Source organism: Hyaena hyaena, unplaced genomic scaffold, assembly GCF_003009895.1.
Source record: "Hyaena hyaena isolate Hyena2069 unplaced genomic scaffold, ASM300989v1 scaffold_530, whole genome shotgun sequence".
Classification (NCBI taxonomy): domain Eukaryota; kingdom Metazoa; phylum Chordata; class Mammalia; order Carnivora; family Hyaenidae; genus Hyaena; species Hyaena hyaena.
The window spans coordinates 100,774-172,862 of NW_024081163.1; the positions used below are offsets into that span (position 1 = coordinate 100,774).

At 38.0% G+C, this 72,089-nt stretch overlaps 1 protein-coding gene across 4 annotated transcripts; it reads right to left on the reverse strand.

Moving 5' to 3' along the window:
• Positions 1 to 5,570: 5,570 nt before the first annotated feature.
• SREK1 (splicing regulatory glutamic acid and lysine rich protein 1) lies at positions 5,571 to 44,166 on the reverse strand. Of its 4 annotated transcripts, none has more exons than XM_039255509.1 (12): positions 43,880 to 44,166; positions 34,426 to 34,559; positions 28,678 to 28,793; positions 23,449 to 23,613; positions 23,139 to 23,317; positions 21,813 to 21,943; positions 20,821 to 20,935; positions 15,689 to 15,808; positions 14,955 to 15,317; positions 10,833 to 10,928; positions 9,764 to 9,908; positions 5,571 to 8,696 (listed from the first exon to the last, which is right to left on the reverse strand). In XM_039255509.1, the coding sequence occupies exons 1-12, from the start codon at positions 44,038 to 44,040 to the stop codon at positions 8,547 to 8,549; spliced, it is 1,875 nt and encodes a 624-aa protein (XP_039111440.1). In that variant the 5' UTR covers positions 44,041 to 44,166; the 3' UTR covers positions 5,571 to 8,546. The 4 variants fall into 4 exon arrangements, with proteins under 4 accessions (XP_039111440.1, XP_039111442.1, XP_039111441.1 ...); XM_039255511.1 differs by lacking the exons at positions 34,426 to 34,559; positions 43,880 to 44,166 and adding exons at positions 29,082 to 29,205; positions 30,573 to 31,946; XM_039255510.1 differs by lacking the exons at positions 34,426 to 34,559; positions 43,880 to 44,166 and adding an exon at positions 29,082 to 30,354.
• Between the last annotated feature and the right edge of the window lie 27,923 nt (positions 44,167 to 72,089).

The window sequence follows — 72,089 nt, forward strand, 5'->3', positions numbered from 1 at the left end:
ACTGCACAGGAGTGCCCAGTCTGGGAGACCAGGGAGGCTGAACCTGTCTGAGCTCCACGTGCCAAGCCACGTGTCCAGGAATTTACATCACCCAGAGGCAGCACCTTTTCGTAATTCACACAAAGGCAACACAGAAGCTGGCAGCGGCAGCAGCAGCCCCATCCACCTCCCTGGATTTCAGAGTTTCTGTGAGAAGCTGCCAGCTTCCTTCGTTTCACAGAAAGCAGTTTCAGAATACAATTATTATTGCTATTAACTGATTACTGTTTATTATCACTTTTAGGAACAGATAAAGAGCCTACATACACAGGAAACTAGAGAACTCTGAAACCAAACAGATTGGCTGTAGAATTTCAAAATTCTAGTCATGCTTACATCGCCAACTCTACCCATGGCAACAATCTGTTGCTAGTTGTACCTTACATTGTTAGTTTTGTGATGTTTAATAATCACATTATCCCGATTAAGGTAAAACTCCGTTTAACCTCTACTCAAGTTTCTGAAACTAGCTTGCTCTCACACCATGAAATTAGTAGGAGCTTGAAGTTAGGACAACAAAGATAAAAGCATGTACCAGATTCACCTCATGTGACACTGTGAAGTGAGAATTCTCCAACGTCCAAACCCCAGTGTGTTCCTGGGCTTAGTCGGATTCCGGGCTGCCTGACCCTGGAAGCACAGGAGACCCACTGGGTCCAAGCTCCTGGCTGAGAGGCATCACTGAATCTTTAAACAAATGAGATTTCATGATCCATCAAGAAGTCAGTCTTTGTAATTACTACCTCCTTCATCGGTTGTCACTGGCCATGTTGCACGTGGCACAGTCTAATGAGAATGGACTGAAGCCTCTATCCTGAGATCTTGTCCTTACTCTTTTCTTAAATAGATCCTAAGATGGATTTACTATGAAAATCATAAAGTTTAAGCTTCAGGATCCATCATTTGCACTTTTCCCAAAGTCTGATCAAAAATTTTTTGTAGAGAATAGATAGAATCAGCGAAAAGTATGGAGCCAAATTAGTAGGTTAGAAACTGTAAGAGCAGACTTCCATTTTCATATGCTTAAAATTACATTTAAACATGTAAAAGAGACATGAAAGATATAAAAATGACTTGAGGTTATTTTTTAAAAGATATACTTAAATAAAATGAACAGATTAGACTCTACAGAATAAGAAACTCAAGAGACATGGCAATAAAACTATCCAAAGTTTCTCTCTCTCTCTCTCTCTCTCTCACACACACACACACACACACACACACACACACACACACACCTGGGGGAAAAAAAAAGAGACTGATGTAAGCGGTGGGACAACTTCAAGGGAAAATATACATTAATAGGCGATAATAAAGAGGGGAGAAGAAAATGTATTTGAATAATTGAAAATTTTCCAAACTTGAAACTAAAAACATACAGACCTAAGAGGTGCAAAGAACCACATGCAATGAAACATAAATAAAAACATAAAACTTCTGGCTCAGTCAGAAGTGCATGTGATTCCTGATGTCAGGATCCTGAGTTCAAGTCCCACAATAGGTGTAGAGATTACTTGAAAATAAACAAACGACAAAAAAAGTGATCACAAGAAAAAGGTCACATTCTGGGTAGAAGAATAATAAGAATGATAGCAGATCTCTTGTTGGAAACAAAGTAAGCCAGTGGACAATGGAAAGTAGAAAGGAAAAAAAAAAAAAAAACCAGTCAATATAGAAGTCTGTATCCAGCAAAAGTATCTTTAAAATATTAAGTTGAAATAAAAACTTCAGCCTGAAAAAGGTGAAAGGGGGCCCCTGGGTGGCTCAGTCGGTTGAGCGTCCGACTTCGGCTCAGGTCATGATCTCACGGTTCGTGGGTTCGAGCCCCGCGTCAGGCTCTGTGCTGATGGCTAGCTTGGAGCCTGGAGGCTGCTTCAGATTCTGTGTCTCCCTCTCTCTCTGACCCTTCCCTGCTCATGCTGTCTCTCTCTCTCTCAGAAATAAATAAAACATTAAAAAGAAAACACTTAAAAAAAGATATTGTTAAAAAAAAAAAAAAAAGGTGAAAGAATCCATTACCAGCAGACAGACCTGAACTATAAAAATTTTTTTAAATGTTTTATTTCTGAGAGAGAAAGACAGAGAGAGAGGGGCAGCGTGAGCAGGGGAGGGTCAGATAAAGAGGGAGATACAGAATCCGAAACAGGCTCCAGGCTCTGAGCTAGCTGTCAGCACAGAGCCCGACGCAGGGCTCGAATCCACGAACTGTGAGATCATGTCCTGAGCCGAAATCGGACGCTTAAATGACTGAGCCACCCAGGCACCCCTATAAGAAATGTTCAAGGAGGTCTTCAGGCAGAAGGAAAATAGCACTAGTACAAAGTAGAACCCTGGATCTACATGAAGAAATGAAAAACACCATAAATTTTAAGTATATGGGTAAATATCAGAGACTTTTCCCTTCTTCAAAACCTCTTTAAAGTTGTTTAAGCAAAAATTGTTAACAGTGTATTGTAGGAAATGACACATGCATTCATACACATGTGTGAAATAAATTGCAGAACAAAAATCGCATGAACTGGGAGAAGGAAAAATAGAAGAGCATTATTGGGAAGTTCTTACACTATAAATGAAGTGGCATTACTATGTAAGAGTAGACTATGATAAATTACCATTCATACAATAAACCCTAAGACCACTTAAAAATTACAAGTTATTAGGGCACCTGGGTAGCTAAGCAAAATCAGAAAGAACTATAATGACAAAGAGACAAAATCCACAATCTACCAAGGGATTTTAAGACCTCAGCATTAAATGACAGCAATGACAGAATATCAGTAATGGTATGGAAGACTTGAACAAAACCATCAGCCAGCATGACCTAACTGGCATTATAGATTATTTCACTCAAAAAGACCCAGATGATACATTCTTATCAAGTGCATATGGAACACTTATGAAGATACATTGTAAGCCATAAAGGAAGTCTCAGAAAAATTTAAAGGAGTCAAATCATATAAACAATTTACTAACCAAAATGGAATTAAGTTAGAAGTCAGTAACAAAGATCTTTGGAAGGGCCCAAATATTTGAACCCTACATAACACACAATGGAAATAACCCATGGATCAAAAGACAATGCCAAATGGAAAATTATTAAGTGCTCTGAATTGAATGAAAACAAAGACACACAGTATGTCAAAATTTGCTAGATGCACCTAACGCCGTGCTTAGAGAGAAATTCATAGCGTTAAAATACCTGTATTAGAAAGGAAGATCTCAAATCAGCGACTCAAGCTCACACTTTAAACTAAAAAAAGAGTGGAGTGTCTAGGTGGCTCAGTTGGTTAAGCATCTGACTTCGGCTCAAGTCATGATCTCACAGTCCGTGGGTTCAATCCCCATGTCAGGGTCTGTGCTGACAGCTCAGAGCCTGGAGCCTGCTTCGGATTCTGTGTCTCCCTCTCTCAAAAATAAACAAACATTAAAAAAAAAATTAAACTTAGAAAAAGAGCAAACTAAACCTGATAAGCAGAAGAAATAATAAATAATAAAAAGAAGTGAAATAAAAAGCAGGAAAACAATAGAGGAAATCTGATAAAGCAAAATCTGACTTGATTCCTTTTAAACCCGTAAGCTGATAAAAAGACTTTTCAACAATATTAGGAATGAGAGAAAATATCACTATGCATCTTATATTTATTAACATATAAGGGGATTCCATGAACTTTATGGCAATAGATTCGACAAGTTAGAATAGACTTGGAATGGATTTAACAACAAATTACTTTGAAGATGCACAAACACCAAAGCTTACTCAAGAAGAAAAAAAACCTACATAAATAACCCTGAATCTACTTTCCAAAGTGATTTGTAATGTGGGAAGGAAATTCCAGATTTGGTTAGCTTTACTGTGAAACTCTACCTAACATTTATGGGAGAAGAAATGACAATATGATACAAAGTCCTTCAGAGAACTGAAGATGAGGGAACATTTTCCAACTTATCCTGTTAGGCTAGCACAATATTATAAACCAAAACCAGAAAGATATTACCCTTACACAAGGCTAGAAGAGCCCATTATCACCTTTCAGTTACAAAAAATAAGCCATGAGTATGTAAATAAATGTCTCCGAAATAAGTGAAATTACTACTCAACAGTGGTGAGATTTTAAGATTTTCATTTTATTAAAAATATAGCAACACAATAGCAGCATTATTTGATAAATCTTTACTAGTACCACTTAGAAGTAGCCCTACTCACATAAATATACACGACCTATGCAGCATCGTATGTTTACATGTTAAACTCTTCCCTTGATAACCCATAGTATCATGTAAAGCACACTATTGTAAGATTAAGAAGAATATTTAACTATTAAACTGAACTACCTAAACCACAACACGATACACCCAGATGTAATCTTCTGGAAATCAGGGAGCTCTGCAGACTGCTCCCCAAGCATTTGTTGCCCAACACACAGCCTCGAGTTGGTAGAACTCCATCTCTTCGATTCTAATTCTTTCAGCATGATTTTCAGAAATTTGAACTTGCACATATAGTCAAGAAATTATCTATCTAGCAAATGAAAGTTAAGAATGGAGAGAGCTATTATTCCATTCCAATCCCAAGAAAATAAATCTCTGCGGTAAAATATATGAAGTTTCCCAAAAGTTGGCAATTTTCCAAATTAAAATGTTAGCTAGATACAAAGTAAACTTAAAAATCAGGCACCAAACCAAAACCCTGCTTTTAAAAACAATATATTAAGAAATGTTATCTTAGATATAAACTATTATGATAAATTAGCTGCTAGGAAATATAAAAATACCGTAAAATAGAATGGAAAGAAATGTAGTTCTTACTTACTACCAACCTAACTGAATATGGCCAAAAAACCACCAATAGCTTTAGCTTTTATTTTTAAAATAAGGTATCAATCTTTAGGCAGAATCACCAATAGATGTGTATTTAAGCAAAACAAATTCAGCCACAAACCCAAAATTAGGTAGGGAAGTCATTTTTATTTTAAAAATGTTTATATTACATTATACTTGACTACTGCTTCCAGAAATCTAATTTAGCCCTTTTTAGAGCCCTAACTTTTGAAATCTGAAAACAATTTTAAATGAATATTACACTAAATAAATGTGAGGATACTATGTAGGTAGGCAGTGAAAAGAAAAAATATTCAAACATGTAAGAAACATACTTTGTGGACGTGATCTACTTTATAACCCAGCCAGTTGAAATCGGACACTATCTTTCAGTGAAAATATAATAATGCATTGAAGTGTTATTTAATGCATCCCTCCAAAAAGATTCATACTAATAGCTAATTCAACTACTAAAAAGACTAATCATAAAAATACGATTTTATCAAATCATATTATTTCTAATAGATTTTTTTAAATGTTTAAAAGCCTATTACTACATATTGTAATTCTTAAAATTAAATAGTATCTTCAGAGCTGATTTAGATTAAGGGCTTCTTAAAGTTTTAAGATAAAGATAGCAACATATATATAGGAATGAATGAGGCCCTGCAAATAACTAAAATCACAAATGAAGTTACTTCCTTGACAAGAAAGAATTCTAAATTTAAGTTTTTATTTTTGAGCAGGTCAAAATTTAAGCCTCTGACACTTCTGAAGATCAACCTCACAGATACTGAAACTCTTGAATGTTAAGAATTCTAAACAAAATCACAAGCTGACAAGTGTTTGCAATTATAAATTAATTAGATTAGATGGAGAAATAATATGGAGACAATTGCAGAAGTTAAAAACTTATACTTGTTTTCACACATGAAACTGGTCCTCTTATTATGAAGGCCCACCTTAATATAAATAATTCATCACGCACTGCTGAAAACAAACAAGAGGACCCACAGAAGTTGTCTAGAATGATGGAGAGCAACTAAAATTAAAGAACAGAATGTACTCTCTGTATAATCAAGCGAAAAAAGATAATTAAAGAAAGGATCAAGTATAAAATGGCTGTCTTCTTGGCCTTACCTCAAGTTTTCCTGACAACATCTACCTGGGATGAAAAAGAATTGTCTTAAAGAAAAACCAAAATAGCTTGAGAGAAAATAACAAATAAATGGAAACCTATCAGGCTACTATAAGTAAATAATCTCAATCTCAATCTCTGTCTCTCTCTCGCACACACTCACTCCAATACCCCCAGGCCCTAGAAAATTATGCTTCCATAAACACAATGAAGACATTTTTCACTTTCTCTGGATCTCCTGTTTTCCTATTCATGTCCTCCTTTTACTAATCAGTATCTTTCAATAGAAATATTATTTTAAAGCTGAACATAATCAGCAAGGAAAATAATTAGCAGCAGGAACCTAATTATGTTAACCGCTAACAAAGGAAACATTAAGAGTCCAGAGTACAAGAAATAAAACACCACACAAACATGCAATCTCCATATTGAAATAATCTCTATGCCAAATAAAACAAGATAGACATGATAAACTAAGATGCTGTTTTGAAATGCATAAACAAATACTCTCCTCTAAAATACGTAGCTTTATTAGAGAAATGGTACTAAAAATAACAAAGATTCAAACATTTGCTCTATTCTACTACATATTATAAATAAGAAAGCTGCTGATGCAAGACACACACTCACAATCTTTCCATATGCACCCAAGCATTCCTGTATCAGAATAAGCTGTTTACTAGCCAACCGTATGTGGTTGAATGATTAAAATGACCATCTATACTTTACATAGTAAAGCATTTTCAAAAATTTTAATGTACACGGTGACAAAAAGGAAAAGAAAAAAAACACAGTAATTCTGAACACATGAGGAGTAATTAAGCAGCTTCATAATCAAACCAGGCTTCATTACTTGCAATAAGGGCAATTCTTTCCATTTTCTATCAAATACTTAAGTTTCAATAGTATTAACATTAAAAGAAAACTGAAGTTGAAACCAAGTAACTGATGTGCTACTCAGCTTTTTAAGTCTATAAGTAACTCTTCCCATGAGGTAAGGCAACGGAGTAATTTGATTGTATTAGATTGCATTAAAATAATTATACTTGATTTTTTTTTTAATAACATGCTAATTAAAAAGTGTAACTTTGGGGGACTATAACAATAATGAAAGATTTCTGAAACTGAGTTATGGCTTTGGGGAAAATACTAGCAATGTTGTCATTTTACTACTTGCATACTTATGCAAAAAGTGAGCCTAAGAATAACGGATGACCTATATTTTAAACTCAAGTAAACATATCCTTAAAACAAATAACCTCACGTGTTCTCCTTTACATATAATTTCTGCACATCACTTACGAGAAGATGATTTTAAGAGGTAATAATTAAGGCCATCCAATGGAGACAACGAAAGTGTTTGCTCTGATTTAAGTAAAGTAAGAACATGCTTCATATTCAATTATCACAGTATAAAACTGATGGTCCCAAAACTGCATTGTTGTTTTAAGCTCTGAAGTCATTCTTGAAAATAGGACTTACTTCCTGCAAGGTGAACTATGTAAGAAGCTCTTCTGACACACTACCTGCACACTTTCTCTATGGGAATGAATGGAATATCCATCTAAGTTCCATATGAATTGAGAATGACTAGCACATATAAAATTCTAGAAAACAGTATACCACATTGTAGAAGGCACTAAAGCTTCAGCTTGTGCTCCCATAGCCCATTTTGAAAACCCAGTTTTCTTTTTATAATGGCACCTTTGCCACCTACAGCTGACAACACACACTGCAATATTATTCATAATAAGCTTGGAAATGTCAAAAAAAGTTCAAAAGGAAATGCTTACTTTGTGGGGAGACCCAATGATTCTAAACACTGAATACTAATACATTATTATTAGTATTCAACACAATTGCTCTTCCTTTTGAAAGAGAACAGTAGCATGCATTGTCAGTTGTTTGTTAATCCACTTATTTAAGCAATTTTAGTCTGTAAAACTATTTTAACAAAAAACTGTTGTCCTAAACAGTGAGCAAAATAAAACACAACAGTGAGAATTTAACACAATCACCGTAAATCCTGTGAAGTAAATGTTAAAACTTCTTACATACTCTGCACTTACAAGGGTGTGTATATATTTGCACCGATTTCAAGCACATCATCAAATCTGTATATACTGAAATTGGAGGGAAAAAAAAAGTAAAACAATACAAAATTCAGTAACAACCATTTTTTAAAAGAGCCTCCAATGCTTATCTCCAGTCTTTGGGGACAGTACAAATTTGGATCTTTGACGTCCCATTTATTTGTAATGGTTCTTGGCAAACACGAACAAACCACATGACGAGTGTGTCAGCCACCATGGAAATGCACAAATTCTAGAAGATGAGGAGTTTGGGTAACACCTGTTATTTTCACGATGTCCATGCTTTATTTTTTTCTTACTCGGTAACAAGATGGCCACAAAGTCACCTAACAACTAGAAAAGCTGTTAGTTCATATCTTTATACTCAACTGGATGTCTTCACTGTTTAACATCTTGTTGGAAGAATTAATAGCTTTGGATTTTATTCCAGCGTGTGTTTAGGGGTGCATCTGTCAGTCCTATACTGCTTCTGTTTTGGTGGAGAGGTTTTCTTCATTTGGCTGACAATTCCCATTTTGCTGGACTTTGTTTTCCTCAGTCCTTGGTGCCTCCTTGTCATCTACTTCTTTGCTCACAGTTGAATCTGGTTCTTTATTATGTTCCTTCTCCTGCAATAAATATTAAGGTGTACAATGAATAGTCTTCTCAGCAACTGCCTATTACATCTGCTTATGGCTACAGTGTGTACTTCAGTAAGCTGAACAAAACGGAGTAGTTTCTCCCATTACCTTCTCAGAGAAATAAGACCTACAAACACTTATCAATATGTCCTCCAGTAATTGTAACTTAGAATAAAATAGTTGAGAAAGTCTCCGTGTTCAAAAAATGTTACTTAATTGAAAAAGTGGGACAGATCAGCTGAAAGAGTCAAACAGGTGCCAAAGGTGCCAGGACAGATTTGTAATCTGGATATCAAAGCAGAAAATTCACAGGATGTAGAAAAAGAAATCACTATTCATCCTGGCAAAAACTGCTCCGGAACAGTAACTCTGCCCACAGCTAAAAGAGAATTAAATGAGAACATGTAGAACACTGCCTGGCATACAGTAATGCTCAAAAGATGTTGTCAATGTTACTGACGATAAACCTCTATCAATGTAAGAGTAAATGAAATCTGATGATGAAACCTCCAGAACTCATAATTCATTTCCAAGTACAAATATACCTACTGGTATAACAAAGGAATTAATATAATTCATAAGTAGTTAAAGATTTATCCAAAAAAAACAGACCTGGTGGAGTTTGGTTTTCCATTAATTATTCTAATTCAACAAACCTAATTTCAGTATATACTATAAAACTAATGATGACAGAACTTTTGTCAAATTTGCTGAAACAAGTATATTTCAGGAAATATATATATTTTAAGGAAAATGGCCTCAATCAGAAATCTTGTATAAAATCAAATACATGTTACCTGGAGACAGTCTTTTTGTATGCCAGTCTAGGACTCCCTAAAATAAGGAATGTGTTTGTCTGAATTGCAGTTAGCGCATACCTCATCCCTTCAAAACTCCAGCTTAAAAAAGTTGTCAACTGAACAATTATTAAAGAATACCAAAAACATAGAAGATACTAGGGCTCTTAAGTTTTGGCCTAAAACTAGTACTATATAAAAAGAACAATCACAATTATTAATTATTCCAAGCCTAAACACTGAATGACTGCTGCTTACTTTAAGTGAAGTATTATTCTTCTCCAACTTTTCCTTTCCATCTCGGTCATTAGAACTCTTTCTTGTAGAGGTTGAACGTTCTCGCTCTCTTCTTTCACTGATATGGTCCCTTTCTTTTTCTCTCTTTTTATCCTTCTTATTTCTGCTATAAGAATATTGAAAATATGCCAGTTAACTTCTAAGGAATTAAAGACCTAACATGTTGTTGAGCAAACAGCCTTATCTAACACTAATACATTGTAAATAAGTATATCAGTAACCTGGTTTGACCAAGTAATATAAACAGACGTTATAACCCCACCTACTCCACCCCATACCCCCAATTAGTTTTTTAAAGATATGCAGAGGCCACCACATGTGGCCTAAACCACAATTAAGTATTTTCAATTTCTTAGTTCAAGATTAATTTATCTGCTGTAATGAGATTCAAATAAAACAAACCTACTTTTCCAAAACAAAAAAGTGAATAAACAGGAATGAAAAGGATAAAGAATTAGAGGTAGCTCCTAGGAAGGGCTGAATGACTACTAGCAAAACTCTGAACTTCAAATGACCTACAGTGCCACTGCCTCTGTCATTCATCATTAAAAGGAGACCCACTGATTCAAGATCAAAGTTAAGAGAAGACTAAATGAACAAGTTTCATTTATAAAAATAATATGCCTTTAGAATTAGGGGGGGGGAAATTCAGAGATCTAATACCTTTTACTTTAAAATATTAACCTTAATAGGGAATTCTAAGCTTTGTTCTTTTAACTATGCTTAGTTTAAAAATAAAGACAAGGGCACCTGGGTGGCTCAGTCAGTAAAGCATCCAACTTCGGCTCAGTCACGATCTCAGTTTGTGGGTTCGACCCCCGCGTCAGGCTCTGTGCTGACACCTTGGAGCTTGGAGCCTGCTTTAGATACTGTGTCTCCCTCTCTCTCTGCCCTCCCCCACTTGCACTGTCTCTCTCAAAAATAAAAACATTTTAAAAATTTCAAAAATAAAAAAATAAAGTTTAAAAGTAGATTAAAAAGAAAATTTTTCTCCCCCACTTCCGTTCCTGGATTTATGCTTTCCACCTACCTCCTAGGGGATGGAGACCTAGAAGATTTCCTTTTTACGGTTTTTGATGTTCTTGGTGATCTGGAAGAACTTCTGCTCCTCCTCCTACGCCTTTCCCTGAAAGTTGAGAATATATCATTTAAAAATATAGCAATTTAAATACAGGACAATTCAAATATACAAAACAAAAGGGTTCTTAATGCTCTCAAGTGAACAGTATTCCTTTAAAAGGTTGGTTTAAAATCATGTCCCTTAAGAGAAAGTTCTGTTATCTAATTTTAGTGCAGGTCAAATTCTGAACCATCAAGTTTTTAGACATGGAAAATATGTTCTAAGATTTTACAACAGAAAAGGTAAAAGACCTTCTTTTCATCTGGTTTATTTGAACAATAATTTCCTAAATAGAAAGAATATTAATAGATGTTCCGAATCCTCTCAAGTAGGCTCTTCCTCAGCATCTAAAACATGTTTTATTTATCCAGATCCTTTGTCATGCTTCTAGCTCCTTGATGCCCTACTGTGGATTATTTCATAACAAGGTAGTAAGTCCTTTTTAAGAACTAAAAGATTAAGTTGGCTTGTAAAAAGTGAACTTTCCAGTTCGAGCATTTAGAATGTCTATAAGAAAAATATTTACAGGTGCACCTTGGTGGCTCAGTCGGTTAAGCGTCCGACTTTGGTTTGGTCATGATCTCACGGTTCGTGGGTTTGAGCCCTGCATTGGGCTCTGTGCTGACAGCTAGCTCAGAGCCTGGAGCCTGCTTCAGTTTCTGTATCTCCCTTTCTCTCTGGCCCTCCCCTGCTCACACTGTTTCTCTCTCTCTCTCAGAAATAAAATATTTTTTAAAAATTCTTTAAAAAAAAAGAATTTACATTAATTTACTTTACAGAGAAACTGTTTTACCCTCCAATTTCCTACCATTTTATTGCTCTATTCATTTAAAACTGAGTGTACAGGGGCGCCTGGGTGGCTTAGTCGGTTAAGCGTCCGACTTTCGCTTGGGTCATGATCTTGCGGTTCGTGGGTTCGAGCTCCGCGTCGGGCTCTGTGCTGACTGCCAGCTCAGAGCCTGGAGCCTGTTTCACAGTCTGTGACTCCCTCTCTCTCTGACCCTCCCCTGCTCACACTGTCTCTCTCTCTCTCTCCTAGAAATAAACAAAACATTTAAAAAAATAATAATAAAAAAATAAAACTGAGTGTACAAGTTGCTAAGACAGAAGTAAAATAGTTAAAAGCTGGGGCTTCAATATGAAATAAAAAATAACTGCTACCTTGATTAACATTGTCTAGTATTATTAAAACTACTTTGCTAACATGTTAGCAAATGACGCATATTCAAAATTACTTCATTGAAAACCTGGTCAAATGAGAAACAATGAATTTCAAGATGTCCAAACTTCAGGGGATGAAGTAAGGGAAAATACTTATTACAATTAATGTGGTCAATGATCTCACAAGAAGCCCTGATGATTAGTGGCCATATAGGTGAAAAGAACCAAATTCCCTAGAATTCAAGTCCTCCATATCACTTCAGTAAGAAGATTCTAGGCTAATGAAACATGTTCTCTACATTTCTCATAAAATATAAAAAAATTAGATAATGCTCAGATGTGGCAGACACAGATGTTAAAAAAAAAAAAAAAGCTCAAGACCTTTGGAAACACATAGGTAACGATATTCCATTCAGTCAATGCCATGCCTTAACAGCTCAGCACAAGAATGGGAGGTACTTATTTCAGAGCATGAGAATGTCAGTGTATCTTACTTGTTTACAAAATATGATTCCACCCTGACTGGTTTAAGTCTTTGTTCAAGAGCACTATGTATAGGGGGACATCTTAATGACTGACACCTGATGATAATGAGAGCTAAGCCTAGAAAGACAGCAATCTAGAATGTTAATCAGTCAGCCATAGTTTGAAGAACTGTAGTTGGTCAGACTTAGTGAAATTTTGATTCCACACCTTATCAGCTGCATGACTAGTGTCATATTATGTACTTTGAATTTCAATTCTTCCTTCTGGAAAAGGAGCACTGTGATGAGAATTTAGGGTAACACCTGTAAAATACCAAGTAAAGTCTCCGGCACATACCCAGTGTCAATAAATATTTTCTGCTTAAATATCAAAATTTTCTTTAAAAATGTAGATTAGGGGACAATGCTGAAGATAGAAATACCAAGCACACTATTTTTCTGAGCAGTTGAAATGTTTTCAGTTTACTCAACAACTCAGAGCACATGAGAAACAGAAAAATGCTATTGGCCAAGCTCTTCTGAAAGCATGAAAACATTCCAAATTTCTGAAGCTTTAGAAACTGATGTCAGTCAGTATTTATTCTCCAGGCCCCAGTGGTGAGTTAAGTATATATTTAAGAATGAATGTGAACATCTGTACTTTCATAAAAATGAAGCAACTTAAAATGGCCCCTGAAAATTTTAATTAAATATTTCAAAGTCATCAAAAAAGCAAATTCTATTGAACTTAAAAGGAATCAAAACATTATTTTGTGTTACAAAGGGCAGTGACTAAATGATCACATAAACAGGACGGAATATGTGACACAGTAAAATCACTGTGCAGTGAAGCTGCAGTTGCGAGGCTCAAATGGTGTCTGGAGCAATGAGGTCAAGGCAATTCTTCAGTTTTTGGTCCAATTTGCCAAAATATGGCAGTGATCTATTTTAAGCTCCATCTGAACATATACCGTTGCTTTCAACTTCATGCTTCTGTGGCAGTTTTTAAAAGCAGGTACCAAGTACCAGTTATAGAATTCTCAATTAAACCTAACCTCATAAAAGAAAGAGAAAGAGGTACTGCGCTTCTAATATCAAAGTGCAGAGCAGATGGAGAATTTCCCCTAAGCTTCAATTTCTTCGTATTTTGAAATCATGGTAATAAAGTCTTCTCACAGACTTACTGTGAAGATTAAATGAGGTAGGTCACGACAAACTGTGCTGAGACGAAATCCGGTATGTAGTAAAGCATTCAAAAAATGCTTGCTATTATCTTGTGTTATCTGATGAAACACTGGTATTTTTTTTTCCCCAAACACTGGTATTAAGAACAGCCTAGGGGCGCCTGGGTGGTTCAGTCGGGTAAGCATCCGACTTCGCCTCAGGTCATGATCTCATGGTTCACGGGTTCGAGCCCTGCATCGGGCTCTATGACGACAGTTAGCTCAGAGCCTGGAGCCTGTTTCGGATTCTGTGTCTCCCTCTCTCTCTCTGACCCTCCCCTGCTCATGCTGTGTGTGTCTCTCTCAAAAATAAATTCAAAAAAAATTTAAAAAGAACAGCCTAAAGTTAAAAAAAAAAAACAAAAAAACACACACACAGGAAATATACATTCATTTCCAATTATTTTCTATGCAAAACCACATTTAAAATATACAGAAAACTGGCTAAAATACAACTTAGCTTAACACAAGTTAGGAACCTCTGTTTATCAGTTATGGTATCATCTGGAGTTATGGATATAGGTTTAGATAATCTTCAATCAAGGAAGGTCCTCTTTTTTGCAGCTGTTACTATGGCAACCTGCTGCCACCTGGTGGCAGTGTACTTATTAATGGAGGCAACAGTCTCTAAGAAAAAAACAAAACATTAAAATTGACAGATAAAGGAAAACTAAAATGTAAACGTCATGCACTCACTCAAAATAAGAGCAGTAAAAATTAACTGAAAGGACAAAAGGACTAACACTGCAATTTTAGTGATCATTTTGCATACAGAATTTACCACATCATTCCAAAGAAATTTAGAAGTCTGAGATCAATTCTTTCCTATTTGAGAGAGTGAGAGAGAGAGACAGAGAGAGAGAAAGGGAGGGAGGGTGGAAGGAAGGAGAGGGAAGAAAAACTTGCCCTTGCCACCTCATCCTCCAACAAAATAAGCAGCAGCAGCCACTGCCACCACCAAGGTTAAAACAATGTATTAGAAAGTAGTTAAAACTTTTCCGATCATCTTGTCCAATTATCATCTCTTCCTCCTCCCACAGGTTCCATACTTGGCAAGTGCTCTAACAGAGAAATGTTGACTCTGCAATTAGACGAGAACCTTTTCATATTATTGGACTATTCCCACCTGCATGGAACAATTTGTTTTCATCTGTCACCAATAAAAGGTTTAAGCATTATCAAACCTGCTGGAACTACGAGATCTTCTTGATGCATTGTAACTTCTGGGTGGTGTTCTGGACTTTTTATCCTTCTTTCTTTTCTCATCTATCTCTTTGGATCTGTCCTTGTCCCGTTCCTTGTCTTTGTCCTGCTCCTTTTCCTTGTCTCGCTCCTTTTCATGCTCTTTTTCCCGCTCTCTCTCTCTGTCTTTTTCCTTGTCTTTATCCCGGTCCTTTTCCCGGTCTTTATCTTTGTTTTTACCCCGTTCCTTTTCTTTTTCACGTTCCTTCTCCCTGTCTCTTTCTTTTTCCCTTTCCTTTTCTCTATCTTTTTCTTTCACTCTTTCCTTTTCCTTGATCTTTTCTCGGGTGTCTTTTCTCTTGTCCCTTTAAAAAAAAAAAATAAATAAATTCACAACTAAAATTATTCTACTCCCCAAAAAGGACCTCCCTCTCTGTCCTCAACAATTATCAACACAAAACAATTTATACCAGCTTAGAACACATTACATAATAATTTCTATATAACACAGGTGAACATGAAGCTGCTAAATAAAACAATTATCAGGCTCAATTAAATATTTTAGAAACCTCAAGAGTCATTATGGTCATCATTAGATTCAAATGAATGGCAACCAATATTAATCACTACTAAAACAATCAGAAAGTTTCATGTCTCTCATTAAAAATCTAAATCACAATCATTTTTTAACAAATGAAGCCACAAAACAATTACCACTAATTTCCCCAAAACTCACCGTGAACGTGAACGACTCCTTGACTTCCTTCTCTCCCTTGATTTAGAGCGTTTTTTATGTGGGCTCTTAGATCTACGTCTGTCTTTCTGTCTTGAACGTGATCTATTATGGGATCTACTCCTAAAGAAAAACAAATTGTTGGAATGTTAAAACTTACTCTTAGAATGTATTTTTAAAAATTAAAGATGTCTTTCAGGTAAGAAAAATTTTAAGCCAATCCCAATAGTATTATCAGTATTTTAAAATTCTCTATTATGAAATGCTTCAGATAAATGTGAAATAAATTATTTATTGGCAACTTTACCAAATAGTTCGTTATCCAGAACATAAAGACAGAGAAAGAAATTAAGTTCTTCTCTATGTCAGACTGAAGCTGGTATATCCAAGTGTGGCTTTCCTTTGCTATTATATACCAATTATTAGAGGACTGCTCTCACAGAACACATTTTTGTAGCATAAATTAAATTTAACTCTTGTCTTACATGGAACACTTGTTACAAGGACCACTTATGGTTCTGGTCTGACAAGAAACAGTGGCTGTGTGACTGAACAGTGTCTCTTAACTGCCTGTATGAGATTTGTCATAACATATATTAAGAATGTATTAAGGATGCACAGTACTAACTATGCTGCTAGTGCAACAGGAAAATAAACATCAGTCATGAGTTAAATGTTGGATTCGCAAGACCTTGATTTTATAACTACATAAACACAGCTATTAGAAGAAACCTTTATGAAACTGGAATTCTTGTAGGAAAAATAACTTTTACTCCAATTCTGAAATTCTCTAGGCCCCTTCTTCCCATTGAAATATTGCTTATATGATGTGATTTTTTTCGTAATGAGGTAGCTTAGTAACTGTATTAAAATATAACAAAACTGAATGCACACGACTTAAATAACAAAGTGAGGAGACTCACCAGCTTTGGAGTGAACCAATGTGGCTCTGACACTCGGCTGTGCCACACTCTAGCTTTGAGAACCATGGCTAGTCACTTACCCTCTCTAAGCCTAGTTTCTTCGTCTATCAAGTTGGAGTCAGAATCATACCCACATCACCTAAGGGCTGTCACGAGTACTGAATCAGAGGATACACGGAAGACTGTCTAGCAGTCCTTGCACAGAGTAAACACTTAAGATCCTTAATGCTCAATAACATCACTATTAATAATTAACTCATATGAAAACTTTCTATCTTTATATATTCCAAGGACATCATATGAACTTCCACAAGTATGCTTTATACAATTAAAGTTCATCTTGTCATGTTTTCATGAATTAAAAAACAAAGATCTATGAAAGAAATACATACAGTTAATTGCCTATGGTACACTAAAAAAAAAAAAAAAAAACAGAAAAATCTCCAGACAATTTTCCATTAGTTAAATCTTGTTTTTTAAATACATTTTTCAGGGGCGTCTGGGTGGCTCAGTCGGTTAAGCGTCCGACTTTGGCTCAGGTCATGATCTCGTGGTTTGAGGGTTCAAGCCCCGTGTCGGGCTCTGTGCTGACAGCTAGCTCATAGCCTGTTTTGGATTCTGTACCTCCCTCTCTCTCTGACCCTCCCCTGCTCACACTCTCTCTCTCTCTCTCTGAAATAAATAAAACATTAAAAAAAATAAAATAAATACATTTTTCAGTTAGTTAAAATTTGTTTTCTAATAGCTAATTCTCAACTGAATCACTCATACATTATATGGCTTTAAAATTATACATTCATCTTCATACATTTTTAATACGAGAAGGTAAGTCACAGTTTGTAGACATCTTCATTACTAATAAAGCAAAAGACAAGGGTCAAGTACTAGGTATTAAGGCAAAACTGCAAAACTGAAAACTTTTTTAATCCATTTATAGAAATCCACATAAGGGTAATGTTTTATAAGGCCTTTGCTTCTCTGTATTTAACAGAAAGTCTTAACGTATCTGTTCTAGTTAATCTTACTGAAAATATACATAGTAATTTTGTTTTCCCCAAATACTGCTTTCCAACTGTAATTAAGAAACAGCTTTTTAAAAATTAAGGGTAGCCTTAATAAGTAAAAGTTAATTTAAAAAACACTGACTTCCCACCTTACCTTATGGGTCCTCAGAGTTTCAAAGTCCCAAGAGTGACTACTGTGTTTTAATTTTGACATTAAATACTTTCAAGTCCCTATCTCACCCACTAGTCACCTACAAGAAGTGTTCTGATTAGGAACACTAAAAGCTTCAAGTCAAAAGCAAATCTAATCCAACCAAAGAGAAAGACTTGAGTTACCATTAGGAGATCTCATTTTAGAATAAAGTGCAAAACTGCATTTATAAATTAAACTGTTTAAATATAGGGCAACTTACCATTATGTCTCTCATCAAAGTTCAACTCTAAGTTTGCTGTTTCCCATTAAAATACTATAAAATGTCTTAGAATTCCCATGTTGGTCTGTCAAGGTTACTGAACTTTAAAATATAATGATTACAGTACTACACCCACCTTTTCTAACCTTTGAAAAAAAACACATATAAAAATTTGAACAAAGTGGAAACACATCTACCCAGTCAAAGCGACGAGAAACTCCTTCCTACCTCCCATTATAAAAGGGGAAAGAACAAGGAAAGGATTGGGAAGGGGGTGTGGAGGGAGGCTCTAGAAGCACCTGAGAATGCTGAGAAAGTAGGGTGAGCCTTCAAGAGCAAAGGCTCCTAAAACTCACACTCCTGCTATTAAGTCTAGTGGGGGAGAGCCAGGGCTGAGGATGGTATCAAATCCAACTAGCAGGGGAGGGGAAGCCAAGAAATGCTTGCCATCCTCCTCCTCCCCTACCAGGAAAATGGTAACAGGAGTAGGTTCCTCCATATCAAGACCCGTAAGTCAAACGTTTTGAGTAAGGGATTCCACCCCCCCAAAACAGAACCTATCTTCCTTTGTATTTCTTTATGAGCTCAATAAAGGCCACATGTGTTTCTACATATATAAAAATAGTGTACATATATAAAAATATATTCGAGTGTTTTATATATATATAAATGTGCATGTCTGTATCAAGTACAAGTAATTTCTGGGGCACCTGAAATTACCCAGTAATTCAGAGCGGCTCAGTAGGTTAACCATACGACTTCGGCTCAGGTCATGATCTCATGGCTCATGAGTTCAAGCCTGTGGTGGGCTGTGTTGACAGCTCAGAGCCTGGAGCCTGCTTCAGATTCTGTGTCTCCCTTTCTCTCTGCCTCTCCCCTGCTCACAGTCCGTCCCTGTCTCTCTCAAAAATAAATACGTTAAAAAAATTTTTTTTAAAGAATAATTTCTAATGCCAAGTAGTCAGATTCTCATGAATTATGAACGACAGTTAACAAATCATTTTCATTTTAAATACTGATTTCATATTTAGACTGAATAATCCTTCTCCCACTATCCCTTGGAAAGGGAAAATTCCAAATATACCTAAAATGATAAGACCAAGCATCTTAAAGCACAGTTAAATAATATGCTCCAACAGATAAATCTTCACAGACCTTGTCAAGGAAACAAATGTTAATCAAGTTTTGCTGTTTTCCAACCTTAGAAAACCACAAAGGTATCAGATTTGAAGCACAGCTTTTGTCATCAACACAAAATGAGATTCAGTCATGGGTCTTTTTTTCCTCAGAAAAAAAATAATTACTCTTCAGCTTAATTCTGTATTGCTTTTATCTCCTTTACCTTTATCACATCCTGGCCACCTGCAGAAATATCCATAACCTAGTACCACTTTCCTTCTCCAACTCTGGCTTGTGCTGCACTGTCTTATTCCTTGCACATTAAACAACTTCTTTCACTTGGATCTGAACTTGCCTTAGTGCAAGGCCTTGGAGGGAGACAGTAAAACCATATCCCCCCAAAAATTGTATAGACTAAGAATAACAGAAAAGTATGTATGAGTAAACAGAAGAACAGTTCACTAGAGTCAAACAAAGAACATCATATTTTTTGTTTCATTGCTTCAATCTCCTTGGTATCACAGAAAAACAGACTAAAGGAGCTTGCTAATGAGGTTCAACACACAACACACTGGTTTCGTTTTTTCCCTCCCCTCGAAACTTCCTCCTCCTCTAACACCACCATACACTCAGCACAGACACACACTCATACATTTTCCTCTACCCCTTCTCTTCAGACTAAAGTATGCGTGCACATACAACACGTAATCAGGATCCATTGTATATCCAGTTTCACATTTCAAAAACACATCCTTCTGTATCTTAAAGAAGACAATAAAACTTATCACTTTAGCCGTGATTCTTTAGGGCACTTCCAATCAAGATGCTGTCACAAGTCTACATTTTGAGGTCCACTCTGGACTAAATACAACAGATTTTTTTTTTAAATAAAGAAAAATTAAAATGATAGAACTGTACTCAAAAATAAGATAAATAGGGATGCCTGGGTGGCTCAGTCAGTTAAGCATCCAACACTTGATTTTGGCTCAGGTTATGATCTCACACTTGTGGGATCAAGCCCCTCTTAAGGCTCAGCACTGACAGCGCAGGGCCTGTTGGGATTCTCTCTCTCTACCCGTCCCTGCTCATACACATGTACTCTCTCTCAAGATAAAGAAACATTAAAAAAAAAAAAAAAAAAAAGTCAGATGAACTGAAAAGAAAGAGATCTGAAGCATAAAAGTTGGAGCTAAAGCTGCCAAGTTACTCCTGTGGTTCAGATCCCAAAGAAGGCTATCATCAATGATACCAAAGATGTGAAGCACCTCATGTGACTCATGGGCCTAGAGACAGGTAACTACTAGAAACCAAGACCCAAGGTTCTACACCCCAAGCCTTGAGGAGACTGGGGGTTGGGAGGAGTTCCCTTTTCTCAGTAAGAAGAATGAAAAGTTTCTGCCAGTTCTGTGTGAAGTTTATTCTTAGAAAAACCAGAATTGCACCTTGCAATAGAAAACCAACTTCTAAAACTAAAATCTGAGATCATAAAAATTATACACTGATTAGATAAAATTTCATTCTTAACTACAGTATTATAATTAAAGCAACATTTAATGGTAACCATAATTCCTGGTGAACTCTGCTCAAGTTTCTAAATTCTGATATTTATGCCTAAATCTTAACTTTTTCAAATACTAGACAACAAAACTTTAAAAGATGATAGCAGAAGTTCTCACCTGTGTTTCGACTGTGATCTTTTTCGTCTAGAATGGGATTTTGAACTAGACCGGGATTTTGAACGAGTGTGGGAACGAGATCGACCGCCTTTTCTTTCATTGCTCTTTCCAGACTCTGGGAGGAAAAAACCACTTTGCAGTGTAAGCTCAGAACAATTAAAGATCCCAGTTAATAATCAGGCACAAGTGGAATGTACCACATATATAGTGCAAGGGGCCTACTCTCTGTACATCCTCCTCCTGTGCAATTATCCTTCAGAAACATCCAAGAAAGTCATTGCATAAACTCGTTGAGTGCAGCCACCCTGCAGCAGTACATATAAACCAGATGATTATAAACAGCTGTTCGTAGTATTTTGTTGCTGCCATAACGTACGATTATAACATGTCTGTAATTCCTAGGACAGTGACTGTAAATCTTCTCTCCACTTATTTTGCTAGAGTGAAGCTTAAATTCTGAGTGCTAATTTAGAAAATGTGCTCAACTGTAAACCACCTACGTATTTTTAGATTAGATTTTTAACTTTTAGTAAAAGCAACACAAAGTCTCAGTAAGTGTTCCTTTTTATCTTCCTAAAACGGTCTCTGTATTTTTCCTGAATCATGGGCTCTCTCTCCTATTTTTAAAATTAAAACTTTGAAGGGGAAGTGAATCTTCTTGATTAGAGCATTTCAAGTATATTTATTCTCTTTTCTACCTTCACAATAACATTTCTACCTTGCTTTAAGCAAATCAGTTTTGAGCACTAATTGTGCTATGAAAATGTAAAGAATTGATTAACTCAAGCTAATGTGCCTCAATTCAGCATCAAGGGAAAACATATTTCTGCTAAGCAGTTCTTTGACCTTAGACACTAGTAAGTCACTTACTCTTTGAGTTTCAGTCTTCTTGTAAAATGAAGGGGCTAACCAAGATAGTTTCTAAAATTCCTTCCAGTTCTACGATTCTCTGATCTTAAAGTGTGACCTATGTAACAACACTATTGCCTTACCTGGTTCAATGGCTGCTGAGATAAAGGACTGAGCCTCTCGTACTCGCTTCATTACTTCTTCTAACTCCTTAGCTGCAGCCTGAGGTGTCATCTCAGGGGGTTTTACTATTGCATTGTTGGAGTGATTAATTCTAAATTAAAAATATTAGCATATCACAAATACACACCATATTTTACAAAACATGAAACAAATGTTTATATGATACAAAGATTTATACATGTGAGGACATCTTGAAAGCACACTAAGAACAATACAGCTAAATACAAAATAACCAAAACCAACATCAAAACCATGATTCTTCTCACTACCACCCATCCTTACCTCTTGCTAACAATGTCAAAAGCAAGGAAAAAAAGAAAGAAAAACTGAACCCTGATTTCTTTAACAACTTGAATATACCAGGACAAGTACTTTTCCACACAACTTAGAGTTATAATAAATTAAAATGCTGACGCCAATATTAAAATGAATCATTTCTCATCTTACAGGATTGTGTTGATAGCTCTGCAACCTGGGAGGATGAATGGGAAGCTGTATGTTATGTGCACAATTTTAATCAACGTGGACCATGAGTGAGTCAGCTATAGCTTCAAAAGTGGGAGGCACCTGATAAAGCTCTTCCCTAGTAGGTTACAGTGGTTTCCCTGATGCACATAAATGAATTTGGTGAGTCTCACTTTACCCTTTCACACTGAGAAGACAAGCATTCACTAAAAGAGATTTGTACCCTTTCACAGCTGAATCGTGATCAAGTTGTATAACTACGGCAATTATCTACGAAGTTCAGATAAAACTGTTGCCTCAATAATCTACATGAAACAGAATTTCTAACTTCAACATGTAAAGTCTACACCAATTTTTCATTTTGCAAACAAAGATATAATATTAAAATTTTAAATGTATGATTTAAAACATCTCAAGTATTTAATAATATTTTCTTCCTGGGATTTTGGATTTACCAAAATTCTCATTACTGTATTACTCTAACTTCAACTCCTATGTTAAATCATCCATAATAGTTATAAAACAAAACCAATCTGACTTATTACAGCTTATAAAAAAAGACCTACAATCATTACACAGAGCATATAAACAATGGTAACATCAAATAAGATCTTATAAGATAGAAAATAAGACATTTTGAAATATAACTTTAAAGACTAAAATGGTAAGTAATCCATGTATTTCATTTATACTTAACACAAAGTCTTCCTTTCCACAAATTGCCAATTACTATTAAAAAGAAAAAAAAAGGCCTTAATTATATCAGCAATACTTTAAGTTTTTCCAAAATCATTAAAATTTCTTTGTTTAGGGTTTCTTACTTCAGTGGCCTGTCTCCAAACATAACTCCATTAAAAGCAAGGGCCCTTGGTACAGAATTTTGGTCTGCAAATTCCACAAAAGCAAACCGAGTTGGCTGAGTCTCATCACCTGCCATCCGCACAAACTTCACTTCTCCAACTTGTTTAAAAAATTCAAGAAGTTGATCAGCTGTCGTTGTCTGAAGAAACAAAGTCACACTTTAATAAAGTATATTTTTTTAAAAATATTAGGTAAATATTAATCAGTATGACTTTCAAGAATGGGAAGAGTAAGAGGTTCTACCAATCAGTTTCTTCTTAAATGAGTTACCTGGGAATTCAAATTGCCAACGTAGACTGTTCTCCTAATTTCATCAATTTTGGAAGGATCCACATTTCCCATAAGTGGTGGTTGTGGGATCTCTCCAAGTGTTGCAATGTTGGGGTCTAGTGCAGCTGCTGGTATAGCTCCCAAACTGCTAAGGGAAACACCCAACTACAAAAAAACAAACAAACAAAAAAACGTATTTTCTATTAGCATCAACTACTACCACTCTTTAATCTTAAAAAGAAACAATCAACTCAACAAGAATGGAAAGTGATTAGGGAGTCTTAGCTTTAAGCCAGGTGTGTGTCTGAATTATTGAGAGTGAGGTCACAGAAGTTCTACATGCAATTAGAAATACAACATAATTCTTTTAAAGAAAAAAATGTGTTTAATGTTTGTTTATTTTTGAGAGAGAGACACAGAGTGCATGGGGGGAAGGGACAGAGAGAGAGGGAGACACAGACTCCAAAGCAGGCTCCAGGCTCTGAGCCGTCAGCACAGAGCCCAACAGAGGGCTCACACTCAGGAACCACTAGACCATGATCTGGACCGAAGCTGAACACTTAACTGAATGAGCCATCCAAACACCCCAGAAATACAACATAATTCCTGTGTGGTATTTTTCAAACTTGAAACTAAAAATGAACAGTCAATTCTCATTTTCACAGTAGTTATGTACTATAAAGTTGCCGTGAAATGAATTACTGAACACTGCATCATCACTCCTACAGAAAATACAGAGCTAGGTTTCTGAAAGCTTCTGGTCACATTTTCTTCACCAATAACTGCATTATCTTGCTTTATGTGTTTCTATTTAAAGACACCTAATGTAATATATAAAGCTGATTCATTAACATTGAGCTCATAGTCAGCAGTGCTATCAACCAGTGCTTCAATGAACCTTATCTAAGGCATGGATTTTCTCTGTAAGGCCCATCACAGCCTTCTAGCCGTCAGGAACATTACAACAGCACTTCAACACTTGGGGAGGTTAGCTTAAAAAGTACCATCAACAAAAAAAAATACACAAAAAACATTAAAAAGCATGGCACCAGACGACAAAAAGGACCATTTTTACAGCATTAGAAGATAAGAAGACAGGGTACTGCTGGTTTAACTTATCTGAAAACGCACATATCAAGCAATTCAAATTTTTCAACATTCTGTGGGTCAAGAAATGAACCACAAAAGTGCCACCATGTACAGACTTTGAGGTTTCAAATATATTTTAGCTAGTTGGTGAATTCACAAGTACAAAATTCACAAATAATGAGAATTAAGTGTACCCTGGGCATTCAGCAACAGTGACTGAGTTCCCAATAGTTAATAATCATGGGAATTTTTTTTTGCCGAGTTATTAATATAATCCTCATATCAACCTTAAAAGAGAAATACGAATATTATGACAATTTCACAAAGAAAAGGACTTACAGAAGTTAACGATTTTCCCAAAGCTATTCAGCTACCAAGTGGTAAAGGCAGGGCACCATATGTACAGACTAAAAATGAAACAGGGACAAAGTTTACCTAAGAAAAGAAACATAGGGGCACCTGGCTGGCTCAGACAGGGTCCGACTTTGGCTCAGCTCATGATCTCACAGTTAATGGGTTCAAGCCCCACGTCGGGCTCTGTGCTATCAGCTCTGTGCTTCCGATTCAGGGTCTCATTCTCTCTCTATCCCTCCCCTGCTCATGCGTTTTCCCTCCCTCTCTCTCTCTCAAAAATAAACATTAAAAAATAAATAAATAAAAAGAAAAAAAAGAAAAGAAACCTAAAATATTAAACTTACTTATACTCTGGTAGGAACAGAAAAAAACCTTTGAAAGATCTGTCATAACATTATTAAATTCAGTTTTTAGTTCAAGCATTAAGGAACTTTTTTTTAATTTTTTTTTTTTTTGAGAGAGACAGAGACAATGTGAGTGGGGGAGGGGCACAGAGAGAGGAAGAGAGAGATCCCAAGCAGGCTCCATGTTGCCAGCAAAGAGCTCAATGTGGAGACTGAACTCATGAAACTGCAAAATCATGACCTGAGCCGAAACCAAGCGCCCCAAGGAACGAGTTTTTAATGTGAACTTAAATTAGAAAAGATAAAAGATCTCAAAATTTGAATATGGAAAATTCTGCAGAAAAATGAGAAGACATTTCAAAGGGGAAAAAAACAGTGCAACTTTCCATTTATGCAATTTAAAAATTTTTGAGCACTGACTGTACACTGTTACAAACTATGATTAAGCAACTATCAAGGAACAAAACTTCCTAAAGGTGAAAATATAAGTTGATGAAACAAATATCGCTTACACCTCTCAAGTGGCCTGTGTATCATCTTTTTAAAACATGTCTTACCCTGCTTAAAACTAATCAATGTCTTCTAATTACCTTTAGAATAAAATTCAAACTTCTTTCCATGGCCAAAAAGCCCTATAATCAGTACCCTATCTATCCCTCTAATATCTCACGACACATACTTCCACCACCCCGATTTACAAAGCTTCAGCTATATGGACTGCCACCCTATTCCTTGAAAACACAAGTTCTTCTCACCTAATGAAATTTCACTTGGTGTTCCTTCTGCCAAAAAATTCTTCTCCCAGCTTCTGACAACCAAATTCTTTAGGCATCAGGTCACCCATCCCCTCCAAGAAGCTTTCCCTGACTTTATATAAAGCTTCATGTACTCTCTACGACATCACTGTTTTGTTCTTCATAGCACATATTATAATCTGTGGTATCCTGCTACTAACAGATCTTAGATTTGTTGCTCGGCATTACCATTTCAAGTTATCATAAAGCTGTATAAAATATCTTAGTTCAGAGTGACCTCTATGAATCAAGACTACCACCCTCTGAGCCTAGTTTTTCTCCATGTTTTGTTTCTATAATGACACTCCTTTTCCCTGCTCACCCCTTGTCTTCTACTGTATAAGGTACACAGATGTTTGAGGGTCATTACATTAAATGTGTTTTACTGTACAAGAGAATTATTACATCCCATGAAGTTAAATAACAAATATGGGCTTTATTATTTACTAGTTTTGCACGGACTTAAGGCATTAAATAGGCCTTTCCAGGTTGTCAACCTCTTTGATCTGCAAATTTTCTCCACCAGGACATTATATATAAAATAGGCTTTTCCAAAGCATCTAATCTACCCCTTTGTTTCTCAAATTTAAAGATCATTCAGTTCTTTAGGAACTTTTTCCTGTCTCTTTTTGCTATACCATTCGGCATATACCTATGCTATTTAATATGGTAGTATTTAGTTACCCTTTTGGTCTTTGATGTGTTAAAGATGATCTAGACTCCTGATGTAACACTTTGCTTTCTGACATAAAAACCATAGTCTCCCTGAAGATGAAATATTCTAGGCAGAGGATGAAGTACCACCAAAGTTCTAAGGCAAAAATATGCTTGTCATGTTCAAGAAACAAAACCAACATGGCCAATAGAGAGTAAGCCAGGAAAACAGGTAGAAAAAAAAGTCAGAGAGGTACACAGGAGCCAAGTCAAAACAGGCCACTTCCCTTTTTTCTGACTCCAGATGTTCTTCATAAATTATACTTGAAAATAATAGATAATCTATAGCTGAAATAAGAGAGAACCATTTCCTCTCAAGGCAACAAATTAAAATAAAAACTTGAGGCTATTGCTAAATAAACCCTAAGAATTTTCAAGACAGCAGGATAATATTGTCTGAAACAAAAGTAATGATCCAGGGATTGAAATGTTAAAATACACCAGAAAATAACCAAATTAAAATTTTCTAGAAAATTTCTAAAAAGGCCAACTCAAACAATCAGATGTTCAATTAAAAGCCATTTTCCCACCACAGATCACAATGCAGGTCTCCAGCAGAACAATCGTATGTAGAAAAAGAACTAAATTTGTGCATTTCAAAGTTTCAGGGACCACTTTTATTACTTGGGTAAATAAACTACCATCACAGGGGCACCTAGCTGGCACAGTCAGTAGAGCCTGTGACCCTTCATCTTCAAGTAACGAGGTCGAACCCCACAATGGAGGCACAGCTTACTTTAAAAAAGGGTGGGAGGGGGTCCTGGGTAGTTCAGTTGGTAGAGCATGCAACTCTTGATCTCTGGGTTGTGAGTTCAAGCCCCATGCTGGGTGAAGGGATTACTTAAAATTTTTAAAAATATGAAAGAAAATTCACCTTGTAGTTAAGGTGAATTTTATATTTTGTCTTACATTAACTTTTGAAGAAAAATGACCCTTCTTTAAAATAAGTATGACTAGAGGCGCCTGGGTGGCTCAGTCGGTTAAGCGTCCGACTTCGGCTCAGGCCATGATCTCACGGTTCGTGGGTTCAAGCCCCACGTTGGGCTCTATGCTGACAGCTAGCTCAGAGCCTGGAGCCTGTTTCAGATCTGTGTCTCCCTCTCTCTCAGAGCCTCCCTTGCTCACGCTGTCTCTCTCTCTCAGAAATAAAACAATAAAATCATTAAAAAAATTTTTTTAAATAAATATGACTAGAATCTTTTACATAAAAACCAGGGGCACCAGGGTGGTTCAGTTGGTTGAGGAACCAAACCTTGTTATGATCCCATGGTAGGGGATCAAGCCACGTGTTAGGCTCCATGCTAGCGTGGAGCCTGCTTGAGATTCCCTCTCTCTCCCTCTGTACCCTCTTCTACCCTCATGCACACGCTCTCTTTCACTCTAAAAACAAAAAAACCCACAAGAGACAAGTACAGCAAAATCTTTCTTAACCCCTCCTAGAAATTATAAAAACAGTAAAATTCCTATTTAACTGTATATAGTTAATGAAAAAAATATTTTTGCCATGTTTTCACCTTGTTACATTTTCTCAGTATCAGACAAATGTTTCCCAGAAATTCATTTCCCATTACAAAGCTATGGGTCATTTTATTTTACTTTAATAGATTTAGTCTTCATGAAATGGGAAATACAGTCACCTAGATTTTCCAATTCCTCATATGACCTAAATTGCGGAGTTTCAATAACTGATTTTCTACTGAATAATCTATTTTAGTTCTCAAATTCAAATGAATGCCAATTACTTCAGAAGTAATTCCAAAAGTCAGTTTAAGCCAGTGATAACATGGGGGGAAAATTAAGTAGACATTCTGAATCCTTTTCATTAAAAAAAAAAAAAAGATTTAAAATAGAAATAATTTTCTAAGTTCTTTATTCAACTGAACATTCAACAAGTGAACATAAATCCCTTTCAAAAAAGGGTGTGTAATACTTACTGTAGTCAAGGGATTTGGGGTCGGAATGGGAAGCAAGCCTGCACCAGGCATTAAACTTGTCATGGTTGGAGCAGGAGCCAATAAAGAGAGGGCTTTGGACTCCTCTGGAATTTTACCTGCAGAGGCAAGTTCCAAACATTACGGAAAGCAGAAACACCACACAAACTTTACACTATGATTTTACAATTACCCTTGCACTTAAAAAAATAATAATAATAAATGAATCTATCTATCAGATCTGTATAAAGAAATAAATAAGAACTTAAGTCTTTCCTTTTATCCTGCTCTACTTAGGAAAAATAAAAGTGAGCAAAACTTCAAAGACTAACAATCTCATTAATGGAATATTATTTTAAAAACTGAATAATGTAGACAATTATTTAACACTTTGAGCTATGGGTCACCTGTACTGGAAACTTAATGTTCATGAACCAAACGATATCAAGCATGGACGCTTTCCCAGGACGGTGTTTTCGCGGTGATCGAAAGTTGTGTTACACATGACAACCGTTCGTGTTGGCTGCATCACTAATAGCACACAGAACATCAGATACAGAAAAGAAGAACATTTTTTAAAGTTTAATCCCCAGAAATGGCAAATAACCAAATTAGTCAAAAAAAAGAAAAAGAAAAAACAAATATGTGCGAATTGAAATTTGTTCCTTAATGGGTGCCCCTATCCTGGTTACTAAAACGACCTACTGGTGATGCAAACAATTTGATAACCTTCCAATAAACTCCATTCACTTTCAAGTAGACAGAAAAAAACAAAAGCCTACTGTATGTAATCAGCTTCAATTTAAAAAGAAGCCTACACCCATCCAGTTAATAAGACATCTCACCGATTAGGTCAGAGATGCTAAAAGAATCCAATTTTCAAAGAATACACCTTGGGAAACTACTAAAATTTTTGAGAATCCCTTAAAAAAAAAAAAAGTCCCTAGTCTCACGAAATGTCTTAAATTCTTGACTTTTACAACCAATTTATGTATCCTTGTCTGAAGAGGGGTGGTTAATGCCTAAATGTTTTACTTATAAGCATCTTAACTGCCTAATAAAAATAACGACAAAAACATTAAAATATTCTTAGACACCAAAAAGAAAAAAATCCCTACAACTAATGAAAAATTTATTCTAAAGTAAGTTCAATTTGCCATACTTAATTATTGAACTCTAATCAATCTTGATAAGAACTGCAACTTTCACACATTTTCCCATTATGTACTCTCTCTTACCGCCCCCACTAAAATAGTTCTTAAAAATCTGACTACACATATTTTAGAAGAACTACTTATAATTATGTGGTAGCTGGCTACACACTTCCATTATGGAGTCTTCAAAAGTAATTTAAAACACAGTGTACAAAGTCACACTAAATTGGAAACAGCATATGGAGTACATTTCAAAAGCACCATGTTGGATTTTAGAGGTAAAAATTCTACTTAAAACAACCCAATGTGCAGGGATAAATCTCTAAACAATATTATCTGCATATACCTCTAAACATGGATGGAATTCAAGACAGCTTTTAAATTTTGCTTCAAATAATGGTTACACCTTATTTTTAGCAACAGAAAAATTACATTTGATTAGCTTTAACAAATGCCTTTTTCCTAAATTTTGCAACATCTAAGTCTCATTAATTTACTAATGTCAAAAACAATTTTTTTATTTCATGTAAATTCTGCATAAGCACAGATTTTTTTAAACATGCATAAATATAACTAAAATGTAAATAGGCCTTACTGAAGACATCAAATAACAATAATTTATTTTATATTAGTTACTGATATTAATACATGTATCTGTATACCCACATATATGCTAAGCTACTTATATAGCTACCAGACCTGTTTTATATATTATTTTGAAATGTTTATAAAACCTGAATGTACCTTGATAAATCAATTGAGGTTCCACAGTGTAAATCTTATGCTTCATTACCCTAACGTGTGCACCCAAAAAACAAATAAATAGTTCAATCTATTAATGTCCCCAATTTAGAATTAAGCGTCAATTAAATAAGCAAAAGTGTCTACAAAAGACAGTGTAGAAAAACTACACAAAGTATTCAACACAGGCTGAAAATTGAATGCTTTATATTATAAAGACTCACTTATCAACTGGTTGTCTGACTCTCATTGCCTATCACAGTAGTAACAGACTATTACAAATATTAAGTCTAACCATAGGTATGCACATGTTTTAATTCTAATTACCATTAAAGAGATCCTTTAAGAAAAAAGTCCCACTGCTTAACTTCCAAGATATAGTTCTATCAAATTTACCTTCCAAATACTGTCAGGGTATATAAAAGTATAAAGCAAACAAGCATTTAGCATTTTTCCCAAACTATACTCCTGAAAGACAACTGAGAGGAAAAACAGCTCTCACAGTATTAAAATTAAAGTACTAGTCCTAATCCTCAAAATCCATTTAGAAGCTGGTAACATCTGAAAATTTTTCAAAAACTTCAAGCAGAGAAACATATATGCAAGTAAGTTTTCAAGTTTCTCGAATATCCATTCCCCAAGTAGGCAAGTATAAGTCTTTATAAGTCAAGGAAATAAGTTATTTTCTATAATCAGTAATACAAGAAGGTGAGTGTTTCTGCTTGTCCTCTACCCCTAGAATGTCTTAAGAAATTTACTTATTTTCCTTGAGGATTTTGTATGCCTAAAATTCTAGGGGGAAGGATGAAAATTAGAAGCTATCAGTTGGCTTTTATGAAAGATGTAGATTTGGGAGAAAAACTGCAAAAATGTTGCAATGAGATCACAAAATGTTCCTAACAATTCTGTCAGTGTTTTAGTGTTTCAAGAACAAAATGTACCTGTACAGTCTGTAACGCCAGTTAAGACCCACTGAGCTTCACAACACTGTATCCTAGTTTAGTTTACTATGAAAATTTCTTTTATCTTAAGTTTGAGCTCTGCTAATCATCACCCAAATATAATCTGCAAAGCAATGTTATGAACCCTTAATGGAATACCATTTACAAAGAACTGGAAAACCAGCTCACAAGTTAAAGTGAAAGAGATTTAACAAAACAAAAATAAAAACAAAAACAAAAAAAAAAGGGACAAAATAAAGAAAAAGAAATGAAATTAAAGTAAAACAATAAAAAACAGAGACAGGGCGTCCATCTTCTGCGGTTCAGACTCCGATCTCATTTCCCCAATGAAGGTTTCACTTGACGGCAGGTTTAGTGGCATGGCAAACAATGCCTAACTCAGGCAAGTGTAACAGGTCTGCCTTGGCCAGTCTAGTCATCTAATAATGCACAAATATCACATAGAGAAAACATACAAAACCAAATTAATAGTCAAAATCCATCTACCAGAAAATGTGGACATAAAGTTACGACTGATGATTAGGTTGACACCCTTGTTATGTTTGACCTTATCTTTTTCTACGTGTTAACATTTATAAAAAAGAAATCTGGGATGCACGCAACAACAAAAAGGTCATATCTGGACAAGTATAATGGAAGTATATTTTATTTTGAAATGGCATGTTTTATTAACAATAGTTAACGCTTACTCTGTATGAAACTTACACACCAAACATACTTAAGACAGTTTTAGGGGCTTGTTACAACACTGTCTGCATTACAAAAACAGCAAATTGAAAGAAACTGAAAAAAATTTTCTTAAAACTGTTTCTATGGTTTTCTCATTTCTTTCATAATGCTGTTTCTGTAACATCAAAAAAAGAATGCAGCCAGTAAGGTGAATACAAGAATGTTTACAGCACCATCTTCTCTAAGAGAACTTACTTCATGGGAACTCTTTCTTTGGGTTTACTTCAAACTCACTTTGCTATCTCTTTTAGTACAATACATTATAACTTTGTTTGCAGCACATAATCGGATCTTTAACAGCTTACTGTAACATTCTTCAGTTTCTATAAAGCGTTCTATGGTATTTAGTTCAAATAGTGAAAGATGTGTACCTGAATGTTTCTCTAATACCAATTATTTTATCAGTGTTCTAAAATACAACTAAACTTCCATGTTCAAAACCAGTGAAATGGTCTCAAAATGGCAACACTAACAATATTCAAGGGTTATTATAATAAATCTGTATTTCTCAATCTTTATTAACTAAAACAAACAAAAAAGGGAACCTCTTACACACCCATAACCTTGGAAACTTAGGACGAATCACGGTCTGGGCTTCTCAAATATAGGAAAAATCCAATAGGATATAGCAAGGTTCCAACAAAGCAACATTGAAAAATACTCTTCCTTCCAATTCAGTAATGAGCTAACATAATACAAGATCCTGTGCTGGTGATGGCATAATTTTCAGATGTAATTACTATTCCCATTTAACACCCTAAATTCTTTTTTTCCCATGTAGTTTACCTAGCACGAAACTGATATGAACTTGGTATGCAGAACTACACCATTACCAGTTCTTTTCTCATCTTGCTCTCTAATTCTGGGCTCACTGTCCACTTACAGATCAAGAGATAAGGAAAGCTTCGGCAAATAATTAACTTTGACCCATTTTTATTCCCCCTACTCCATTCTAACCCCCAGGCATGGGAAAAGACTTTCAAATTTATCTGAAAAAAATACAGAATGTCCTATTCTGGGACTTCAAAACCAACAGAACGAAACTCACTGTAGTTAACTATAATACTTTTGACATCCCAGAATAGGCATTCTGAAATAAGCATAAAACTTTGAAAGTGCAGCAATGTTTACCATATATTATGTTATTTTAATATTAACTTGGTCTCTAAAAGAGGTTGTTTTTAAAACATTATAGATGAAAGCTCATTATATTGTTCTAGGTAAATTTTTTATGTTGTAAAACATTTACCATCCACTAGTGAAAACAAATTTTAAACACATTTAAATTATAATAACCTAAAACTCCATGTATACATGCCATAATCTGTACTCTGAATAAAAATTATACACTAGAACTGTCAAATTCACCACAGCCTCTTATATGTGAATGACTCTGTAAAGAGAAGTTATTAAAAAATAAGTATTAGTAATAATTAGCTCTTAAGTGGGTTAAGTCTTAAATTTATGTAATAACTGTAAGACTTTTGGCCTTGTTCCCATCTTCAACACCTATTTCCTTGATGGAGGCCTTGGAAAATTACTTTCCATGATTTTTTTCTTCAATTACCCAACCGGCCCTCCATGAAAAACCATTAAAATAAAAAAGTAAATTTCAGTTGCACAGCAGTCACACTGAATATAAAATAATGGTCCCAGTAACAAAGTGAATTACCTTAAGAGGAACTTTAGAGATTAAATTATGAATATTTTTCTTACAAATACCATTTATCCTCAATTTGGTAAAATGCATAGCTTTTATTTATGTAATACCATTAATACTGTATACATTGGGGCAAATGCTCACTTATTCACAGATTACAAATAATTTCCCCTACCAACTTAATATTTTAATTTCATAAAGCTTCATTTACAACTTGCAAATTAACTAGAGAAAACAAAAGCAAACCAGAGAAGCCACGTAATTCATGAAATTTTTAAATGTTTGGCTATTAAATCTCAAGCATACAGAATAAGTCAACCATTTTAATATATTTTCTTAGGTAAAAATTATTTCCTTCAAATTTAATTCACACACACACACACACACACACACACACACACAGCAGAGCAGAGTACTGTCAACCTACCAATTTCTAGGAAAGCCAAAGGTAGTAACACACAGGACAGAGATTACAATAATAGAAAAAAACACGTAAGATACCAACCTTCTGCACAAGGTACAACTATCAGAGCTCTGTCAATAAAAACCGTGTTAGTTAGATGCTGGGCCACGCCAACACTTGATGGGTCACGAAACTTAACATAACATACTTTGGAAGAAAAAGCAAGAGGTGTGTTGCTGCAAAAGAAAAAGAAAAACAATTGGACTAGTAAACATTTGGTTGGTTTCATCGTTTTCATTTGAAACTTCTTTCTTAGATCTTTATACAGTCTTACATAATCAAGACAAGAATTCTGACTGCTAAGGATCATTAAGACATGAAAATGCAAAACTTAGCCTTTTTAAAATTTTTGTCAAATTCCAATAGTTAACATACATTGTAGTTATACATCACCTGGTGCTCATCACACAAGTGCCCTCCTTAATCCCCATCACCTATTTCACCCATCCCCTCACCCCACAGCCCCTCTGGTAACCATTAGTTTTTTCTATAGTTAAGAGTCTGTTTTGTGGTTTGTCTTTCTCTTTTTCCCTTTGCTCATTTGTTCTGTTTCTTAAATTCCACACATGAGTGAAATCACACAGTATCTGTCTTTCTCTGACTACTTCGTTTAGCATAATACTGTTTACCTCCATTCATGTCACTGCAAATAGCAAGATTTCATTCTTTTTTAGGCTGAGTAATATTCCACTGTGTGTGGGTGTGTGTATCTTCTTTATCCATTCACCAGTCGATGGGACAGTTGTGCTATTTCCATAATTTGACTATAAACATCAAGGTACATGTAACCCTTTGAATCAGTATTTTTGTATTCTTTGGGTAAATACCTAGTACTGCAATTGCTGAATGGTAGGGTAGTTTTAACTTCTTGAGGAACCTCCATACTGTCGTCCAGAGTAGCTACACCTGGCAAAACTTAGTCTTTTAATGGAAATTTGTCTGAGAAGGCTGACAGCAATTTAGGAAGGCCTAGCATTTCATCGGTAAAAACTTGAAATGTAAATTAATGAGTACTTAATCACAGTGAAACGTGAAAACAGCTGATTTAACCCAAAAATGTTCAACCAGTACACCATCAATAGGCAAAATCACTTTATAAGAAGCCCCAATCCTCAAGACTTCAAATTCTGTAACCACTTCCAACCCTTCCAACTAAAAACTTCACCAGAATCTCAGAGACAGACATCATGGTATGAAAATTAAGGTGTTTTGCATATACTAAACTGCTTTATCCTAGGCAGCATTGTGATTTTCCTGACAAAAGATTCTGCAAGCAAAATTTTACAAATTTTATATGAAAAAAAACATAGACCCTTCTAAATCCTATCAGATTCACTTTAACCTAGGCAGCCTATAGTAAAAAGGAACCAGACACAGCTCAGATGAAAGCAGTTGTCCATAATATGAATCCATCTCCTTAGATTCCAAAATATACTATTCTCAGTGATGATCATTTTGTCAATCTGTCCACGATTATTTTCAATTAAACTCTAAAAATGTCTTTAGCAAGGAAAAAAACCACTGGGGCTAAATACATACCTAATATATAATATATACAGTCCTTTAAAGCATTAAGATATTTCACACTAAAATAGGAAAAACCATGAGCACCTGGGTAGCTCCGACTACCCGGTTAAGCATTCGACTTCAGCTCAGGTCATGATCTAATGGTTCATGGGTTCGAGCCCTGCATCGGGCTCTGTGTTGGCAGTTAGCTCAGAGCCTGGAGCCTGTTTCAGATTCTGTCTGTGTCTGTCTTTCTCTCTCTCTCTCTCTCTCTGAACCTCCCCTGCTCACAGTGTCTCTCTCCCTCTCTTAGAAGTAAATAAAACACTAAAAAAAAACAGATCAAGGAATCAGACCATAATCCTAACCCTACTAAATGGCAAACTGGGACTTAAAACTAAGTGTAATCATCTAAATCCAAATCTCATGCAACCTTAATCATTCAACTAATCTAGAATTTTAAAAGCATTTTAATGTGCTATTTAATTAGCAATTCCACAAAGAGAAGCCGTTTTTAAAATTAAACAATCTTTCACATAAAGCAACAAATCCATCTTGATAATGGCTAAACATACATATTAATGCTATTAATAAAATACTGTGATAACAAAACATATTTGCATTTAGAACTTGGAACTATTTATACTATTATTAACATATATAGAATAATAAGAGTTGACAAAACCAAACTACCTCTTTCTCACCCAACCCAACTCAACTCACTCCTGCCTAAGGCTTCAACAGGCACACGCCAACAATGCCTACCCTACCAGCAACCCAAACAACTAAGACCAGCACTTTATGTATTGGACCCTGAGGTAAAAACATTCACCTCTAGATGTTAACTCATCTTTACATTACCAAATCTCCAATTTAGGCCTTTCTTGAGCTTCAGACCACAGATCTAAGTGCTTGCTGGAATATTACACTGTGATGGTCACAGAGCCCACCCCCCAAAACTTACTGGGTCTAAAATAAATTCATCATCCCTCTTCCTCACCAATCCTGGTCCCCATCCTATACTTCATCTCTCAGTTAAAAATATCACTGTATTACCCAAGTTATAAACCTGGGAGTCATTAAATCTAACTGTCATTAGTACAGTTCCCGAAACATTTCCAAATCTCTTCTGGCTACATGGTAAAATTCCAATTCTTTGTTCCCTGAAGTTAAATGTGGATATGCAACTTGTTTCAGCCAATTAAATATGTGCATGATATTCAGGCGCTTTAAGGGCCATTGTTTGGATCTTTTCGTCTGCCACAGTGACTAGCCACATTCGAGAAATGGGTGGCTGCTTATATCAGCTTCATCCTAGAGTGACTGACCACAATGAGCAGAGACCCTACTCTGCAAGCTTAGCATAAAAAATAATCTGTTTCTACAAAACTACTGAGACCTGGAGGTTGTTTCCATCCTTAACCCTCACTCCTTATATTCTTCATTAAGTTCTGTGAAGACTGCATCTCAAATATTTGTACACATTAATTCTTTTACCATTGTCATTATCGAGGCCTTAATTCAGGCCCTCATCATTTCTCATTCGTATAACAATGGCTCCTAAAAAAAAAAAAATCACAATGACTCCGATCTGAATTTCTTAATAATGGTCTTTCACAAAGGCTGCCAGAGTGATCTTTCCAAACCCTAAATTTTGTCCCACTGCTTAAATTTCCTCAAAGACACACTTCTGTTACTGCTTTATCATATAAATTCACTCCAAAATCCAGGCATTAGAAATACTTGTGGTTTCCAGAACACATTCTTAATATCTCGGCCATCTTTGCACATGCTATTCCATTTTGCCTATGATATCCTACCTCCCTTTGTGAATGGTAATTCCACTTTTCTTCAAGACTTTAAGTTTCCAAATCTTTTGGAAAGCCATTTTAAGATATCAAAGTGATTAGGTACCCCTCCTATATGTGCTACCAAGACATTCTATCCACTTTCAGCACAAGCCTTATCAGTTTCCTCGGGTGAAACCCTCAACAGATTTTGGAAGCCTCTAGTCACAGTTGATTAGTCACATGACATAAGGGCCCATTTCACTGACTAACCAACAGCCTATCATTTTGATCAAATGAACTTGGAACAATCAGATTCTCTCTCTTGGGATGAAAAGTCACTTAGAGTCAGGAATTGGGCCAGATGCCAGATGACCGAGTACAAAGTAAGTCTGCAAAGAAAATAGAGCAGATACACAGAAACAAACTGAGTGGACAACAAAGCCTCTGAGAAGAGGCAGATAATCACCTTGGATGCTGATATCTTTCTGGTTCTCAGTCCCAGTTCTCATGAGGCCCATCTATACTATAATCTTTATTCTATTAGGGAAATATCCATCTTTTCAATAATTTTACCTCTTCGTGAGCTAAACTGGGTAGCAGTGTTTCTGTCTGTTGAAACCCTCCCCCAGAAAACACAGAATTATAATGCCCTAGCAATTACAAGTATACTCTCTTTTAGCACTGAAATTTTCAAAAGCCTAGCAAACTGCCAGGAGACAATATTCCTAAACCGACAGATCCTTTTGTGAAAGAATGGAAACCTAAATCATCACTGTTGAAAAATAAAAATGCATTTTCCAATACCCCTACTTAAAACCCACATCACTGCAAATTTAAAACATCCAGAGGACCAAGAAATGGGACACTGATTACTAAAGCAACTCCACGTTAAGACAGGCTACTAATACCAAGATTTGACAAGCCCAGGAACTGGTTTAAAAAGGTTGATCTGTTCTAACCCAACATTATCATTAAGAGTGTGGATACTAGGCATGACTACACCAGTGCTCTAAGAAATTCTCTTTATCTCCAATGATCTTTTTAAAACTACAAGATAAAGTTCAACTTATACTTAACACTTTAAACATTATAATCTAAAATAAAATATAGTGGCAAGCCTAAATACAGATGATGAATTCCTCAACAAATGTGTATTTATTTATAAGTCATTGTTTCCAACTTTTATACTTATATCTTTCATTCTAACAAATCTAAACTTTTAAATAGATTTACTTTTTTAATTAAATAGAATTGTTACTTGTAAATGTAATTTTGGGGGCTCCAGGGTGACTCAGTCAGTTAAGCATCCAACTCTTGATTTTGGCTCAGGTCATACCTCACAGTTCACGAGTTCAGAGCCCTGCAAAGGACTGTGCTGACAACATGGAGCCTGTTTGGGATACTCTGTCCCCTTGTCTCCCTCTCTCTCTGCCTCTACCCCCTTGCTTGCACGTGCTCGCTCTCTCTCTCTCTCTCAAAAATAAACTTACAAAAATAAATAGATAAAAGTAATTTTGACCTAGAATTTTAACTTTAATTTTTTTAATTAAAAACAACTTTTTTTATTTTAGAGAGAGAGAGAACCGGGGAAGGTTGCAAAGAGAGAATGAATCATAAGCAGGGTCTACACTCAGCACGGAGCCCAACACGGGGCTCGATCCCAAACTTTAGGATCATGACCTGAGCAGAAATCAAGAGTCTGATGCCCAAACAAGTCACCCAGGACCCCCCTAGGGTTTTAATTTTTTTAAAAGATATTACATATTCCATTTGTTCTAAGTGCAAGCTGCTGAACAAAGAGTATCTAAATATGGAAGATTTTACTTTAACCTCATATGCTAAATCCAACATTTTTTTCGGTTTTTTTCCCATTTTCTTTAAATGTTTATTCATTTTTAAAGGGGGGGGGAGGAAGACACAGAATCTGAAGCAGGATCCAGGCTCCACCTATCAGTACAGAGCCAGAGCTGTCATCACAGAGCCTGAAGCAGGGCTCAAACTCACCAACTGCGAGATCATGACGTGAGCTCAAGTCAGACACTTAACCAACTGAGCCACTCGGGTGCTCCTTTGTTTCTTTTTTCAACTGCAAAACTTTCTACAATCGTTTTTGCAAAAAAAAAAAATTAGAAGTTTCTATCTAGGACTTTAATACAGAAATTACAGAACCAACTTTTTGAGCATCAGTTAAATTTTGTGGGCCCTAACTGGTTATTTTGTTTTTCATTAAACAGGTAATGGCACTGCACTGTACAATCTTTTTTAAAGCCAATATATAGTAGTAATATACCCGGGACTCTCATATCTATCAAAAAGGACATAATCCAAAGCATGGACAAAGTACAGAGACTTATGTATAAAAACATTAACTGACACATAATTTATAACCGCATTTCTCTGCAGGACTCCAGTGGTACTTTGGATGGCAGTTTTTCCCTACGTTAAGATCTTTTTATGAATTACACTTGCCCACCAAACGCCAGAAGGCACTCCTATCATTGCTGACAATCAAAAATACACATTTCTAGCTAAAACCCACAGACTTAAAACACCAAAAAAGGAACCAATAGTATCCAGTGATAGAATTTCAAAAACACACTTAAGACATAATTACAGCCTTTAAAATGTTATTGCTATAGACCACAGCAATATGAAAAAAATACTTATTACACACTGAATGAAAAAAGTTTACCACTAGTGTATAAATCCTTCGATTACACTGTATTAAAATAAGCACACATAAAAAGGATTGTAGGCAAATACATGGAAATGAAGAGAGGTTTTGATAGGATGTAGGGTGTTTCTTTTTCGCTATTTCTCATAAAATGACTATCCTGATTCTATTAATTTTTTAACTAAATAAATAAGTAGTTGACACATTTTCCCCTTGCTTGTTAATACTTTTGAAGACCACAGAAGTGAAGAAAATCAGCAAGCAAAAAAATCAACATAGGTGTTGATGTTAGAAATGGTGTTGGAAATCAGAATAGGATTACTCTTTGGGGATCAGTCATTTGAAGGGGACACTGGGAAACTTCTAGAGTGCAGGTTAAGCCTGATGTGGATGCTGATTACCCAGGTATGTTCACTTTGTGAAAATTCATCAAGCTGTAAGTTTAGCCATTCACTTTTATGTATATACATTATACCTAAGAAAATAAGGTTACTGAAAAAACTACAAAAAAATTTCTTACTGACATGAAAAGGTTTCCATGACATGATATTCATTTGTTGTGCAACAAGTTAAAATTTTAAAAATGGCAGAAAAAAAACCCCAAACCACTTTCTGGATATTTATCAACGTGGCAGCACAAAAAAAGATCACAATGGGGAATTTTTAACATATACAATGAGTGTTCACACTAATTCTCAACGTTTAAAAATTAAAAAATGGAATCACTGCCACATTCCAAAAGAATTAAATTTAAAATGTGAATTGTCATATTAGCAACTGAATTCTTAAAATGTTAATGAGAAATGATTTTTCCCTTTCTATTAAAGAAATGTATTTCCAAATTTAAAACAAATGAAACCCTAATCAGCTTCCAAACATTAATAATAAAATATGGTTTCCGAGACACTGCAAAACAATCATCTATCTTCAATACAACTACTACTATTGCAATGTTATCCATTTCAGCTCAAAACTGCAAATATATCTTTAATACAAAGACCAGGTAATGACAACTTCATTACAGAGCAGAAAGCACCCTCTTAAAGCATGTAAGTATTTTGGAAAAACAGGTATAAGGGCACAAGGAAAAACTGATTTAAGAATTTTTCCTGGCCCATATGTGTTATATTTAGGTTACAATTTTGCAAAATATATTACAGTTTATGACACACTAACTCCACTATGTTTAAAAGCTTTTTATTCTTTTTGACTTTTAAATGCCAAGTAATGAACATCTAATTTCAAAAAACAGCCCATTACTAAGTTTCAGATTATAACTGGCAGCATATTGGCACCCTAATCCTGGTTTTAACTATGAAAGTGATATTATGTTGCCACTGAATAGTATTCTGTGATATATTTCTTCTACCTATGACACACCGTATTACCACAACCTTGAAAGCAAGGTTAGTTTACAAGGATTCATGTACAAAATTTTGCTGCTCGGGGGCACCTGGGTGGCTTAGTCGGTTAAGCTTCCGACTTTCGCTTAGGTCATGATCTTGCAGTTCGTGGGTTTGAGCCCCGCGTCGGGCTCTGTGCTGACTGCCAGCTCAGAGCCTGGAGCCTGTTTCGGTCTGTGACTCCCTCTCTCTCTGACCCTCCCCTGCTCAACGCTGTCTCTCTCTCTCTCTCTCCTAGAAATAAATAAAACATTAAAAAAGAAAAAAAATTTACTGCTCGATTCCAACTCCTAAGGGTACAGCACTCCTCCAAATGCTTCTCAGTTATTAAGAAACGTTCTGAATGATTAAGAGATCATAAAAAGCATTTTCACAAGTTAAATAAGATATTCAAGCTATGTATGCCACGGCTAATCAATAAATATGTATGTGCATGCACTTATGAAGAAGTATTCTTGAACAAAAGAATTTATTATCTGAATCTAATCAAGATAAACACTCTAATATGAAACAATCTAAACCCAGATAGATTATTCATCGTTCTACAAAACAAACTACAAAATAGAGTTATCAATGTCATGAAATATTTTTTAAGGTGAAAGACTGTTCTCCATTAAAAGAGGTAGCAACTAAATGCAATATGTCGTTTCTGATTATATTCTAGACCCAAAAAAAGAAAAAGAAAAAGATTATAATTGGTTAAACTAAAATATGCACTACTTGTTATATATACCAATGTTAAATTTCTTACACGTTAATAGTATTGTGGTAATGTAGGAGAATGTACCTGTTCTAAAGACAGAGGCTTAAGTGTTGAGAAAAAAATAATCATGCGGTCTGCAACTACTTTGGAAAAGATGGAAAGAAAGAGGAAGTGTAGAGGATGTAGATAGCTAGAGAGGGAGACAGAGAAAGAAATCAACTGGTAAAGAAAGAATAGAGGTAAAGGAAACGTGGGTGTTATGTTCTCAACTTTTCCGAATATATTAAATATTTCAGAAGACAAAGTAGAGAAAAACTTTAAAAAGTAAAATTTAAATCCAAATACCAACTTTTACTAATACCGTATTCCGTGGCAATGCGATATACTCATACATAAGAAACCGAAAGAAAAATAGATCTACATACATCATTATTAAATAAACCAAAAAGTCAGAAACATTCGTCTTTTGAAAGAAAGAAATCCTGGGCAACTACTAGCCCCTCCTTCAAAGTATTTTGATACAATGAATAAAATACTATTTTAAGATTCTAAGCTCTATATTTAAAAAAAAAAAGTTTATGCGTGTAAGGATGTGAACAACCCGTAAGCCCTTACAAATTCTGTGAGTACATAGTACCACACAAGGGAAATCTTACTTCAGAATACATACTTGGGAAGTGACCGCAAGCTGTGAATGCCAATAAAGATCTAGACTTTTAGAGCATACAGCAGAGATAATCCTGAACCGACTAATACTTTTTCTGAAAGACTTAGGACAGTGTGACCTTCAAAGCGGAAATTTTAATCCGCTGCCAAAAGGGCGAATAGACATGATCTTTAACAACATGGATGGGCTCGGTCAGATTTAGCCAAGAAGATGCTAAATTTGTGAACACCACCCTAGAAACAAATGGTGGCCCTAATTCCAATTTGTCATCAGCCGCTAGCTTTCTAATCGGCAACAACGGCTTGACACTAAGGCCCTAGCAAGTGGACAGTTTCTCCCGCGCGGTCTCGGAGATTTTCACATTGCAAAAACGCTAACAGCGTTTGCCATGAGGACTATTCCGGGCCCACCTGCGGCCATCTTAAGTTCGGGAAGAAAAAGGAAAAAGGGGAGACACTGAATACGAGGACCCAGCGGAGACCACAAATCGGAAAGGCACCCCAAAAAAACAACTTCTCTACATTCTCTGTAAGGACTCGGTGCAAAGGTTAACCCCCAAAGGCCATCTAACAAGGAGAGCAGAACCGCAGGGGCCCCGCGCCGCGGTGCCCTAATCAAACATGGGCACCAAGGTAAGCCCGGGCGATCACGTGACGGGCACCGCGCGCCCCCGTCCGCGCTCTCCCCCACGCCTCGGTGCCCGAGGTCTCTATGGCGCCCGCGCCCCTCCCCCAGCCAAGCTCGAGCACTTACTCCGGGGGGTAGAGCCGCAGCTCCTCTATTTCTCCTACGAAGGAAAAAAGCGTACGCATCTGCTCACTGGTCACCGCCGACGACAGATTGGTCACCTGAATCACCGCCGTAGGGGTGAGGCCGAAGCCTAAAGCCAAACCGAAGCCGCCGCCGGGATTCATCCCGACCCGCTGCTGCTGTCTCCCGCTCCCCAACGTCTACGACGCGTCAGCGACGGAGCCGGGAAAGCGAAGTACGCGCGGCCGCGAGCGCGCTCCCGCTGGCGAATTCACGGAGGCGGGCAGGTCTAGCCGCCCATTCCGCAACTCCCCTGCTCCCAGGGCTGCGCGCGCCTGCCGGAAGCGTCGCCCCGGCAACCCGGCGGGTCGGTGGAGGCCGTAGCCCGGGGCTCCTGGGTGCCCGAGGCCTTAGCTCCTGTTAGTCTTGTACTCGTCAGAATTTTTATCGGTTCCCCATCGCCCCCGCTTCCTCTGAATCTAATTTCTGTGCTCCCATAAACGAGGAGACCCAGGTCTTTCCAGTCTTTACCCTAGGTAGGAATGGGGAACCAAGTGGCCTGGCCTGCGGGTCCCGGGCTGTGAAAGAGGAATGAGAGTCTAATACTTGACCAAACTGTCGCAGGTCTCGATCACATACCGGAGGCTTCCGCACCCCAACTATTGAAAACATTGGTCGGCGTCTTGATTAAAAAACACATTGGAAAAATTTACACAACGTTTAAATTCCGATTGAATTAAGAAGGAAGGCAGTAAGATGAAGGCTCTGCAGTGGTTGTTTATTCGTCATTTATTCGCTCATTTCGCAGATATGAATATTGAGCGTTACATATCAGACACTGTTAGGCAAGGGCACATAAAAGACAGTTACAGACGGTCTACATAGAACTTGCAACCTAATGAGGGACAACCCAGTATGAGAAACTAGGGCAGCTGCTCCCAAAATGCCATCCTCAGAACCCCGAGGGTCCTCAAGGCCTTTTCAGTCCTTCGGCAAGGTCAAAGCAATTTTCAATATAATGCTAAGACTTTGTTGACCTTTTTCACTCTGTTGGCATTTGCTCTAACGTTGTAAAAGTAATACAAGGTTAAACTGCTGGCACCTTAGTAGGAATCAAGGCAGGCACCAAAACCCACGGAGAGTGGTATATTTTGTATTCTTCTCCTCCTTGCAATCATAGCATACAGAATTTAAGACTGTTTAAGTAGGGGCACTTGGGTGGCTCAGTTGGCTAAGCTCCTGACTTTTGCTCAGGTCATGATCTTGTGTGTGAGCTCCAGCTCGGCAGCAGGCTCTGTGCTGACAGCCTGGAGCCTGCTTCAGATTCTGTGTCTCAGTCTCTCTCTTTCTGCTCTTCCCCGACTTGCCCTCTGACTCCCTCTCCGTCAAAAATAAACATATATTAAAAAAAAAAAGATTGTTTAAATAAACTAAGAGTGTCCTTGACAAAGGAGTAAATATTACTTTCATTAAATCTTCACCCTAGTATTCACATCTTTTTAATATGTGTGAAAAAATGGTTAAGTACTTAATGCATGTCCAAGTAAGAGTTTTCTCCAGAAAAAGCACTTGTGTGATTGAGTATTCACACAAAAATACAAATTGTGTAAAACCTGTATACACCCCCTTACATTACCGCTTTACAGCAAAGTCTTTTCTGTTAAAAAAATACTAGCGTTATTAACACATGTATTTTTTGACATTATGTACTAAAATATGTGAGCATTTGGAAGACCTATACAACTCAATGAACAACTATTTTCAGAATAACCAGTGCATGCTATTACAAAATCGAATGAGTCATCAAAGTGGAAGACAGATCTATGCATCTTAACGTAGAATACAAAAAGTTAATTGATACAGTTTCAGACTCAGTCCACACTGCGACTGCACTCTTAAGAAACTACCATATGTCTAGTTTGGTGTGGTATCAAAGAAGAATATCTAGAATTATCTAGAAAGGCATTGAAAATAGTTTTCCCTTTTCCAACTCCTTATCTGTGTGAGACCAGATTTTCTTCATATGTTTCAACCAAAATATATCTCAACAGACTGAATGCACGAACAGATAGGAGAATCCAGCTGTCTTCTATTAAGCTAAACATGAAAGACGTTTGAAAAATGTAAAACAATTCCACTCTTCTCAAATTCTTTTTTGGAAAGTATAATTTTTTTCTTTATTTTTTAATGTTTTTATTTATTTCTGAGAGAGACAGCATGAGCAGGGGAGGGTCAGGGAGAGAGGGAGACATAGAATCCGAAGCAGCTCCAAGCTCTGAGCTGGCTGTCAGCACAGAGCCCGACGCGGGGCTCGAACCCACAAACCGTGAGATCATGACCTGAGCCGAAGTCGGATGCTCAACCGATTGAGCCACCCAGGCACCCTGGAAAGTATAATTTTATTATAAAAATGCATCATTTGTATGAACATATCATTTTATAAGTGTTTTGAAATAAGTTTTGAAATAAGTTTCTCAGATTTAATTTCTAACGTGGTAAATATGGATAGATATCCTGTAAATCTCTCAGGGTCCTCAATAATTTCTGAGAGTGTATAAGGGTCTTAAGTGAACATTTGAAACCTACTAGCAGAGGGATAAGCTCAGACAAAAATTGGGAGTATATAAGAGGGCCACATAAACTTCCCGGAAGAGATACGCCTTGTGCTGAATCTCAAACAGGAATTAGGTAGGCTAAGGGGAATGGGGGACTGGCGAGGCATTGAAGGGAATTCTATAGACTGAGTATGCAGAATATACAAATGCAGGGAGGTATGAGAATCCAAGTGAGATCCAGAATATTCAGATGCACGGAAAAGAATAAGCTTTGATGAAAGGGTGCTGTTCGTCATGCTAAGAAGTTAGTTTATTATACACTTTATATGCTATTGAGAGTTATTGAAGGCCTTTGAGCAGAAGAATGGCCATGATGAGGTTCGTGGTTTAGAATATCATTGTCACTACAAAATGAAGACCCATAGGGGCGCCTGGGTGGCTCAGTCGGTTGAGCATCTGGCTTTGGCTTAGGTCACAGTACCACGGTTTGTAGGTTCGATCCCCGCATTGGGTTCTGTGCTGACAGCTCAGAGCCTGGAGCCTGCTTCAGATTCTGTGTCTCCCTCTCTCTCTGACCCTCCCCTGCTCATGCTCTCTCTCTCCCTCTCTCTCAGAAATAAAGAAAATATTTTAAAAATTAATTTAAAAAATGAAGATCCATTGAAAAGGGTGGAGACTAAAGGCAAGAGAACTAGATCAAAGGGTAAGTGGTGGTAGTCCCGGAAATCAAAGAACAGTCCCAAATTGCGGAAGCATTGAACCCATTTAAAAGTAAAAGGAAATGGGGCACCTGGGTGACTCAGTCAGTTAACTGTCTGACTTCGGCTCAGGTCACGATCTTGCTGTCCTCAAGTTCCAGCCCTCTGTGCTGACAGCTCGGAGCCTGGAGCCTGCTTTGAATTCTGTGTCTCCTTTCTCTTTGCCCCTCTTCTACTCACACCCTGTCTCTATTTCAACAATAGACATTAAAAACAATAATAAAAGAAAAGGAAAATAAAGGACTAAAAGCTATCCACTTGTAAATACATGTATGGAAATACACTCAGTTTTAGGTATAATTACACGTGTTTCTTGGTCCTCCTGAAGCCCAAACATGGATCCCCAAGGTTAACAATCCCAAGTTTAGAATAGCAGTCCTCAGGCTGCAGTGTACATCAAAGACACCTAGATGGCATGTTAAAACAAACTGCTGCCTTCATCCTGAGTACGTCTGAAGTGGGGCCTGAAAACTTTAATTTCTGACATGTTCCCAAGTGCTGTTGCTGCTGTTGTGATCTGAGAGCCCTGCTTTGAGAACCTGTGGTTTAGAACATGCTTAAAGCAATACTTAGCACATTTACTATCTACGGTTGATGGTAAAGCAGAGGGAGGGGTTTGTTTCTGGCGGGGGGGCTTGTGTAACAGTGCTGTAATTTAGGACCAAAAATAGGAAGGAAGGGCAGCTTCGAGAGGAAGGAGCAAAGAATATTGAGGTCTATTATAGACAAGTTTCTGAAATGAAATCTACAGAAAATATCTAGAACTAAGATACAGTACGTGATTTAAGCTTGAAGGTAGATACAGTTATGCCAAACACATGGGTAGCAGAAGTGCAGCCGGCAACATTAAAGGGATTCAAACAAGAGCCAAAAACAAACAAATTCAAGCTGAGAGGAAAACCAGGGGAGAGGATAGTCACGAAAGTTAAGGGAAGAAAAAATTCTAATAAGGAAAAAGTGAGAAGTGAGGAAAGAATGACGGAAGTACCGAATTCTGAAAAGATGACAAAATCAGGGATAAAATGTGCCCGCTGGTAAATATAACGTGACTATGGAGACAAAAGCAATAGGAACCAGTTTAGACAAACAAAGGCAACGGCATCACTTTCCTTGATTCCTCTGTAAATCTTCCAGCAAAACTCCCCAGTCCTGGGCCTGTCCCAGCCTTGCCAGGTCAGCCAATGCCAAACCAGTGCACCCTGGAAGCATTTTTACATGCGTTTTAGAAATCCAGCCTCGGGGTGACTGGGTGGCTCAGTCCGTTAAGTGTCTGGCTCTTGATATCAGCTCAGGCCATGATGTCACGGTTTGTGGGTTTGAGCCCCACATCAAGCTCTGCACTGCCAGTGCGGAGCCTGCTTGGGATTCTTTGTCTCTGCCTCTATCCTGCACACACTCACTCCAGTGCATGCTCTCTCTCTCTCTCTCTCTCTCACTCTCTGTCAAAATAAATAAATCAACTTTGGGGGAAAAAAAAAAGAAATTCAACCTTTATACCATGTTCTGTCTCCAACCTCCGCAAACACTCTCATTGCCACCTTTTGGAGATATTTCTTCATCACTTAGGCCTCTTGGTTTCATCTGCCTGCTGACCGGACACCTTCTAAAGCAGTGAGAGAAGCAGTGACAAAGCTTCAGGGCAGAGACAGCTTCTCACAATCAGTCTGAGGACCGTAAGAGCAAACCAGAAACCAAAAATAAGAAAGATCAACTCCAACAAATAAATGAACAACAACAACAAAAGAAGTTTTACATTTCTTGGATTCAGAACCAGGAGTTGGAGTGTAGAGGGAGCAGTCTGGAGAGTTCGGCCATAGGAAGAAAATGTTGGATCTGTGAAGCTACGTCGGTGAGTGTGGATTGTGCTTACAAGAGGCTGGGCTGACTTTGGTCTCATTTGGCTTTTTGAACAAATGAGATCTTCAGTGGATCTGCTCTCTAGAATTTTAAAGGCAATTTTGACAGAGAATAATTTAGAAGTAATGTCAAGTAAGGCAAGGTCTAGAAATAGCCTTTGAAGGAGGACTGCTGACCATAGACCGAACATAGCGAGAAAGCGCTGGGAACAAGGTTAATAACTAGAAAGAATCAGAAATGTAGCAAGAGCTTTGCGTGCATGAGTGCACTCTGTGTGTGTACATATGTGCTCATGTGTATAGTGTGTTTTGAAATAGGACTCTTCCAGAAATAAGAGCAGAAACTTAGTCTTTCCTGTGTGTAACCACATCACCCTCATCTTTCAGAATCCAGAGCTCTTGATTTGTTCAGTGTCTCTAGTGGGCTGATTTTGAAAACGTATCATTTGGCAAAACTTTTTTTTTAATTATAAGAAATTACTCTAGGGGTTCCTGGGTGGCTCAGTCGGTTGAGCGTCTGACTTCGGCTCAGGTCATGATCTCGCAGTTTGTGGGTTCGAGCCCCGCGTTGGGTTCTGTGCTAACAGCTCAGAACCTGGAGCCTGTTTCAGATTCTGTGTCTCCCTGTCTCTCTGACCTTCCCCTGCTCACACTCTCTCTCTCAGAAATAAATAAAACATTAAAAAACATTTTAAATAAATTAAATAGCTTAATCAGAAAGGAATGATCGCAAGGTTATTTCATGAAGTGCAAGAAATGATTGCACAACCGAAGCTTTAGAGGTATAACTAGGACATGCGTACAACCCATGTTGGCTACCCTAAATGAATTAAAAAATGTGTGAGAAGACAACTAAGATACTTAATGGAATTTTGGAAAGAATTGCACATAGAAATCTTAGGAAGGGAATTGACTAGGGCAGTTCTGGAAACTTTAGCAGGAGACATTCATAAATCATCTCAAGAGAGTTGCCAAAAAGGTAAATCAACTCCAGTGATGCCCCAGTTCTTGGAAATCACTAATGTGCTGTTTCTATGCGTTTGGTTTTTTTGGAAATTATATGACTGTATTCTTACAATACATAATCTTGAGTGTCTAGCTTCTATTAAACCTAATGTTTTCAGGATTCATGCATATTGGAGCAGGTGTGTATCCGTAGTTTTATTCCATTTTAGTGCCATTTAGTACCTTTAGTATGAGTATTCAAAGTTTTGTTGATTTGTTCAACAGTTGATGGACATTTGGGTTGTTTCCAGTTTAGGGCTATTATGAATAATGCTACTATGAACATTCATATACAAGTCTATTTCTTTTGGGTAGATATCTAGGAGTAGAATCACTGGGTCATATGATAAGTTTGTTTAACTTTTTAAGAAACTGGCAAACTGTTTTCCCAAAGAGACTATACCGTTTTACATTCCCATCAACAGTATGTGAGAGTTACAGATGCTCTCCGTCTTTATCAACACTTACTATTGTCATCCTTTCTGATTAGAGCCATTCTGGTGGGCATGTACTGGTATCTCATCATGGCTTTAATTTTGATTGCTCTAATGACTAATAACATTGAACAACTTGCCATGTGCTAATTAGCGATTCATATATTTTCTCTGATGATATGTCTATTCAAATACTCAAATCTTTTGTCATTTTTTATTTTTTTTTAAATGTTTTATTTATTTCTAGGAGAGAGAGAGAGAGACAGCATGAGCAGGGGAGGGTCAGAGAGAGAGGGAGTCGCAGACTGAAACAGGCTCCAGGCTCTGAGCTGGCAGTCAGCACAGAGCCCGACGCGGGGCTCGAACCCACGAACCACGAGATCATGACCTAAGCAAAAGTCGGACGCTTAACCGACTAAGCCACCCAGGCGCCCCCTTTTGTCATTTTTTAAAGTTATTTATTTATTTTGAGAGAGAGTAAGAGAGAGAGAGAGGCAGAGAGAGAAGAGAATCTCAAACAAGCCCCACGCTGTCAGCATGGAGCCCAACACAGGGCTCAATCTCATGAACCATGAGATCATGACCTCAGCCAAGGTCAAGAGTCAAATGCTTAACTGACTGAGCCACCCAGGCGCCCCTCTTTTTTTTTTTAAAGTAGACTTCACGTCCAATGTGGGGCTTGAACTCATTACCCCAAGATCAAGAGTCACATGCTCTACTGATGGAGCCAGCCAGGCGCCTCACAAGATTTTCTCCTGTGTGTCTTCTGGAAACTTTTAGTTTTCTCTGTTACATTTAAGTCTCTGATCCATCCTTAGTTAAATTTTATGTGTTGTGTGCGGTAAGGCTCATTGTTACCGCTGTCTTTGTGCCTCCTTCCTGTCCTCCTCCTTCTTCTTTATATGATACCAAACTGTTCCAGCACCAGTTAATGAATGGACCATATATTCCCCGTTGCATTATCTGAGCCTCTTTGTCAAAATTCAATTGACTGTAATTTGGAGGACTGATCTCTGAACTATAAATTCTGTTCTACTTATCTATAGATTTATCCTTACACTAATACCACATGGTCTTACTTACTGTATTCATAATACATTTTGAAGTTGAGTAGTGTGAATCATTCAACTTTCTTCTTTTCCAAAAGTCTTCTAACTATTCTAGGTCCTTTTCGCTTCCTTGTAAACTTTAGGATTAGCTTACATATTTCTACGAAAACAAACAACAAAACAGAAACCTGCTGGGACTGTGACAAGGATTGCATTGACTCTACATGTCAATTTTGAGTCTAGAGTTTCTCTCTTTATTTAGATCTTCATTACTTTTGGGGCACCGGGGTGGCTCAGTTGGTTGAGCGTCCAACTTCGACTCAGGTTATGATATCATGGTTCATGAGTTCGAGCCCTGCATCGGATTCACTGCTGTCAATACAGAGCCCACTTCGAATCCTCTTTCTCCCTCTCTCTGACCCTCCACAACTCTCTCTCTCTCTCTCTCTTTCTCTCTCTTTCTTTTTCTCCTCTCTGTCTGTCTCTCTCTCCTAAAAACAAACTTTAAAAAAAAATATTCAGTACTTTCTCAGTAGTGTTTTTGCACTTCTTTGAAAATGTATTTCAAAGTATTGTATTCTTTTTGATGTTACTGGAAATAGGGTGGCCTTCTTAATTTCATTTTTGAACTGGTCTTTGCTAGTACATACAAATAAAATTATTTTTAAACCTTGATCTTGTATCGTGAAACCTTGCTAAACTGGTTCTGGTAGATTTTTTGTTGATTATTGTCAATTCTCTATATACAAGATCATGTCATCTGTCAATAAAAGCAATTTTATTCCTTCTTTTTCCTTCTAATATCTATGTCTTTATTTTTTCTTTTCTAAATGCCTTGACTAGAGCCTCCAGTACAACGTTTAATAGAATTGATGAAAACTGACATCCTTGTCTTATTCCTGATCCTTAGAAGAAGGGATAAGTTATTCACCATTAAGTATGAGATTAGCTGCAGGGTTTTTAGAGAGACTCTATTAGGTGAGAAGAGTTCCATTAGAGTTCTATACTGTTGAGAATTTTCATCATGAATGGATGTTAGATTTTTTAAAAATGCTTTTTCTGTATGTTTTGACATGATCATGATATTTCTAGGATAAATTCCACTTGCTCATGTTGGGCAATCCTTTTTATATGTTGCTAGATTTGGCTTGCTAATATTTTATTAAGGATTTTTGTATTTATGTTTATGAGGGATATTGGTCCATAGTTTTATAGTTTATAGTATATTTTTTCACAACGTATTTATCTGGCTGGCTTTGGTGTCAAGGTAATACTAGGTTCATTGTGTAAGTTGGGAAGTGTTCCTTCTGCCTCTGTTTTGTGAAGGAGTTATGTAAGAATGATACTATTTCTTCTTTAATTAGAATTTACCTGTGAAGCATCTGCCCTTGGGACTTTCTTTCTTTCTTTGTTACTGAAGTAAGGTTAACATACAATGTTACAGGGATGCTTGAGTGACTCAGTTAGTTGGGAGTCCAACTTCGGCTCAGATCATGATCTCAGAGTTCGTGAGTTCAAGCCCCACATCGGGCTCTGGGCTGACAGCTCAGAGACTGGAGTCTGCTTCTGATTCTGTGTCTCCCTCTCTCTCTGACCCTCCTGGGCTCAGACTCTGTCTCTTTCTCTCTCAAAAATAAATAAACATTAAAAAATACAATGCTATGTTAGTTTGGGATTTTCTTTATGGGAATATTTTTCATTACCACTCTAAATTTTTATTTCTTACACTTCTATTCAGATTTTATACCTCTTAAAATAATTATGGTAGTTTTTGTCTTTTTGGGAATTTATCCATTTCACCTAAGTTTTTATCATTTGAACACTGAAAGGTATTCAAATAGTCCTTATTATCCTCTCAATTTCTGAAAGATCAGTACTAACTTTCTCTTTCAATCCTGATATTGATAATTTATGCCTTCTCATTTTTCTTGGTCTGTCTAAAGGCTTATTAATTTTGTTGATCTTTTCAAAGAAGGATCTTTTAGTTTTATTGATTTTTCTCTATTTTGTTTCTGTTTTATAGATTTCTACTCTGATTTTTATCATTTTCTTGTTTCTGCCTGCTTTGAGGTAAATCTGCTCTTCTTTTCTGGTTTCTTAAAGTGGAAGCTTACATTATTGATTTGAGACTTTGTTTTCTAATATTACCATTAACGCTGTATACTTTCCTCTCAGCACTGTGGGGAATATTCTTTTTACAGTGTTCAGAAAAGCTATTCAGAGCAAAATGTCTCACCAAAAGCACGAGACTACATATCCAAATTTCTTGGGGCATGTGGGTGGCTCAGTTGGTGAAGCGTCCGTCTTGGCTCAGTTCATGATCTTGTGGTTCATGGGTTCAAGCCCCGCATCGGGCTCTGTGCTGACAGCTAGCTCAGAGCCTGGAGCCTATCTTTGGATTCTGTGTCTCCCTGTCTCTCTGACCTCTCTCTCTCTCTCTCTCTCTCTCTCTCACACACACACACACACAATAAACAAACAAATAAATAACGTTAAAAAACAAATTTCTTTTTGTTATTGAATTATAATTTAATTGTTGTGGCTGGAAAACTTGCTGCAAATAATTTCAATTCTTTTACATTTATTGAGATATGTTTCATGACTTAACTAACATATGTCCTGTCCTGGAAATTGTTCTAAGTGTACTTGAAAAAAAATGTGTATTCTGCTACAGTTGTGTGCACTGCCCTGTAAATGTCACTTAGGTCAGGTTAGTTGACAGTGCTGATATTCAAGACTTTTATATGCTTACGTAACAGGCTATTGCAGGACCCTAGTAGTGGAGAAGCTATCCTTGGGAGTGAGCAACCATGGACGTGGTAGGAGCTGAACTGTGATGAACCATGTATCCTACAGGAGCATAAAGACACAGGAAATCAGCAAGGGAAATCCCTTCCAGTTGCAGTGATTATTCATTGCTCTCTACTCAAAAACTTCAACATTGTGACATTTGGCCAAGAAACAGTATTTAAAAGCCTCAGTTTAAATAACATTTAAACAATAGTATTCTTTTTCACAGAGCTAATAATCCCAGGGTGAATTTCTAGCCAAGAGACAACAAAATGTCTCTCCTGTGTTGTGTGTCCACTAATGTCCCTGCTCCATATTTTCGTTTTTCAATTCTTACTTTTATGTCTTGACTTGCTTGCTAGGAGTCGCCCCTCTGTGTGTATTGCCTGGTAGTCAGCCACTGATTGGTCCAAGGCTGTGCTAAAACACTTCAAACCAGGGGAAAAATAGTTGGGGAGAAGGAGGGAGGAAAACCATGAGAGACTCTTGAATGCTGAGAACAAACCCAGAACTGATGGGGGAGGGGGAGAGGAGAAGGGGGGAGAGGTGCATGGAGGAGGGCACTTGTGGGGATGAGCTCTGGGTGTTATATGGAAGCCAACTTGACAATAAACGATTTAAATAAATAAATAAATAAATAAATAAATACAAGCAAATAGAAATGCTTTATAATATAAAACAAACAAACAAACAAAACAACACTTCAAACCAGTAAGATTTCCAACCCTTGCCAATGGATTTGTGGGTTTACGAGTCCGTTCAAAATTCAGGAATTGTTTTAATTTGACAATAAACTATTTGTAAAAAAAAAAAAATTCAGGAATTGTTTGAGTTTTGCTCAGCTTTTAATTCTCGCCAGGGCCTCTCAGGTCTCCCTTGAACCTGCCTGCAGCCCACCAGGCAGCCAGAGATGCGTGAAGAGCTTTTGCAGCCTCCCCAGGGCTCTGTGATTGCCCGATGCGTCCCTGCTATGTTTCCTGCTAGCCACTCCCGCATCGAACTCTACAACCTAAGATGAGCAGAACGGTAGACTCCGCCCCTTCATTTCTCACCAGATTCGCCACTTTTGCTGACCACACGGCTGGGTTCTATTTTCTGCTCTTGGTACAAATCAGTTCATCGGTCCGTCAGTAAAGCTACTGCTTCCCACAGCCCACAGCCAGCCGGGTAGAACGTCCTCACTCTTGGAGCAAGAGGGGGGAGGGGGATGGGAAGGGGAGGCGCCCCGGGCCAGAACCGCGCAGACTCACGTTGCTCTTACAACCCAGCAGTTTTTCATTAATAAGCACTTCTTTTTTTTTTTTTTTTTAAATTTTTTTTAATGTTTTATTTATTTCTAGGAGAGAGAGAGACAGCGTGAGCAGGGGAGGGTCAGAGAGAGAGGGAGTCACAGATTGAAACAGGCTCCAGGCTCTGAGCCGGCCAGTCAGCACAGAGCCCGACGCGGGGCTCGAACCCACAAACTGTGAGATCATGACCTAAGTGAAAGTCGGACGCTTAACCGACTAAGCCACCCAGGCGCCCCTCATTAATAAGCACTTCTTGATTTGTTTGTCTTTAGTCAATTTTCCAGAGCCCTGAAATGGCTGGTTGTGACCTTTTGTTTAGTTGTTTGTGGGAAAGAGCGTTTCCCAGCCCCATTACCCCACCAGGGCCAGAAGCCCCTGCCCGTACACTGTGAGACGGACATTCATTCACCTCTGGGAATAATCTCATGATAAACAGCTGTCATTACTGTGAGGCTCCTAAGGAGGTAGCAGCCACATGGCCAACCTCTAAACATTTCTCTTCTTACAGACCAAATTCTCCATAATTTACAAATGAAGAAACCGCAGCGCAGAGAGGTCTCCACAAAACGCATTTGTTGAGTACCTGATGTCAGATGCTATTCTAGGTGCTGAGGGCACCATAGTGAAGAAAACAGTCCCTACCCACATGACGACATTCCAGCGAACTGCATTCCGGAGACTATGACACTTGTCCAAGATCACCTATCTGATGAGTGATGACTCCAGTCTGTAGGACTCCAAAGCCCTTCTTACTTCTCCACATTGCCCCCTGTCTTAGTCTGTTGAACTATTATAACAAAGTACCATAGACTGGGTGACTTAAACAACAAAGTTATTCCTCACAGTTCTGGAGGTGGGGAATCAAGACCAAGATCAAGGTGCCACAGATTCAGTGTCTAGTGAAGACCTGCTTCCCGAATCATAGATGAGCGACTTCTTCTTGTGTCCTCACGTGGGGGAAGGAGCAAGAGAGCTCGCTGAGGTCCGTTTTATAATCCCATTCATCAGGGCTCCACCCTCACGACCAAAGCAGCTCCCAAAGGCTCACCTCCCAATAACACTACCATGAGGGCTAGGATTTCAACATATAAATTTGGGGTGTGGGGGACACAAACATTCAGTCCCTGACACTCCTCAGCAATGGCTTAACCGTGCATAATGCTTTTCAGTGTAAACTGAATTTTCAACAACTTTATCTTGTTTATTCTTTATTGGAAACTGATGAAGTAGAACTTTTGAGAGAGAAAATGAAAAAGGGCAGAGAGACAGGGAGAGAGAGAGAAAGCCAAGAAGACTCTGTGTGTTGACAGCACAGAGCCTAAAGCAGGTCTCGAACTCAAGAATTGTGAGATCATGACCTGAGCCGAAGTCGGAAGTTTAAGTGACTGAGCCACCCATGAGCCCCTCATGAAGTAGAAATTTTAATGAAGGCTAAACTGAAGCATAAAACGAGGGTTAAAAAAAAAAAGCGCATATCAATGGGACACCTGACGGGCGCCTGGGTGGCTCAGTAGGTTAAGCGTCCGACTTCAGCTCAGGTCATGATCTCATGGTTCCTGGGTTCGAGCCCCGCGTCGGGCTCTGTGCTGACAGCTAGCTCAGAGCCTGGAGCTTGTTTCAGATTCTGTGTCTCCCTCTCTCTCTGACCCTCCCCTGCTCACACTGTCTCTCTCTCTCTCTCTCAGAAAGAAATAAAACATTAAAAAAAAAATTAAAAAAAAAATGGGACACCTGACTGGCTCAGTCAGAGGAGCATGTGACACTGGATCTCATGATCCAGAAGGTCACAAGTTTGAGGCTACACATTGGGTGTAGAGATTACATAAGCAAACAAACTTAAAAAAAAAAAAAAAAAAAAAGGCTTACCAAGACTTAAATACACTCTTTCTAATACCTAGTTATTTCCTGTTTTAAATTTTTTTTTAATGTTTTATTTATTTCTAGGTGAGAGAGAGAGACAGCGTGAGCAGGGGAGGGTCAGAGAGAGAGGGAGTCACAGACTGAAACAGGCTCCAGGCTCTGAGCTGGCAGTCAGCACAGAGCCCGAGGCGGGGCTCGAACCCACGAACCATGAGATCATGACCTAAGCGAAAGTCGGACGCTTAACCGACTAAGCCACCCAGGTGCCCCTAATACCTAGTTATTTCCTTTATTCATTAAACCATAGTGTTAAAATATATAATATATATGTATATATATATTATGTGTTATATATATGTATATATATAATATATATGTATATATATTATATATTTTACTTTAGAAAAGAAAAGAAAGCATGAGCAGGGGAAAGGAGTGGGTGGGGGAGACAGAGAGAATGAGAGAGAGAGAGAGAGAGAGAGAGAGAGAGAGAGAGAGAGAATCCTAAGCAGCCTCCACACTTACCACAGAGCCCATTTTGGGACTCAATCCCACAACCCTGGGATCATAACCTGAGCAATAAAAAAAAGAGTTGGAACCTCAACCAACTGAGCCTAAATAGTGTTTTAGAAGAAAAACCTTACGCAGGGGATCATCTATACTTTTCTTTTTTCTTACATGTTTTATTTATTTCTAGGAGAGAGAGAGAGAGAGAGACAGCGTGAGCAGGGGAGGATCAGAGAGAGAAGGAGACACAGAATCCGAAACAGGCTCCAGGTTCTGAGCTGACTGCCAGCACAGAGCCTGATGCGGGGCTCGAACCCACAAACTGTGAAATCATGACCTGCACTGAAGTCGAAAGCTTTACTGACTGAGCCACCCAGGTGCCCCTTAATGAAAGTATTTCAAAGTAACCACATACACCAGGTTCAGTGTTACGACCAATATAAAAAGAGGTAGTTTTCTTTTTAAAACTTCATTAAAAATTTTTTTTAATCCATTTATTTTGAGAGAGAGAGAGAGGGAGCCCAAGTGCAGGACACACAAGTGGGGGAGAGGCAGAGAGGAAGAGAAAGAGAGAATCCCAAGCAGCCTCTCTGCCACCAGCCCAGAGCCTGACACAGGGCTCCATCCCATGGAACCTTAAGATCATAACTTGAGCTGAAATCAAGAGGCTGATGCTTAACCAACTGCACCACCCAGGCACCCCAGATTTTTCAAAATTAAAACAATACATGTTTATTTCTCAGTCATTCTATACATGCAAATGGGTGTTGGAGAATTCTGCCCATTGTAGTGCCCAGTGTATATAAATAAAAACTGATATGCAAGATACAATAGGGATGATTTCTTAGCCTGGTATAGAGCATGGTCTTCTAATAAACTGAAACAAATTTTAGAAAAAGATTTTGCTGACCTACTTCCAGAAGTTTGGGAGGTAAACTCAAAGAAATATTCACTGAAGCATCTAAGGACTAAACATTTTTATCTAACTCCCACAAACTTCACAGAAATATTTGCAAATTTTAAGAGCAGACATTTTGGGGGCACCTGGGTGTTTCAGTTGGTTAAGTGTTGGACTCTTGGTTTTGGCTTAGGTCATGATCTCACAGTCTGTGGGATCTAGCCCCATGTTCAGCTCTGCACTAACAGCCAGAGCCTGCTTGGGATGCTTTCCTTCTCTCTCTGCCCGTCCCCTGCTTGCTCACTCTCTCTTTCTCCAAATAAATAAACATTTTTAATTTTTAAAAAATTTTTTAAAAAATATTTTATTATTTATTTCTAGGAGAGAGAGAGAGACAGCGTGAGCAGGGGAGGGTCAGAGAGAGAGGGAGTCACAGACTGTGAAACAGGCTCCAGGCTCCGAGCTGGCAGTCAGCACAGAGCCCGACGCGGGGCTCGAACCCACGAACCGCGAGATCATGACCTAAGCGAAAGTCGGACGCTTAACCGACTAAGCCACCCAGGCGCCCCAATGTTTATCCATTTTTGAGAGAGAGAGAGACAGAGACAGAGACAGACAGACAGATAGATACTGAGAGGAGGAGGGGCAGAGAAAGGCAGAGACACAGAATCCGAGGCAGGCTCCAGACTCTTCTATTTAAAGTCAGGTTGTTTAGGGGCACCTGGGTGGCTCAATTGGTTAAGTGTCTAACTTTGGCTCAGGTCATGATCTTGAGGTTCGTGAGTTTGAGCCCCACTTTGGGCTCTGTGCTGAAAGCTCAGACCCTGGAGCTTGCTTCCGATTCTGTGTCTCCCTCTCTCTCTCTGCCGCTCCCACACATGTGCTCTGTCTGTCTCTCTCTCTCAAAAAAATCATTAAAACAAATTTTAAGTTAGGTTGTTTATTTGACATCATTTATTTATTTATTTATTTATTGAGAGAGAAAGCAGGAGGGGGGATAGGATGAGGGAGGACAGAGGATCTAAAGCAGGTTCTGCGCTGACAGCACAGCCCAACGTGGGGCTCAAACTCACGAATCATGAGATCATGATCTGAGCATGATCAGAAGTCAGACCTGCCTAACCAACTGAGCCACCCTAGGTTATCATTTATTAATGTATAAGGGTTCATTATAGTCTCTTCGGATCCTTTGTGTTTCTTTGGTATCAGTTGGGATATCTCCTCTTTCATTTCTGATTTTATTTATTGGAGTTTTCTCTCTTTTTTTCTTAGTCTAGCTAAAGGTTGTAAATTTTGTTTATCTTAAAAAAAAACCAGCCCATAGTTTCAGTCACCTTTTCTTTTTTTTTCCTTCTGTTTTCTTTCTTTCTTTCTTTCTTTCTTTCTTTCTTTCTTTCTTTCTTTCTTTCTTTCTTTCTTCCTTTGGTCTCTATTTCATTTATTTCTGGTCTCATCTTTTTTATATCCTTCCTTCTACTAACTTTAGGTTTAGTTTGTTCTTTTTCTAGCATCTCAGTATATAAACTTAGGTTGTTTATTTGACAAATCAAAATTAATTAATTTTTGATTGAGAGAGAGAGAGAGAGAAAGTGGGGGAGGAGCAGAGAAGGGGGGGCACAGAGGATCCAAAACAGGTCCTGTGCTTTTGGCATAGAGCCTGATGCGGGGCTCGAACTCACAAATCATGAGATCATGACCTGAGCCGAAGTCAGATGCTCAACCGACTTTGCCATGCAGGCGCCCCTTTATTTTTTCTTAATGTAGGCATTTAGTGCAATAAAACTTCCCACTTGGAACTGCTTTTGCAGCATCCCATATGTTCTGTGTGTTATTTCTACATTTTTGTTTTTTCAAGTGATTTTTAAATTTTCTTTCCATTGTCTTCCTTAACCCATTAGTTGTTTAGGTATATGTTGTTTAATGTCCACACATTTGTGAATTTTCTAGTTTTCCTCTTATACTGATTTCTAGTTTCATATCATTGTGGTCAGAAAAGATACTCTGTATTATTTCAGTCTTCTTAAATTTGCCAAGATTGTTTTGCACGGTTTATGATCTGTCCTAGAGAATGTTTCATATGCAGTTGAGGAGAATGTATATTCTGCTGCTGTTGGATGGTGTGTGTCTATTACATCCACTTTCTCTAAAGTATGGTTCAAGTCCAACATTTCCTGTTGATTTCTGTCTGGATGATCTACCCATTGTTAAAAGTTAGGTGTTGAGGTCCTCTACTGTTGTTTTATCATAATCTATTTCTCCCATCGGATCTGTTAGTTTTTGCTTTATATATTTAAAAGCTCTTATGTTGTGTGCATATATACTTATGATCTTGTATCTTCTAGATGAATTTATCCCCACACCATTATATAAAAATCTTCTTTGTCTCTTGTTACCATTTTTGGCCTATAGTCTATTTTGTCTGACATAAGTATAATCACCCTTATTCTCTTTTGGTTTTCACTTCATGGGATGTTTATCTATCCCTCGCCTTGACTCTATGTGTGTCATTAAAGCAGAAGTGAAGCAAACAGTATATGACTGGGTCTTATTTTTTTCCACCCATCCAGCCATTCTATGTGTTTTGATTGGAGAATTCAATCTATTGACATTCAAGGTAATTATTAACAGGTAAAGATTCAGTAATGCCATCTGAGTGTTTTCTTGCTGTTTTATGATGTCTTTATTTTTTTCTTCCTCTTTTGCTCCCTTCCTTCATGGATTGATAGTGATATACTTTGCTTCCTTTCTCTTTATATTTTCCAATTACTGGAGGTGTACTGTATTCCTTTTGTGGAGTCATCTTTCCCTAATTCTTCATGATCCATGACATATTCAAAATGCTGTGTAGTTGTCTGTGTATTGAAAAAGCAGCTACTTTTTCTAGACTTTATGAACTGACTTGAGTAAAAGAAGACTTCCACCAATGGATGGCAGCATGCTGAAGCATGCCATCACCCTGGATCTGAAGCACAGAGTTCCAAATGCACAGATATATGGTGGCACTGGGTCTGAGGGGTGGGGGGTGGAGGGGCATGTCTTTTAGGCTCAGCCTGCTGTGTGGTCCTTGATGAGCACTGTGGGGTGTCTGTAGTGGATACCAAGGCTGTTGGGGTCCTTAGCAGTGCTGCCAGGTCCAGTGGCTAGGGACCAGGGCAAGCAGCAGTGGTGGCCAGAACTGGTAAGTTACATACACTTGGCTGCAGGTGCCTAGGTAGTGGCAGGGGCCTGTTGTAGACATACACTTAATGGTGGTGGTTAGGGTAAGCAACAAGGGCAAAGGCCAACTACAGACTCACCGGAAGCTGCTGGGGGCCGGGGTGTTGGCATGCTTTCCCATAGCTGCACAATCTGCCTTGGGTTTTCACACGGCAGTGGAGGCCAGTTACAGGGGTTAGGCCAGGGGTGTGTAAGTACAAAGCTGGAGGGGACAGCTGTAGATGAACATGGTGGTGCAGGCTAGTGATAGGAATCAGGGCCTGATCCAGACCCACAAGCAACTGTCAGTGCCCTGATTATTGATGCGCTGTCTCTTGTATGCACTGTCTTCCCCGGGGCATGCACACTGCAGTGGAGGCTGGTGAGAGATGTCGGGGTCAGCAGCATGCCAGTGCGAACCTGGAGGGCTAGCCTCAAGCAGGTGCATGGTAGTAGGCATCAGCTGCCAATGGCGAGGCTTGTGTCTTCAGCTGTAAAGCTGCAGGTCCTGAGCTCCTTACCACTGTGGTTCCCAGGCTCTGAAGGGCTACACAGAGGGGAGGGTATCAGGAAGCTGGTGAATAGAAAATAGACAGTAAATCAGTGTGGGGCAAAAGCTAGTAAAATTCGCAGGGTCCCCAGTGAATATACTGGCTGTTAGTTTCTTCAGGGCCAAAATATGCTCAAAATGTGCAAGATATGCAGTTTGTCTGCAGAGCAGGCTGCGAACCACAGTGATTCTGGCTACTGGTAGCACCTGTTTTTCTTCCTTGTTCCCAATCAGCTCTACGTCTCCGCAGTGCCCACCTAGGTGGAATGAAACCAAAGCGGGACCTTCATGCGGTGCCCCAAAAGAGCACTGTGGAGTGTCTGAGGAAGCTGGTCTTTCACCCCGCTCTTCCTTTCTGGGTGAGAGGAGCTCTTAATGGCTAGGAAATTCTCTCTTAGCATTCAGACATGCTGATTTAGGGGATGGGATGATGCAGGAAAAATGAAGCTGGCTTTTCTTGTCTTCTTATGCAGTTATTCTTAGGTCTTTTGTTCCATTGTGCTGCTAAAATTTGTTAAGTAGATTTCAGAGCTCGTTTTTGTTCATGAATAGCTGATCTAACTGTTGATCTTTGGGGAAGGATGCAGTTGAGCTCTCCTACATCACCTTTTGTCCACTGCCTGCTTTCAAACTTATCCAAGAGTTGCCGGTGGTCAAATATTTGCTACCATAATTGATAATGACTGACCCAAGATCACTTTTACCCTTAAAGTTTAGACAGACAACATAACAAATACAGCCAGTTTTGATAATAAGGCCAAAACAATCCATAAAACTATCACTCCAGTCTTATATATAACACACTTCTGGAGGGACAAGCATAGGTACATATATATATTAAAATTTTTTTAATGTTTATTTAATTTTGAGAGCAAGAGAGAGACACAGAGGGCAAGCAGGGCAGGGGCTGAGAAAAAGAGAGGGAGAGGGAGACACAGAATACAAAGCAGGTTCCAGGCTCTGAGCTGTCGGCACAGAGCCCGACACAGGGCTTGAACTCACGAACCATGAGATCATGACCTGAGCCCAAATCAGACACTTAACTGACTGAGCCACCCAGGTGCCCCCATATATTTTTATAAATTGCCTTTTCCACTTAACATTGTGTTTACCATAATCATTTTTTATTGCCTTCCTGTATTTCTAATTATCATTTAAAAATTTATACAGCAAGGAAACAATCCATAAAACTAATAGGCAACCAACGGAATGGGAAAAGATAGTTGCAAATGACATATCAGATAAAGGGTTAATATCCAGAATCTATAAGGAACTCACCAAATTCCACACCTGAAAAACAAAAACCCAGCGAAGAAATGGGCAGAAGATATGAACAGACATGTCTCCAAAGAGGACATCCAGATGGCCAACAGACACATGAAACGAAGCTCTGTGTCCCTCCTCATCAGGGGAATACAACTCAAAACCACAATGAGAGATCACCTCACGCCAGTCAGAGTGGCTAAAATGAGCAAATCAGAAGACTCTAGATGGTGGCGAGGATGTGGAGAAACAGGCACCCTCCTACACTGTTGGTGGGAATGTAAACTGGTACAGCCCCTCTGGAAAACAGTGTGGAGGTTCCTCAAAAAGTTAACAGTAGAACTCCCCTATGACCCAGCAATAGCACTGCTAGGAATTTACCCAAAGGATACAGGAGTGCTGATGCATAGGGACACATGGACCCCAATGTTCGTAGCAGCACTCTCCACAATAGCCAAATGATGGAAAGAGCCTAAGTGTCCATCAATGGATGAATGGATCAAGAAGATGTGGTTTATCTATACCATGGAATACTCCATGGCAATGAGAAAGAATGAAATCTGGCCATGTGTAGCAACATGGATGGACCTTGAGGGTGTTATGCTGAGCGAAATGAGTCAGGCAGAGAAGAACAAACACCATATGTTTGCATGTATAGGAGGATTAGGAGGAACTTAACGGAGGACCATGGGGGAGAAGAAGGGGAGAAATAGTGGGGAAGAGGGAGGGAGGCAAACCATGAGAGGCTCTTGAATAATGAGAACAAATCAGGACTGATGGGTGTAGGGAGGTAGGGGGGAGATGGGCATGGAGGAGAGCACTTGTGGAAATGAGCGCTGGGTGTTATATGGAAACCAACTTGACAATAAACTATTTGTAAAAGATAAGTAAATAAAAATTAAAAAAATAAATAAAAATTTATACAGCAGACCAAGGACCTGTTTTATTTTTTTTTTAATATTTTTATTTNGAGAGAGAGAGAGAGAGACAGCGTGAGCAGGGGAGGGTCAGAGAGAGAGGGAGTCACAGACTGAAACAGACGCGGGGCTCGAACCGACGAACCGCGAGATCATGACCTAATAGAAAGTCGGACGCTTAACCGACTAAGCCACCCAGGCGCCCCCCAAGGACCTGTTTTAATTAATTATTCTGGTCTTATTGCTTATTTGGGTTGCTACCAGTTTTTTGCTTTAGCATATAGTACTTCCATGAATATCAAAATAACTTTTAAGGCTCAGTGACACAGTAATCGCATTTTTATCTGATGACAACCAATTAAAAAATCAATATTTTAATTTGTACCCTGTTTCGTTCATATTTAGCAGAGTTTAAAGCAAACTAGACAATATAGGTTTATAGAAACTGTCTGTAATTAAATAATTTCCAGGTTATTTCTTACAGCTATAGAAATCTTTTTTTCTGTTTTTCAGAGTGATGGAAACATTTAGAAATTCTTTTGTTTTGTTTTTGACAAAAATTAAAAATGCCCAGGGACTATTAAATACAAGTGAACAAACTTTTGATTTTTTTAATGTACTAATCCAGCAGAATCCTTCCCTCATTTTAAGAGTTTCAATACTGGGTGGCTCAGTCAGGTAAGCACACGACTTTGGCACTTCATGATCTCCCAGTTTGTGGGTTCAAGCCCCATGGGTTCAACCTGTGTCAGGCTCTGTGCTGACAGCTCAGAGCTCAGAACCTGGAGCCTGCTTCAGATTCTGTGTCTCCCTCTCTCTTTGCCCCGCCCCCACTTGTTCTCTCTTAAAACTAAAGAAATCTTTTTTTAATTTAAAAAAATTTTAAAGTTTCAGTACAAATTGGCTTTTACAATACATTTTATAACATAATAAACACTTGATAAAAGAAATTCTTAACTGGTTAGTACTGCATATATATATATAAATATATACATTTATATATATAATATATATTTATTTTAATTATATATATAATTAATATATAATATATAACTATATATTATATAATATATAATAATAATTAATGTATATATTAAAATATATATGTATGTATGTATATATATATACACACAAAACTATAGCACAAATAATTATATTTAGAAATGTAAGATTATGTACAACTGTGTGCCATTTTACTAACGTGGTGGCAAGGAAGATTTCATAAATATTGAAATAGAGAAGCTGATGTTCTATACTCTGAATTGACATATCAATAAATAATATTTGAAAATGTAACCCGTTAAATCCGATTTATTTTAAAACTGTGAATAGGATGACTGAAGCAGCAGTGGTTTTGCTTTTTAGTCCCTAAAGATAATGAACATGCTGTTGGGTTGTGAAGAAACTGAGGATAGAGAGCAGATGGGATTTTTGGCAAAGGGTAGGCCAGCCTCACTGTGGGCAGCAGGAGCTGGCTAATGCTCTAGCATACGGAGCTGATAATACCCCAATCAATTAAAGCAGTGCCGTCCAGGATTTGCCAGTCAGAAGACATCTTAACTATTTTTTCTTAAAGCCACGAACAGCTTCATTATAACCAACTATGGGCCAGGCAGCCAACTGAGGATTCACTTTTGACAGTTGGCTGATGTCAGTTTTTCAATGAATGTATGTGCCTGCCTGGAAATATTGCTAACGTGAAATGTTGCTATTTGTGTGATACTATGTCACCATCTGAACAGCACAAGCATAATTTATTCACCCTCCGCAAATATTTATTGAACTTAACTGCTGAGTGCCTTAACATGTACATAACAAACCTTTTGTTTTCAAAGCTGATTATGCTGCAAATCAGCATGGGGCTTCCCGTGAATTTCCATGCTCCTCCTGTACCTCTCCCCATGGCATTTATCATTTTGTTTTTATAATCTCTCAGAGTAAAAACCAAAATGATCCTTCCAATGGCCCAACAGGCCCTACACAAACTTCCTTATATATCTGATCTCTTCTTGCTCCCTCCTTCTCCCTCCCCCCGTCTGACTCTCTTCATGTGTGGATGAGGTATAAAATTCCGCTGTACAGAAAGTAACAATCCTTTATACTATGTTGAGTACTTACCGCATACCCAGTACATCAGAGTAGATATGAAAGATTCTTCCTTTGAGGAGTTTCCAATAATTTCAGAAATGAGACTAAAAAAAACCAAACCACATAACAATATAAGAATAAATAAATTGCTACTGTAAGTTATAAACTGCACAAGTTTTAAATATCAAAAATTAAGGAAGTTCAGTGTTCAGAAAAGGCATGATGAAGACTATCTCGTTGCATCCACTTATCCCCATGACTTTATTTATTTACTGTTAATTATTATTTATTTTTATTATTAACAGAAAGGCTTCTTCATCTTTCTTTTTCTCCCATTAATTTCCCCTGAGTACCAGGTATTTCTAAATGCTCCAAACTAAGCAAGTGCAAATCAGAATTTATTATTTCTGATTTTTTAAAGTTCATTTATTTATTTTGAGAGAGAGAGGGCAGAGGAGGGGCACAGAGAGAGGAGAAAGAGAGAATCCCAAGTAAGCTCCACATTAAGCACAAAGCCTGGACACAGGGCTCAAAACTTCAAACTCACAAACCATGAGATCATGCCCTGAGCCAAAACCAAGAGTCAGAGGCTTCATCAACTGAACCACCTAGGTAAACCTATTATTTCTGATTTCAATTAGTGGCATCACCATCTGTCTTCCAAGTACAGCCAGAACCTGGAAGTTACCCTTCATGCCTCCTCCCTAACTGCCTCCCTCCTTGCCCCCCCATCTGCATCTTATTATCCTGGCACTTCCTCAGTATGTCCTATGTATATATTCCCTTCCCTAAACTTCCTTTACCAGTACCTTGGCTGGTGCCGATGTCACCTCTATTCTGGGTTTTCCATGAACCTTCTAACCATGTACTAACTCTAAACTCCTTTTCCCTAAGCCCGGCCACTATTACCCCATCTATTTTACACACAACATAGTGATCTTTTTAAGGTTCAAATCAAATCGTTTATGTTATTTACTATTGTTCTTGGAATGAAATCCTTTGCATGATATCAGTGATTCTCCTTCTCACCCATCCTTTCCAGATGACATTCTGGATGATCTCAGGTCTGAAGGCAGACACTGGGGTATTCTCCTTATTACCAAATGTAACAAGTCCCACTAAGGCCAGTATTAATCAAGGGGGTCTGACCTAAGGGAGTGGAATGGGGTCTGGGAGAGAGAGTCTTTGGAAATGTTCTAGGCACAAAGCCAAGGCCTAAGTTTTTCGCTCTTGGATAGGTTCAGATCCAGCTGTATTGGGGGAGAATTGGAGGAATCAGGGGGAGCAAAAGCAGAAAATGAACTCTGCGAGTTGCATTCAATTTCTACTGCTGTGACTACAAAATTAGCAGTTCAAAACCACACACACCTATTATCTCAAAGTTCCCGTAGGTCAGGAGGCCAGGCATGGCTTGCATGGGACATCTGCTCAGGATCCCACAGGCAGCACTTAGCGTAGCTCGACTGCATCTTCATCTTGGAACTTGGGGTCCTCTTCCAAGCTCATTAAGGGTGTTAGCAGAATTCAGCTCCTTGTGGTTGTAGAGCTGAAGCCCTCAGCTCCTAGAGGTTGCCTCTCTCCACAGGCAGTTCACAATATGGTTACTCCTTCAGGGTCAACAGGGGAACATCTTTCTTGCTTCAGGTCTTTTAGAGAAGGCCAGGTCTGTCTGCCTGCCTCTCTCTCTCTCTCTCAAAGTATGTCTATGACAGAGACAGATCCTAAAGGTGCAGTGATGAGAGAATGACAAAGCAGGGGACTATGGCACTCCAGGAGCGGAAGCATCGGTCTCCCGGCTCAAGGCTCTTGTATTTTGCTACTTGTCTGATAGCAGCAAGCGCATACAACATAGTATTTGGCATCCTGACAGGTCATGCACCTGCAGCGTGTTCCATACTGGGTCGTGAGTACGTCTGGCGCCAGACAACACATTCTTATCCCTGGCTTGGCACCCGTATGATGTCCTTCTGGAGAGAACGAGCAGTCCCGGCGGCTTTCCCACCTGGGAGTGGAACTGCTTTCAGTTCCCTGCTGCTCCGTCCCTTTCCTTCAGGACATTCTCACGGTGCCTCTAGCTTCTGGTTCTCCAACATGTCTTTAATTCTGTGCCTCCTTCATTTTATTATCCCTCCCTCTCTGATACTAGCTATGAAAATACGTTATGAAAGGGATTTTTTTTTATTTATACTTTTTGCACTTCTTTTCTATAACTTGAGTATATTGTCACCCATTAACTTATTTACTAGTCACTATTACTATCCTTATTCCTCAGACTGGGAAATGAGGCACAGAAGTTTCAGAACTTCTGTAAGTTCACACAACTAGTCCTAGCTAACTAGTAGATCTGGAATTCAAGACAGCTTGGGTGGGGACAGTTGGGTAGCTTAGGTCCTACCCATAGTGATAATGAATGAAAAAGAATGCAGGAAGAGGAGTAGCTGGAGACAGAAGCTAACTTTTTCAGCAGAGGTAGATATGTGGGTATTAGGAGACAGAGTACTGACAGTAATAATATCAACCTGGGATTTCCTTTGAAAAGTGACTAAATCTCACAGGTGCCTGCCATTCTAAACAGGATCTACATAGCAGAGGCAATGAAGTCATATCTAAATGTGAGGCTCTTGTGGGGCACCTGGGTGGCTCAGGTCACGTTCTCGTGGTTTGTGAGTTCAAGCCCCATCTCAGGCTCTGTGTGGACAGCTCAGAGCCTGGAGCCTGTTTCAGACTCTGAGTCTCCCCCTCTTTCTTTCCTTCCCCTGCTCAAACTCTCTGTCTCAAAAATAAATAAATATTAAATTCCACAAATGAGTGAAATCATAAGCTATTTGTCTTTTTCTGACTGACTGCTCTTGATCTTAGCCAAAAGGCCTAGAAGTGATGTCTTTCTCTGACTGATTTATTTCACTTAGCATAATACTCTTTAGATCCATCTGTCTTGTTGCAAAGAGCAAGATTCATTCTTTTTGATGGCTGAGTAATATACCATTGTACCTACATACCACAGCTTCTCTATCCATCCTTCAAACGATGGGCACTTGGACTGTTTCCATAATTTGGCTACTGTGGATAATGGTCCTATAAACACTGGGGTACATGTAACCCTTTGAATTAGTATCTTTGTATTCCTTGGGTAAATACCTAGTAGTGTAATTCCTTGATTGTAGGGTAGTTCTATTTCTAACTTTTTAAAAAATGTTTATTTATTTTTGAGAGAGAGACAGACTGTAAGTGAGAGAGGGGTAGAGACAAAGGGAGAAACAGAATCCAAAGCAGGCTCCAGGCTCTGTGCTGAAAGCACAGAGCCTGTCACAGGGCTCAAACCCGTGAACTGTGAGATCATGACCTGAGCCGAAGTCAGATGCTTAACCAACTGAGCCACCCAGATGCCCCTCTATTTGTAACTTTTTTTTAATTAAAAAAAATTTTTTTAATGTTTTATTTATTTTTGAGACAGAGACAGAGTGAGCAGGGGAGGGGCAGAGAGAGAGGGAGACACAGAATCTGAAGCAGGCTCCAGGCTCTGAGCTTGCTGTCAGCACAGAGCCTGACGTGGGGCTTGAACCCACAAACCACAATATGGCCTGAGCTCAAGTCGGACGCTTAACCAACTGAGCCACCCAGATGCCCCTCTTCCTGCATTTCTAATTTTGGCTTTTTGTCATCTTTCTCTTTTTTTTTCTTACTTTAGCTAAGGTTTGTCAATTTTGTTATATTAAAAATTACCTCTTTCTTTCATTGATTTTTCCAATTGTTTTTCTATTCTTTATTTCAGTCATCTCTGCTCTAATCTTTACTCTTTTATTCTGCTGCTAATTTTGCATTGTTCTTTTTCTAGTCCTTTGAGGTGTATGGTTAGGGTTTTGATTTCAAAGCTTTGAGAACTTACCACTATAACCTTCCACCCCCCCTTTTTTAATATAGTTTATTGTCAAGTCAGTTTCTGTATAACACCCAGTACTCATCCCAACAAGTCCCTTCCTCCATGCCCATCACCCCTCTTCCCTTCTCCCCCAAACCCCTATCAACCCTCAGTTTGTTCTCAGTACTAATAGTCTCTTATGGCTTGCCTCCCTTCCTCTCCTTAACTATTTTTTCTCCTTCCCCTCCCCTATGGTCCTCTGTTAAGTTTCTCCTGTTTTACATATGAGTGAAAACATATGGTATGTCTTTCTCTGCCTGACTTATTTCACTTAGCATAACACCCTCAGGGTCCATCCAGGTTGCTACACATGGCCAGATTTCATTCTTTCTCATTGCCGTGTATATTCCATTGTATAGATGAACCACATCTTCTTGATCCATTTGTCAGTTGATGGACACTTAGGCTCTATCCATGTTTTGGCTATTGTGGAGAGTGCTGCTATGAACATTGGGGTGCATGTGCCCCTATGCCTCAGCATTTCTGTATCCCTTGGGTAAATTCCTAGCAGTGCTATTGCTGGGTCATAGGGGAGTTCTACTGCTAAGTTTCCTGAGGAACCTCCACACTGTTTTCCAGAGGGGCTGCACCAGTTTGCATTCCCACCAACAGTGTAGGAGGGTGCCCGTTTCTCCACATCCTCGCCAGCATCTAGAGTTCTCTGATTTGCTCATTTTCGCCACTCTGACTGGCATAAGGTGGTATCTCAGTGTGGTTTTGAGTTGTATTGCCCTGATGATGAGTGACATTTAGCATCGTTTCATGTGTCTGTTGGCCATCTGGATGTCCTCTTTGGAGAAGTGTCTGTTCATGTCTTCTGCCAATTTCTTCACTGGTTATTTGTTTTTCAGGTGTGGAGTTTGTTGAGTTCCTTATAGAATTTGGATAATAGCCCTTTATCTGGTATGTCATTTGCAACTATCTTTTCCCATTCTGTCAGTTGCCTATTAGTTTTAGGGATTGTTTCCTTTGCCGTGCAGAAGCTTTTGATCTTGATGAGGTCCCAGTAGTTCACTTTTGCTCTTGATTCCCTTGCCTTTGGAGATGTGTCGAGTAAGAAATTGCTGTGGCTGAGGTCAAGGAGATTGTTTCCTGCTTTCTCCACTAGGGTTTTGATGGTTTCCTGTCTCACATTCAGGCCCTTCATCCATTTTGAGTTTATTTTTGTGTATGGTGTGAGAAAGTGGTCTAGTTTCATTTTTTTGCATGTTGCTGTCCAGTTCTCCCAGCACAGTGCTGGTTTTGCTATATCCCAAAAGTTTTCATATGTTTTGTTTTCA

Coding starts and splice junctions, on each gene's coding strand:
- SREK1 (XM_039255509.1), bottom strand. CDS start 44,040: ATGAATCCCGGCGGCGGCTTCGGTTTGGCTTTAGGCTTCGGCCTCACC. Junction 23,614..28,677: donor CCCCAAATCCCTTGACTACA/GTAAGTATTACA, acceptor GTTTTTTTGTAG/TTGGGTGTTTCCCTTAGCAG. Junction 10,929..14,954: donor AGATCTCGTAGTTCCAGCAG/GTTTGATAATGC, acceptor CTCAACTTTCAG/GGAAAGGCGTAGGAGGAGGA.